Below are 72,089 nucleotides of genomic sequence, written 5' to 3' on the forward strand. Positions count from 1 at the left end.
AATAAATGGGTTTGTCAGATTTTTTTTCCTTCAATGGTGAAGGCGCGCCACATAAGCGACCCTTCTTCTTGTAATATTAACGCCCCCAAATAGACGATACATTAAGTGTAATTTGTGAAAAAGACGCGTTGAGCAATTGCACCTTTAATGTAAATTTTAAAATCAACTGAATATGCAATTAAATGACGCGCCTTTCTTATATTTTGTATTTACACAGAAGGCTCAATAGGGTGACGTGCCTTCAATTGAATTAAAAATTCTGACACCGATTTGACTTCTGACGCTACCGTTTTACGGAAGACTCATTGTCATATTGCGCCTTTGTGAAAAATGAAAGGTTTGCATATTAAATGTGCCTTTTGTTGAAAACAAATGCTAGAATACATGCATTTGGATTCTATATAAGTCGATGTTATTTCATGATGTGTATGGTGTGTTTGAATATACCGAAGTATGTTAAAAGGTTAGTATTATTTTCATAGTTTGTACTTTGTAATCTAATTGTCAAATATTGATATTATTTATTGATTATAATTGCTACTTTATGTAGGTTTTAAAATGTTAACTGATCAGCGTGTAAGGGTTGCGATGTACTAGGAATGTGACATAATTTATGAAACCGACACAGTTAGATATAGTTGTGGTGCCCGTGCCATTGTGAAACCTTCGTTGAATGTTAAGTATGAGTGGCTATTTAGGAACTTGCATATTAAGATGAAAATCAAGCCTAACGAGGTAACGCTTGTTATCTCTCGTAGGTGGTCACATGGTACTGCTTGATATATATAGAAATTCCTATTGTTGATAGTGAGTCATTATAAAAAATTTTGAGGGCACCTGATAGATTAAGACAAATGATAAATTTTGATGTGCTTGAGATGTTTATTAAAACTGAATTATTGGAGGTTGTTGAGCCTACAAATATTTTTCGCGAGTCATCTTCTTTCTAATGTCCGACTTTTAATCTTAATGAGCTTCCATCCAAAGCCTATGTGCCATGTACTGATTCCACTGGGTAGTTATTCAGAATTTAATAGTTTTATAAGGTTGTTATTACAAAGTACAGTACCAGAAATTAAACCAACATTTAGTAGCTATGGACATGGTTGTACTAGTTTTGGCACACCATTTTCCACTGAAACTTATCATTATCATAGTTTTAGAGACGGAGCAGGAACCAACAATGCAACCAACAAACTTGATAATAATGAAATCTCACAGGTTCTAATAATTTCAGATATACAGGCTCATGTTGAAGTTGATGCTCATGTCGATGAAGGGGGTGATGATTCCGACGGTGACGCCCCAAATGACGCATATGAGTTAGATGAGGTTGATGACTCTGGTTCTGTACAAAATGTTAACGATGATAGCCAACCACAAGTTGATGATGTACAACACACACAACCATTTCATAGGGAGAATATTCTATTTTTATATGATACTCAGGGGCGTCCATAGGTGTTTGCATCTACCCGTGAATTAGAAGGTGTTCGTTGCAAAATTTGGATGGATGATAATGCAACTGCTCTTGAGTCTGAAATGTTGTTATCCACCAAAGAGAGACTGAAAACTGCTGTGAAACTATGAAGTTTGTGGGCAAATAGGGAGTTTAAGGCATGTGAAGCCAAAAAGAATTATTGGACCGTTCATTGTAGGGGGTGGGAATCCGGATGCAAATGGATGCTCAGAGGCAAGAAAACTCAAATCAATTTATGGACAATTGGAAAATATTATGGCATGCACATCTGTCTGATGGGTGTAATCCCAGAGGATCATTATAACTTGGATACTAACCTTATTGCTTCTTTGTTATTATCTTATGTTAGGAACAATCCTCAGTTCAAGCTTAAAGAGGTGCAGACTACAGTTAAGGTTGCAGTTTCACACACTCCGTCGTACAAAAATGCTTGGCTCGGTCGGAGGCGTGCATTCAAGATAATATATGGTGACTTTGATGAGTCATTTGCCCAGCGTCCTATGTATATGAATGCACTCAAGCATTTTAATCCAGGAACGGTGGTGGAATGGGTACATGCAGATCGGTCAACGGCGGAGATAAATATCTTTAAGTATATTTTTGGGGCATTTAAACTTTGTATTAAAGGATTTAAGAGTTGCAAACCTGTTATATCCATTGATGGCACTCACATTTATGGAAAGTACGACTTAAAGATGTTAATTATTATGACTGCAAATGCAAATGGACAGATATTCTCATTAGCATTTGCAATTATCGATAAGGAGTCGAAAGATGCTTGGTCGTGGTTCTTGTCATGTCTTGCAGTGCATGTTGTAAAAGGTCGCAGGGAAGTTACATACATACAGATCGGGCTCTTGGAATTATTCGAAGTTTTGAGGAGCTCGTCCAGCTGCATGAGCCGAATGCATATCATCGATTATGTCAGGCATTTAAAGAGCAATTTCAACTCAAAGTTTTCGAACAAGGGGTTAGAGGGAATGATGTGGCATGCAGCTATCCAACACCAAGAACGCAAATTTAAAAGTGCTATGTGTAAACACGGAAAATCGGATAGAGTTAAATTTGTAAGTAATTCTAAGGATACGTAATATATCTTGACACAAATCGTATAGATAAATAGGAATATCTATATTCTTGACTATATGAGCGAAAGATAAAGCAGCGAGAAAGAAGAATGAATGAACTAGATAAGATAAAAACAAAATGAGCTCAAGGGGTTGATCTTTCAATATGAGAAGTAGACTTTTGTTACAATGTGTCCATACTTCATGCTTACAACAATCATCCTCTTTATAGTATAGGGATCCTACTTTGGATTTAATAAAAAATACATAATGGGGAACCCATGATGAAATTAGCTTTTTTCTAATTTTCGTCGGGATTCTCTCTCCTAGTGCGATTGCAACGGCTCTTGTCTGTGAGCTCGATACTGACTCGAGCTCGGCAGTGACTCGAGGGCCCTACGAACCAAAGTTGCTCGATTCATGTTGGCTGAAGACGGAACATTATACAGAAGGACGTTTGATGGACCATTGGCAGTATGCTTGGGACCAGGAGACACTGATTATGTTTTACGAGAGGTCCATGAAGGCACTTGTGGGAACCACTCCGGCGCCGAACCACTGATTCACAAAATCATCAGAGCAGGATATTAGTGGGATAGCCTGGAAAAGGACACTAAGGAGTTTGTTCGAAGATGTGATAAATGTCAAAGGTTTGCACCGATGATCCATCAACCCGGAGAACAACTTCATTCAGTTCTATCCCTGTGGTCATTCATGAAATGGGGGACGGATATCGTTGGCCCTCTACCATCGGTCCCAGGTAAAGCTAAGTTTATTTTAGTTATGACTAACTATTTCTCTAAATGGGTTGAAGCACAGGCGTTCGAGAAAGTAAGAGAAAAAAAGGTTATAGATTTCATCTGGGATCACATCATGTGTCGATTTGGGATACCCACAGAAATGGCATGCGACAATGGTAAGCAATTTATCGGCAGTAAAGTAACAAAATTTCTCGAAGACCATAAAATAAAAAGGATATTATCGACACTGTATCACCCCAGTGGGAACGGACAAGCCGAATCAACGAACAAGACTATCATCCAAAACCTGAAGAAAATGTTGAATGAAGCCAAAGGGAAATGAAGAGAAATTCTGCCCGAAGTCCTATGGGCATATCGAATAACATCGAAGTCCAGTACAGGAGCAACTCCGTTTTTCTTAGTGTACGGTTCCGAAGCCTTAATTCCAGTCGAAGTCAGAGAACCCAACGCAAGGTTTCAACATACATTGGTGGAATCAAACCATGAAACAATGAATACTAGCCTCGAATTACTAGATGAAAAACGAGAAGTGACACTTGTTCGAATGGCTGCACAAAAGCAACAAATCGAAAGGTACTACAATAGAAGAACCAACCTCCGCCACTTCAGGATCGGGAACTTAGTCCTAAGGAAGGTCACCATCAATACTCAAGATCCTAATGAAGGGAAGCTCGGCCCAAATTGGGAAGGACCCTATCAAGTCCTTGATATAGTCGGAAAGGGGTCTTATAAACTCGGAACGATGGATGGCAAACCATTATCGAACAATTGTAACATATCACTTCTCAAACGATATTATTGTTAAGGTATGATTCTCTCTCTTCTTTCGTCCATATAAACATATTCGACGCTAACTCATTGTAGGAGTTCGACCAAAGACATCGAGACCTCAGGTTTTAAAGTACACACTCTTTTTTCCTTAGATCGGTTTTTATCCCAAATGGGTTTTTTCCGGCGAGGTTTTTAACGAGGCAATAACCATGTGCTACCTGAGGACACTTCAATAGTATCCGAGTCTTCTTTACGATCAACCTCAAATACTGGATGGCTTTACCCGTCAAGTAAATCGAGTTCAGTACAAAATAGTTTTTTATATAAAATTATTGTCAAGCAGTGTCACGATAGGGAAGAAAAGTGTAAGGGCTAAATGTTCAAAACGAACCATGTCCCCATAGTTTCGCTCGAGCCCGAGCACATGTATGATGACTTATAAAGGGAAACTTTGTCTTTACCGATACCTCGTATTTTGAAAGGTTCATGCTACTTCATGACTCAAATAAGCCTACGGGCTATCTTACTTCGAGTTCGAGCAATCACTCACTCGACCATTAAGCCTACGGGCTACCTTACTTCGAGTTTGAGCAATCACTCAATCGACCATTAAGCCTACGGGCTATCTTACTTCGAGTTCGAGTAATCACTCACTCGACTTCGAGTTCAAGCAAATACTCACTCAGTTATAAAGGCTACAAATTCCGAGCTCAATCAAAATTTCATAAAAACTCAAATTTATGAACATTTTCATAAGGCACGAGAAAACAAAATCTTCACTAGGCAGAAGAATGAAAAAAGAGACAAGCTCAAAAAATAAAAAACCTTTATATACACGATGATATTTACAAAACGACCGATCAGGGCCTTACACAAAAATATATTTAAAAAAAACAAATTATCTACGGGAGCAGTCTTTTCTCCATCGGGCTCCTCCCCACTCTGAGACCCACTCTTGCTCATGTCATCATCGCCGTCATCATCATCGTCATCATCATCGAAGGCCAAAGCCCCATCATCAGCTTCAAGCTCTCTTGCCTTTGTTATCTCTTCGAAAAGATCGAAGCCCCGATCATGAATCTCCTCGAGGGTTTCCCTCCGAGATTGGCATTTGGAAAATTCGGCGATCCAATGTGCTCGAGTTCAAGCAGTATCGGCAACCTCTCTCGCATGTGACTGAGCGGCTTCAGCATCAGCCCGATACACAGCCACAAATGCGTCTGCATCCTCCGTTTCCTTTGCTTGAACCAAGCTTTTTTTCTTCAAGTTTTGAAGTTGACTTTCAGCCGATGACAATCGGCTCGAGCAACCACTTTCTCAGCAGTAAAGTGTCCATATTTCCTTTCCATTTCAAGGACTCCACCTTTATCACATCGACCTCCTCACGGAGTTTCCCAATCAACTCAAGCTTTTGCTGCAGGTGTGAGACCGAAAGATTAGCCATCGTTACAGTATCGAGCCCATAGGCATTTAATAGTATCATTACCTGCTCGGACAGATCGGTTTGATCTTGGTGAGCTTTAGTCAACTTAGCTCGGAGGTCCTTGATTTCCTCCCCCCTTTGCCCTAAGAGGAGTTTGAGGGCATTCCTCTCCTCCGTAACCCGTTGGAGGTCGACCTTGTATCGACGTAACTCAGCTCGGGATTGAGAACATGCTTCTCGATGAGCTTCCACGGCCTACGAGGGAAGAAGAAACGAAGTGAGAAAAGAAAAACAGACATAAGAGATAATACCAACAAAATAATTTAAGACTTACCTGATTCAAAGCCTGATGCACTCCATGATAAATATCGGATGCATCACTACTACCGGCAGCATCCTCGACACCGTTAAATAGACCACAAAAGGAATCATCTCCCTCATGAGGCCTTTCTAGTTCAAAGGCCCCCAAAGCTTGGGCTTCCCGAATCGCCCCTTCAGAAAAAGTAGGAAAGGTTGGCAAACCTTCGATTGCTACTGCCCCAAGTAAGTTACTTGGGGCGTTCTCTTCGGTTCGAAGAGATTCAGGGACAGCCCCTTCAAATACATTCCCCATCTGTTGTCTTCGATGGGAAACGTCCTCGACCTCCATCGACTCAGGGACTCTGCCCAAATCTTTCTCCGATATGTCCTCAGTTCGAGGCGGAGCCGTAAAAACCACCATCGATCCAGCTACTTGTGGAGCATCGACGGTTTTCTTCGCTCAGGCCACAGCTCACCTTCTTCTTCCTCATCTTAATCTCTTAGGTGCTGAACCGATTCTAAGGTCCAAGGGATGATATTCTTCTTCGACTTATGAGTCGTCTTTGTCTTTGGTTTTGGATTTTCAGAAGTAGAGGCCCTTTTTCTCTTATTCCCCTTCGCCGGTTTGGAAACCGGGACCGAGGTCTCTTCCTCGCCAGGCAGGGGGCCTCAAAATTGCGTCTCTGCCCAGGCCTACACACAAGAAAATCGGTTGAGTATAAGGAAAATATTTCGTTCGAACTCCAAAAGACATGAGAAATAGGCTTACCATGATTTTTTGCCTCTCATCGGCCTTTTTCCAGATCACGCCACGAGCGTTCGACGTATGTGGAGTTCAAAGCTAGAGCTTGTGCCCAGCTCTTAAGGTAGGGAACAACACCGGGCATCTAAGGAACCGCTGCATCACGAAAGAGATATCGACAAGAAAAGAAACAAAGAGACAAGGCGAAATGGAATAAAATAGTAAAATCACACTCACGATTCATATTCCACTCTTCGGGGAATGACATCTTTTCAGCTGGGATCAGGTCCGAAGTCTTCACTCGAACGAACCTGCTCATCCAACCTAGATCCCTGTCCTCGTCTATGCTCGAGAACAATACCTGATTCAAAGCCTGATGCACTCCATGAAACATATCTAATGCATCACTACTACCGGCAGCATCCTCGATATCGGTAAATAGACCACAAAAGGGATCATCTCCCTTATGAGGCCTTTCTAGTTCGAAGGCCCTCAAAGCTTGGGCTTCCCGAATCGCCCCTTTAGAAAAAGTAGGAAAGGTGGGCAAACCTTCGATTGCTACTGCCCCAAGTAAGTTACTTGGGGCATTCTCTTCGGTTCGAAGAGATTCAGGGACAGCCCCTTCAAATACATTCCCCATCTGTTGTCTTCGATGGGAAACATCCTCGACCTCTATCGACTCAGGGACTCTGCCCAAATCTTTCTCCGATATGTCCTCAGTTCGAGGCGGAGCCGTAAAAACCACCATCGATCCAGCTACTTGTGGAGCATCGACGGTTTTCTTCACTCAGGCCACAGCTCACCTTCTTCTTCCTCATCTTAATCTCTTAGGTGCTGAACCGATTCTAAGGTCCAAGGGATGATATTCTTCTTCAACTTATGAGTCGACCTTGCCTTCGGTTTTGGATTTTCAGAAGTAGAAGCCCTTTTTCTCTTATTCCCCTTCGCTAGTTTGGAAATCGGGACCGAGGTTTCTTCCTCACCGGGCAAGGGCCTCAAAATTGCGTCTCTGCCCAGGCCTACACACAAGAAAATCGGTTGAGTATAAGGAAAATATTTCGTTCGAACTCCCAAAGACATGAGAAATAGACTTACCATGATTTTTTGCCTCTCATTGCCTTTTTCCAGATCACGCCACGAGCGTTCGGCATATGTGGAGTTCAAAGCTAGAGCTTGTGCCCAGCTCTTAAGGTAGGGAACAACACCGGGCATCTAAGGAACTGCTGCATCACGAAAGAGATATCGACAAGAAAAGAAACAAAGAGACAAGGCGATATGGAATAAAATAGTAAAATCACACTCACGATTCATATTCCACTCTTCGGGGAACGACATCTTTTCAGCTGGGATCAGGTCCGAAGTCTTCACTCGAACGAACCTGCTCATCCAACCTAGATCCTTGTCCTCGTCTATGCTCGAGAACAATACCTTGGTAGCCCGGCATTGCGGTTTTATTAATCCGCCTCGAAAGAGGCGGGGACTATACAATATAATAAGATGATCAAGGGTGAAAGGCATCCCCTCGATCTTATTTGCAAATAAACGGATCAGAATAACGATCCGCCAAAAGGAAGGATGAATCTAGCCTAGAGTTATTCGGTATTGATGACAAAAGTCGATGATAACAAGGTCGAAAGGTCCTAACGTAAATGGGTAGGTATACACACTTAAGAACCCTTCCACGTGGGTGGTAATATCTTTGTCGGAAGCCGGAATCACCACTTCTTTATTGTCCCAGTTGCAATCTGTCTTCAACTATGCAAGTTGCTTTTTGGGTATCGAGCATAAATATCTCGATACCAGTTCACACCGATCGGGAACCAATGTTCCTTTGTCGAGCTTGAAATTAGAGGTGAGAAGACATGTTTTGGGAACATACTCCTCTGGTCGTGGCTCCACCGGTATTTTATCGGCGGCGGACTGTGAAGAAGAGGCCTCTTCTTTTCGAGGAACGGTTTTTGATGTTTTTACCATTTTCTTTGAATTTAGAAGAAAAAAATAAAGAAGATATGGTGTTTCAAAGAAAGATGTTGTAGTGAAAACCACAGAAGGAAAGTTTCACACTCAAACGAATTCAGAAAGTATGAGAGAATGCTTAAAAAAATTTGAGATCAAAGAATGTAAAAGTGATTAATGGTAGAAAAAAGGGATATTTATAGGCTAAGCGGTGGCGGTTCAATATCGGTAAATTTCGACCATCGTCTGACACACATTAAAATGCCTCAGTAAACGGAGCTGACGGGACAGCTATCACGTACATCACGATCGAACTCGACACAAACGTCAGTGTATATTTAATTGTACCGTTGGAAAATCATATCGTTTCCCGTTACATCCTTCCCGAGAAACGAGGGGACTATCTGTATACAGTCAAAACCGATTAGTCCGTCGTACGGACTAATCAAGATAATAATACATCGATCAAGGGGTATTTGCCTAATGTTAGGTCGAGGTCCGAAGCAAGGACGTCAAGCTTCAAGCTCTAAAGATTGATTAATGACAAGCTCGGTATTATTATCGAGCTCATATCCAAATCGAACTACGAGGCGAAGTGAAATTGTCGAAGATGCATAGACCGACCAACACCAACCCCGAATATCCAGACCCCGAGTTAGAATAGAGCTCGAGTCAAGGCCAGAGGCTCGAGTCACTACCGAGCTCGAGTCAGTATTGAGCTGACAGACAAGAGTCATTGCAACCGCACTAGGGGAGAGAATCCCGGCGGAAATTAGGGAAAAGCTAATTTCATCATGGGTTCCCCACTATGTATTTTGTATTATATCCAAAGGAGGATCCCTCTACTATAAAGAGGATAATTGTTGCAAGCATGAATCATGGACACATTGTAACAAAAGACTACTTCTCATATTGAAATATCAACCCCTTGAGCTCATTTTATTTTTATCTTATCTAGTTCATTCATTCTTATTTCTCGTTGCTTCATCTTTCGCTCATATAGTCAAGAATATATGTATTCCTATTTATCTATATGATTTGTGTTAAGATATATCATGTATCCTTAGAACTACTTACAAATTCAACTCTATCCGATTTTTTGGGTAAATAGTTTGGCGCCCACCGAGGGGCTAAGGATAACAGTGGTTGTTTGATTCAAATCTGCAACACACACCAGTTTACGCTCGTCTTTTGAGAATGTCTTTGACTTCAAATTAGCAATGAAAAACCCTCGATTAATGCTTTACCTACCGACATCGAAGTTGGCCAAGATGAAACCAACAACTTGATGCCCAGGGCCGGAAGGCCGCTTATCGATGTCATTGAAGCTCGAGTCAAAGTGCCTGAAGCTCGAGTCGAAGTACCGCTAGACGTCAATTCACATGTGGCCTTTGAGGCAAACCAGAGTTCTGAACCTAAAAATAGCATTCATGGCGGTACTTGATCTGCATCTCGAGACACCCATAACGTTGAGGAGAACGGAGTCAACTTACGTATGATCTTTGAAATGTTGCAAGCCCAGCAGGTAGCAATAGCTCAGTTGCAAAGCCAAACCCAGCTACCGAGCAGACCTGAGCCCAGTCCACCTCGAGAAATTGCCCGCCAAACGGAGCCAGCCGTAGTAAGGTCAAACAAGCAAGAATCAGGGACTACTCCCAAAATTGCTAAAATACTTAAGGAGATCACAAAGCGAATCGAAGTCAACGATAAAAAGGTAGAAATATATAATTCCAGGGTCAATCAAATCTCGGGGGCTTCACCGATGATAAAAGGGTTGGATTCCAAACAATTCCTACAAAAGCCTTTTCCCTCGAATGCAGCCCCAAAACCAATCCCCAAAAATTTCCGTATGCCCGAAATCCCAAAATATAACTGTACGACCGACCCAACGAACATGTCATCTCTTACACATGTGCCATCAAGGGTAACGATTTGGAAGACGATGAAATCGAATTCGTGTTGTTGAAAACATTCGGAGAGACCATCTCAAAGGGGGCAATGATTTGGTATCATAACCTGCCACCAAATTCCATCGATTCATTTGCCATGTTAGCGGAATCATTTGTAAAGGCACACGCCGGTGCCATAAAGGTTGCAACAAGGAAATCGGACCTTTTCAAAGTAAAACAAAGGGATAATGAAATGCTGAGGGAGTTTGTGTCCCGATTTCAAATAAAATGCATGGAATTGCCACCGGTCACACACGATTGGGCCGTCCAAGATTTGACCCAAGGGTTGAACAAGTAAAGTTTGATAGCATCATGTCGACTGAAACAAAATTTGATCGAGTATCCAGCAATAACTTGGGCAAATGTGCACAAGCGATATCAATCAAAAATCAGAGTCGAAGACGATCAATTACGACTCCTTACGGATCCGCACATCCAAACAGATTGGCTATTAAAAACCAGAGGGACATCGACAGAGAAATGAGGTCGAACAGAGACCGATATCAACCATACGTCGCAGATCGAATAAACAACGATTCAATACGCAATGCCGCCCAGAACAATCGAATGAGTGATCGAAGACAGAATTCTCGGGGACTTGTGAGCAAGAATGTCTTTGACAAATATGCCGATCATAGAGAGGCACCTCGGTTATCAGAGTATAACTTCAGCGTCGATGCATCGAGCATTCTATTGGCAATCGAAAGAATCAAAGATACTAGGTGGCCCGGACCCATGCAAACCAATCCTTCCCAAAGAGACCCAAATTCTATGTGCAAATATCATGGTACGCATGGCCACAAGACCTAGGATTGCAGACAATTAAGGGAGGAGGTAGCCCGTCTATTCAATGAGGGCTACCTTCGAGAGTTCCTCAGCGATCGAGCCAAGAATCACTTCAGAGAAAGGGACTCCGACGGAAAATATAAACAAGAGGAACCTCAACATATCATTCATATGATCATTGGTGGGGTCGACACTCCATAGAGACCCACACTCAAACGCATTAAGGTATCGGCCAAAGGAGAAAAACGAACCCGAGATTATGTGCCCGAAGGCACTTTATCGTTCGAAAACAAAGAAGCAGAAGGCATTTCTCAGCACCACAACGACGCTCTGGTAATTTCTATCCTTTTAAATAAAGTTCAAGTTAAGCGTGTTTTAGTGGATCTAGGTAGCTCTGCGAATATCATCCGATCACGGGTCGTGGAGCAACTCGGTCTACAGAATCAAGTAGTGCCCGCAGCTCGGGTCTTAAACGGCTTCAACATAGCCAGTGAAACGACTAAAGGAGAGATTATTCTACCAGTGAATGTGGCCGGAACCATCCAAAATACAAAGTTCCATGTAATCGAAAGCGACATGAGGTAAAATGCCCTACTCGAAAGGCCTTGGATCTACAACATGAGGGCAATGCCTTCGACTCTCCATCAAGTAATGAAATTCCCAACGTCGGACGACATGAAAACAGTGTACGGGGAGCAACATGCGGTGAAAGAAATGTTTGCAGTCGATGAGGTAACACCGATATCAAAATTATCAACCTCGGAAAGATCGAGCATTAAAAATAGGCGAGAGGCCAAATAGCAATCACAACCGCCAGTCTCGACCAAATTGGTGAAGCAGGAGACAGAAGATGACGAGGAAAGTTTCCTGACCCCTTGAACTTTTATCGTCCCCGAAGATTCTGACCCTACCAAATCAACGGTCGAAGAACTAGAACAGGTTATATTAATCGAACATCTGCCAGAAAGAAAGGTATACTTAGGAACGGGATTGACCCCCGAACTCAGGAAAAGACTTACTCAATTTCTTATTGATAACATAGAATTCTTTGCTTGGTCCCATTTAGACATGACAGGAATCCCATCGTCGATAACAATGCACCGGCTGAGCTTGGACCCTAGGTTCAGACCAGTGAAGCAAAAAAAAAGACCTCGGTCCGAGTTAAAGCACGCATTCGTGAAGGACGAGATAAGTAAACTTCTCAAAATAGGGTCGATTCGGGAAGTAAAATATCCTGAATGGTTAGCTAATGTAGTTGTAGTCCCTAAAAAAGGGAACAAACTTAGAATATGTGTAGACTATAAAGATCTAAACAAGGCATGCCCCAAATATTCTTTTCCACTGCCTAACATCGATTGCATGATCGATGCCACAGTCGGCCACGAGATCCTTACCTTTCTCGATGCCTATTCCGGGTACAATCAAATTCGAATGAACCCGGAGGACCAAGAAAAGACTTCGTTTATCACCAAGGATGGAACATATTGTTATAATGTAATGCCCTTCGGGGTAAAAAATGCAAGAGCTACTTACCAACGCCTAGTGAATAAAATGTTCGAAAAACAAATAGGTGAATCAATGGAAGTTTATATTGATGACATGCTAGTTAAGTCCCTATGCGCAAAGGACCATTTAACCCATTTGCATGAAACATTCGAGATTTTAAGGAAATACAACATGAAGCTCAACACCAAGAAATGTACTTTCGGGGTCGGTTCGGGCAAATTCCTTGGCTTCATGGTATCAAATCGGGGAATCGAGATCAACCCCGATAAAATCAAGGCCATCGAAGACATCACCATCATGGACAGTGTAAAAGCAGTGCAGAAGCTGACCGGACGGATATCTGGCTTAGGCCGATTCATTTCGAGGTTGTCGGATCGAAGCCACGGATTCTTATCTCTACTCAAAAATAGGAACAATTTCGCCTGGACCCCGGAATGCCAACAAGAATTAGAACAATTGAAACGATACCTGTCGAGTCCGCCACTACTTCACACTCTAAAGACAGATGAGAAACTTTACTTATACTTGGCCGTATCAGAAATTACGGTAAGTGGCATCCTAGTTCGAGAAGATCAAGGTACACAATTTCCCATTTATTATGTAAGTCGGACCTTAGGAGAAGCAGAGACTAGATATCCACACTTAGAGAAATTGGCACTTGCATTGATAAGCGCTTCTAGGAAATTAAGACCATACTTCCAATGTCACCCCATATGCGTGTTGACAACTTACCAACTTCGTAATATTTAATACAAGCCCGAACTATCGAGCCGAATGGCCAAATAGGCCATCTAACTCAGCGGGTACGATATCGAATATCAACCCCGTACGGCCATCAAGTCCCAAATTTTAGTGGACTTCGTGGCCGATTTCACGCGAACCCTCGTACCCGAAGTTGAAAAAGAACTCTTGTTAAAATCAAGTACATCATCGGGGATTTGGACCCTCTTCACAGATGGTGCTTCGAATGTGAAGGGGTCCGGGCTTGGCATCGTGTTGAAACCCCCCACGTGTGGCATTATTAGGCAATCTATCAAAACTTCTAGGTTAACTAACAATGAGGCCGAGTACGAGGCCATGATCGCAGGTCTCGAGCTAGCCAAAAGCCTGGGAGGAGAAGTCATTGAAGCCAAATATGACTGTTTACTGGTAGTGAACCAAGTAAACAAAACCTTCAAAGTTCGAGAAGATAGAATAAAAAGGTATTTAGACAAATTACAGGTAACTTTGCACCATTTTAAGGAATGGACTTTACAATATGTGCCTCGAGAACAAAACAGTGAGGCCGATGCACTCGCAAATTTGGGGTCATCGGTCGCGGAAGGTGAGATCGACTCAGGGACTGTCGTTCAACTCTCGGGGTCTGTAATGGAAGAGGGGCATGCCGAGATAAATTCCACAAGCTTAACGTGGGATTGGAGAAATAAGTATATTGAATATTTGGGAAACGGAAAATTCCCATCGAACCCAAAAAAATCAAGGGCCCTACGAACCAAAGTTGTTCGATTCACGTTGGCTGAAGACGGAACATTATACAGAAGGACATTCGATAGACCATTGGCAGTATGCTTGGGACTAGGAAACACTGATTATGTTTTACGAGAGGTCCATGAAGGCACTTGTGGGAACTACTCCGGCGCCGATCCACTGATTCACAAAATCATCAGAATAGGATATTACTAGGATAGCCTGGAAAAGGACACTAAGGAGTTTGTTCGAAGATGTGATAAATGTCAAAGGTTTGCACCGATGATCCATCAACTCGGAGAACAACTTCATTCAGTTATATCCCCGTGGCCATTCATGAAATGGGGGATGGATATCGTCGGCCCTCTACCATTGGCCCCAGGTAAAGCTAAGTTCATTTTATTTATGACTGACTATTTCTTTAAATAGGTTGAAGCACAGGCGTTCGAGAAAGTAAGAGAAATAAAGGTTATAGATTTCATCTAGGATCACGTCATGTGTCGATTTGGGATACCCGCAGAAATATCATACGACAAGGGTAAGCAATTTATTGGCAGTAAAGTAACAAAATTTCTCGAAGACCATAAAATAAAAAGGATATTATCAACACCATATCACCCCAGTGGGAACGGACAAGCCGAATCAACGAACAAGACTATCATCTAAAACCTGAAGAAAAGGTTGAATGAAGCCAAAGGGAAATAGAGAGAAATTCTGCCTGAAGTCCTATGGGCATATCGAATAACATCAAAGTCCAGTACAGGAGCAACTCAATTTTCCTTAGTGTACGGTTCCGAAGCCTTAATTCCAGTCGGAGAACCCAACGCAAGGTTTTGACATACATCAGTGGAATTGAACCATAAGACAACGAATACTAGCCTCGAATTACTAGATGAAAAACGAGAAACGGTACTTGTTTGAATAGCTACACAAAAGCAACAAATCAAATGGTAATACAATAGAATAACCAACCTCCGCCTCTTCAGGATCGGGAACTTAGTCCTAAGGAAGGTCACCGTAAATACTCAAGATCCTAATGAAGGGAAGCTCGGCCCAAATTGGGAAGGACCCTATCAAGTCCTCGATATAGTCGGAAAGGGGTCTTATAAACTCGGAACGATGGATGGCAAACCATTATCGAACAATTGGAACATATCACTTCTCAAATGATATTGTTAAGGTATGATTCTCTCTCTTCTTTCATCCATATATACATATTCGATGCTAACTCATTGCAGGAGTTCGACCAAAGACATCGAGACCTCAGGTTTTAAAGTACGCGCTCTTTTTTCCTTAGATCGGCTTTTATCCCAAATGGGTTTTTTTACGGCGAGGTTTTTAATGAGGCAACAACCATATGCTACCTGAGGACAGTTCAATAGTATCCGAGGCTTCTTTACGATCAACCTCAAATACTGTATGGCTTTACCCGTCAAGTAAATCAAGTTCAGTACAAAATAGTTTTTTATATAAAATTAATGTCAAGCAGTGTCACGATAGGGAAGAAAAGTGTAAGGGCCAAATGTTCAAAACGAACCATGTCCGCATAGTTTCGCTCGAGCCCGAGCACATGTATGATGAATTATAAAGGAAAACTTTATCTTTACCGATACCTCATATTTTGAAAGGTTCATGATACTTCATGACGCAAATAAGACTACGGGATATCTTACTTCGAGTTCGAGCAATCACTCACTCGACCATTAATCCTACGGTCTATCTTACTTCGAGTTTGAGTAATCACTCAATCGACCATTAAGTCTATGGGCTATATTACTTCAAGTTCGAGTAATCACTCACTCGACCATTAAGCCTACGGGCTACCTTAATTCAAGTTCGAGCAATCAATCACTCGACTATTAAGCCTACGGTCTATCTTACTTCGAGTTCGAGCAATCACTCACTCGACCATTAAGCCTACGGGCTATCTTACTTCGAGTTCGAGCAATCACTCACTCGACCATTAAGCCTACGAGCTACCTTACTTTGAGTTCGAGCAATCACTCACTCGACCATTAAGCCTACGGGCTACCTTACTTCGAGTTCGAGCAATCACTCACTCGACCAGTAAGCCTACGGGCTATCTTACTTCAAGTTCGAGAAATCACTCACTCGACCAGTAAGCCTAAGGGTTACTATACTTAAAATTCGAGCAAAAGTTCACTCAGCAATAATAGCCTAAGGGCCACTCGCACTTTGAGTTCAAGCAAATACTCACTCAGTTATAAAGGCTACAAAGACCGAGTTCAATCAAAATTTCATAAAAACTCAAACTTATGAACATTTTCATAAGGCACGAGTAAACAAAATCTTCACTAGGCAGAAGAATGAAAAAAGAGACAAGCTTAGAAAAGAAAAAACCTTTATATACAAGATGATATTTACAAAACGACCGATCAGGGCCTTACAATAAAATATGAATAAAAAACAAATTATCTACGGGAGCAGTCTTTTCTCCATCGGGCTCCTACCCACTCTAAGACCCACTCTTGCTCATGTCATCATCATCGAAGGCTAAAGCCCCATCATCAGCTTCAAGCTTTCTTGCCTTTGTTATCTCTTCGAAAAGATCGAAGCCCCGATCATGAATCTCCTCGAGGGTTTCCCTCCGAGATTGGCATTTGGAAAATTCGACGATCTAATGTGCTTGAGTTCAAGTAGTATCGGCAATCTCTCTCACATATGACTAAGCGGCTTCAGCATCAGCCCGATAAACAGCCACAAATGCGTCTGCATCGGCCTTTGTTTTTTCAGCCTTGGCAAGTTGAGAAGCCAACCGAGCCTCGAGATCCTCCGTTTTCTTTGCTTGAACCAAGCTTTTTTTCTTCAGGTTTTGAAGTTGACATTCGGCCGATGACAATCGGGCTTGAGCAACCACTTTCTCTGCAGCAAAGCGGTCTATATTTCCTTTCCATTTCAAGGACTTCGCCTTTATCACATCGACCTTCTCATGGAGTTTCCCGATCAACTCAAGCTTCTACTACAGCTGTGAGACCGAAAGATTAGCCATCATTCCAGTATCGAGCCCATAGGCGTTTAATAGTATCATTACCTGCTCGGACAGATCGGTCTGATCTTGGTGAGCTTTAGTCAACTCAGCTCGGAGGTCCTTGATTTCCTCCCCCCTTTGCCCTAATAGGAGTTTGAGGGTATTTCTCTCCTCCGTAACCCATTGGAGGTCGACCTCGTATCGACGCAAATCAGCTCGAGATCGAGAACATGCTTCTCGATGAGCTTTCACGGCCTACGAGGGAAGAAGAAACGAAGGGAGAAAAGAAAAACATACATAAGAGATAATACCAACAAAATAATTTAAGACTTACCTGATTCAAAGCCTGATGCACTCCATGAAAAATATCTGATGCATCACTACTACCAGCAGCATCCTCGACACCGGTAAATAGACCACAAAAGTGATCATCTCCCTCATGAGGCCTGTCTAGTTTGAAGGCCCCCAAAGCTTGGGTTTCCCGAATCGCCCCTTCAAAAAAAGTAGGAAAGGTGGGCAAACCTTCGATTGCTACTGCCCCAAGTAAGTCACTTGGGGCGTTCTCTTCGGTTCAAAGAGATTCAGGGACAGCCCATTCAAATTCATCCCCCATCTCTTAAGGTCGGGAATGGAACCGGGCATCCAAGGAACCGGACATCCAAGGAACCGCTGCATCACAAAACATATATCGGCAAGAAAAGAAATAAAGAGACAAGGCGATAGGGAATAAAACAGTAAAATCACACACATGATTCATATTCCACTATTCGGGGAACAGTACCTTTTCGCTGGGATCAGGTCTGAAATCTTCACTCGAACGAACCTGCTCATCCAACCTCGATCCTTGTCCTCGTCTATGCTCGAGAACAATACCTTGGTAGCCCGACATTGCAGTTTTATTAATCCGCCTCGAAAGAGGCGGGGACTATACAGTCTAATAAGATGATCGAGGATGAAAGGCATCCCCTAGATCTTGTTTGCAAAGAAACGGATCAAAATAATGATCCGCCAAAAGGAAGGATGAATCTAGCCTAGAGTTATTCGGTATTAACAACAAAAGTCAATGATAACAGGGTCGAAAGGTCCTAATGTAGACGGGTAGGTATACACACTTTGTATGAGAGTCCTAGAAGGAAAGTTTCACACTCGAACGAATTCAGAAAGTATGAGAGAATGGTTAGAAAATTTTGAGATCAGAGAATGTAAAAGTGATTAATGGTAGAAAAAGGGATATTTATTGGCTAAACGGTGGCGGTTCAATATCGGTAAATGCCGACCATCGTCTGACGCACAGTAAAATGCCTCGGTAAAGGGAGCTAATGGGACAGCTATCACGTACGTCACAATCGAACTCGACGCAAACGTTAGTGTATATTTAATCGTACCATTGGGAAATCATATCGTTTTCCATTACATCCTTCCCGAGAAATGAGGGGACTATCTGTATACGGTCAAAACCAATTAGTCTGTCGTACGGACTAATCGAGATAATCATACATCGTTCAAGGGGTATCTGCTTAGTGTTAGGTTGAGGTCCGAAGCAAGGACGTCAAGCTTCAAGCTCTAAAAATCGATCAATGACAAGCTCGGTATTATTATCGAGCTCATATCTAAATCAAACTACGAGGCGAAGTGAAATTGTCGAAGATGCATAGACCGACCAACACCAACCCCGAATATCCAGACCCTGATTTAAAATTGAGCTCGAGTCAAGGCCAGGGGCTCGAGTCACTACCGAGCTCAAGTTAGTATCGAGCTAACAGACAAGAGCCGTTGCAACCGTACTAGGGGAGAGAATCCTGGCGGAAATTAGGGAAAAGCTAATTTCATCATGGGTTCCCCACTATATAGTTTTTATTATATCCAAAGTAGGATCCCTCTACTATAAAGAGGATGATTGATGTAAGTATGAAGCATAGACATATTGTAACAAAAGACTACTTCTCATATTGAAAGATCAACCCCTTGAGCTCATTTTATTTTTATCTTATCTAGTTCATTAATTCTTCTTTCTCGCTGCTTTATCTTTCGCTCATATAGTTAAGAATATACGTATTCCTATTTATCTATACAATTTGTGTCAAGATATATCATGTATCCTTAGAACTACTTACAAATTCAACTCTATCCAATTTTTCGGGTAAACAAGTATAGCAAGTGTGGCTGCTTTCCAAGCGTATCTTCCAACATTGTCCAGATCTTGAAGAAACGGTAGATACATCAACTTAACCTTTCTACCTGATGTATCAACTGCAAGCATGCCTTTAATGATCTACATCATGTATAAACGTACACGCTGTTGGACTTCATACTTAGGGGTAACATCGGTAATCGGATCAAGTTAACGTAAATCTGAGAAGATATTATCTTTGAGATGATAAGAAGTTAATTCTATTTGTCTTAAATAATACAAGGGTGTATAAGAGTGGTTAACATGTATTAGAAGTTAAACGAATCAAGGATGTTGAAACCCGTATTTTCAGGTAAACTAGAGTTGCTTAATATTCTTAAAAGGTCGTGTTTTTAAGTTATTTGAATCATATAATATCCGTATCATAAGTCTTTAAGTCAAATGAGTTATGAAACAAAAGTCGAAAAATATTTGTCGCAACTTTCGTTCATAATTTTACCTAAACTTTAGGTCAAATGTTACTAAGATTTTCTCCCAATTTACTTGGAATTACAGGGTTATATACCCACCAAATTGAATATTTATGAGTCTAGTTTCCAACGCATTCATTATATATATGTACCTATTTTACACTACCGAGCTACACTATAGTCGGCCACGTACGACACCTATTGTGCAACCATTGAGCAGTTGGGTTGTATTGAGCTCCACGTGGCCGAGTACGATTCTACCGAGACTTATGATGGTCGGGTACATTTATACCGAGGCTATTAAGTTCGGGTACGATATGATGATGATGATGATGTCCACAGAGTCATATGTTTTTAACAGTATATGTACATATATATATATATATATATATATATATATATATATATATATATATATATATATATATATATCATGCATGTCATATCATGTCAGTCACCCTCAGAGGCACACAGATATTACAAGTTGTATATTCTATATCCCTGCTTACATTACTATTCTTATTTATGCTTTCCTGCCTTACATGCTCGGTACTTTATTCGTACTGACGTTGCTTTTATTTGTGGATGTTGCATGTCGTGCTACAGGTCCTAATAGACAGGTAGATGTAGCTCGCCTACCACAGTAGGCTGCCCAGTTCAGCGATTATTGGCGAGATCCCTTCTCTAGGCTTGTCGTGGTCTTGATATGCACTTTTGTTATAGATATTATGGGTATGTCGGGGCCTTGTTCCGACAATGTTGTAGAACTTATGTTCCTTTAGAGGCTCATAGACAAGTGTCGACTCATGTATAGTTTGGATTGCCTTGTCAGCTTATTTTTGTTATATAGTCTCTCATTGCAGCTTTCCAGCTCGTACCTTATATATAGCTTCATGACAGCCTTGTCGGACCATGTTATATATGTTCATGCCATTATTTGTCATTGTTGGTTGTTCATTATTCATGTCTACCATTTATGTTGATCTCGTCGGCCCTTATAGATAATAAGAAAGGTTAGATAAAATATATGTTGGTGCTCGGCGGGTATGGCCCTCCAGTTTGGGTAATGGATGTGTAGTGCACAACATTTATAATCAGGAGGCTATATGACATCTAGGGTTGTTACCTTCTTCGTGAATCTAGATTGTGCGTAGAGTTGAGTCGTAAGTGTTCATCTCTAATATTCACCTTGTTTTCTTTCAGCGATGCCTTCGACTAGGAAGCAAGCAATTAGTAGACGGCTTGATACAGCTGCGGGAGAGGGTACCAGTCAGGTGCCTTCAGCCACAGCAACCCGAAGAGGCTTAGAATAAGATGTCGTCTTATACCTCATCTACTCCGTCTCCTCCAGAGGATATTAGGAGGGACCCAACACCTATAGTTCCTCTGTCTAGCTCTACAGACCATGATATGCATATTGCGGTACAGTTGTTGAATAGATTGGTAGCTGCTTAGGCTCAGAGGCAGAATATCGGTGAGGCTGATAGAGTCTTGATAATGGATGTGTAGTGCACAACATTTATAATCAGGAGGCTATATGACATCTAGGGTTGTTACCTTCTTCGTGAATCTAGATTGTGCGTAGAGTTGAGTCGTAAGTGTTCATCTCTAATATTCACCTTGTTTTCTTTCAGCGATGCCTTCGACTAGGAAGCAAGCAATTAGTAGACAGCTTGATACAGCTGCGGGAGAGGGTACCAGTCAGGTGCCTTCAGCCAGAGCAACCCGAAGAGGCTTAGAATAAGATGTCGTCTTATACCTCATCTACTCCGTCTCCTCCAGAGGATATTAGGAGGGACCCAACATCTATAGTTCCTCTATCTAGCTCTATAGACCATGATATGCATATTGCGGTACAGTTGTTGAATAGATTAGTAGCTGCTTAGGCTCAGAGGCAGAATATCGGTGAGGCTGATAAATCAGTTAGCGAGAGAGTTTGTGATTTTATTAATCTAGACCCTCTAGTGTTTACCAGATCAGAACCCAAGGGGGAATCACATACTTTTATTGATGAGGTTCATCATACACTAGGGGATATGCATGCCGGTGATACTAAGGCACCAGAGTTGGCTTCTTATCGGTTACGGGATTTATTAGTTTTTTGGCATGATAGTTGGGAGAGATCCAGGGGTCCGAATGCTCCTCCATCTGTGTGGAAGGAATTTTCTAAGGCCTTTCTTCATCACTACTTGCCAGTTGATATACGATGAGCTAGAGCTGATAAGTTCTTGAACCTTCGACAAGGTAATATAAGTGTGTGAGAGTATAGTATGTAGTTTGATTCTTTAGCAAGGTATGCTCCCCATATGGTGGCCGAGATGAGCGATCGGGTGCACTTGTTCGTGAATGGGTTGGGACCACATATGTTAAATGAGTGCACGACAGTCTCCTTGGTGGAGGGCATGGATATTTCCCGTATTTAGGCTTATGCCCACACACTAGAGAATCGTAAGTGCCAGCAAAGGGAAGATAGGGAGAAGGATAGGGGTCAACATTAGAGGGCGAGATTCGTAGGGTATTCTGGTGATTTCAGATGTAGTATCAGGCCCCAGTCTTCGAGGAGTTCGGCGCCACCTGTAGCTAGTGCTCCTTCATAGTTTTAGAGGTCTCGGTATAATCGATCTATCTATTCTGGTCCAGGTCAGAGTTCGCGGGCATCAGGATCACAATATCATAGGGATACTAATCAAACGAGACCCCTAACACTCACATTGTGATCAGTGCGGCAAGGCCCACTTTGGACTGTGCCGTCGAGGTTCTGATGCATGCTATTCTTGCAGACAGCCTGGCCATATGATACGGGATTGTCCTAATGGAGTAGGTGGTGGTATGGCTCAGCCGACTGGATCTGTGTCTGGTTCTTCCTCATCAGTTCGACCTCCAGCATGGGGTTTTCAGCAGTTGAATGGGTAAAGGTAAAGGTAGAGGTGCAGTGCCGAGTTCGAGTGGTACTCAAAATCGAACCTATGCTCTAGTAGGTCAACAGGATCTCAAGTCATCTCTGGATGTTGTTACATGTATATTAGCTGTGTTTTCTTATGATGTATATGCGCTGATTGATCTGGGATCTAAATTATCATATGTTACACCCTTTGAGGCTAATAAGTTTGGTGTTGAACCATAATTGATAAATAAACCACTTGCGGTATCCACTCCGATAGGATATTCTGTGATTGCTATAAGGGTATATAGAGGTTGCACAGTGATGATTTGTAGTCGTCAAACCTCAGGGAATCTATTTGAGTTAGAAATAGTTGATTTCTATGTGATAATAGGAATGGACTGGTTATCTTCATGCTATGCAAACATTGATTTTCGTACGAAGATGGTTAGGTTTCAATTTCCCCGTGAACCCGTTATTGAATGGAAGGGGAAAATTGCTACGCCGAAAGGTAGGTTTATTTCCTATGTTAAGGCAAGGAAGATGATCTCAAAAGGTTACATTTATCATCTCGTTCGCGTTAGGTATGCGAAGGCAAATCTGCCTACTCTACAATCAATCCCCGTGGTCAATAAATTTCCAAACGTTTTCCCATATGAACTTCCAGGCCTTCCTCCTAAAAGGGAGATTGAGTTTAGCATTGATGTGTTGTCTGACACTAAACCGATCTCTATCCCTCCATAGAGGATGGCCCCAGCAGAGTTGTGAGAGTTGAAGGCGCAGTTGAAGGACTTGCTGGATAAGGGCTTCATTAGGCCTAGCACTTCACTTTGGGGTGCGCCATGCTTGTTCATGCTGAAGAAAGACGGGTCGTTAAGGATGTGTATCGATTATCGACAGTAAAGAACAAGTATCCATTTTTAAGGATTGACGATCTGTTTGACCAACTCTAGGGTGCCAAGTATTTCTCCAAGATTGACTTACGTTCAGACCCTATCTTTACGTGGACACTTGGAGTTCTTGGTGATGTCGTTCGAGCTAACAAATACCCTAGCAACTTTTATGAATCTCATGAATAGTGTATTTAGACCCTATCTTTACGTGTTCGTGATCGTATTCATTGATGACATTCTAGTGTATTATCGTTCAGAGGCGGGACATGCGAGCCACTTGCGAATAGTATTATAGACCCTTCAGGATTATAAGTTAATGCTAAGATCTCCAAACGTAAATTCTAACTTAACTCAGTAGCATTCCTTGGCCATGTGATATCTGACGAGGGTATTAGTGTCAACACTCAGAAGATTAATGCAGTGAAGAATTGGCTCAGACCTACAACACCGTCAGAAGACCGCAGCTTCCTGGGGCTAGCAGGATATTATAGGCGGTTTGTAGAAGGGTTTTTCTCTATATCAACACCATTGAATAAGTTAAAACAGAAAGCTACCAAGTTCCAGTGGTCTGACGTTTGTGAACGTAGTTTTCAGGAGCTAAGGAATTGATTGACATCTGCGCCAGTGCTCACTCTCCCAAAAGTAACAAAAGGTTATGCAGTATATTGTGATGTCTCGGGTATAGGTTTGGGGTGTGTATTGATGCAACGTGGGAAGGTGATTGCTTATGCATCAAGAACATGAAAAGAATTACCAACTCATGATTTGGAATTGGCTGCAGTAATATATGCTTTGAATATATGGCGATACTATTTATATGGCGTCCATGTTGACATATACACATATCACAAGAGTTTACAATACATATTCAAGCAGAAGGAGTTGAATTTGAGGCAGCGTAGGTGGCTTGAATTACCGAAAGACTACGATGTTGAGATATTGTACCATCCAGGTAAGGCCAATGTTGTGGTAGACTCTCTTAGTCGTAAGTCAATGGGAAGCTTAGTACACAATGAGGTAGGTAGACAAGGGTTGACTAAAGAGCTTCATCAGCTGGCCAATATGAGAATCAGATTGTTAGGCTCTGATAACGGAGGTGTTACTGTACATAATATAGCAGAATCATCTTTGGTAGCTTAGGTAAAAGCACGACAATATGAAGATCCTACTTTAGTACGATTGAGAAAGGGCATTCAGCAGTGTAACATTATGGCTTTCGAGGTCGGAGGAGATGGGGCACTGAGATACCAGGGTCGATTATGTATACGTAATGTGGCAGGGTTGCGAGAGAAGAATATGATTGAGATTCATCAGTCCTGATAATCCATCCATCCTGGCTCGACTAAGATGTATCATGACATTAAGGAGTTGTATTGGTGGGATAACATGAAGAAGTCTATTGCAGAATTTGTAGCCCAGTGTCCTAATTGTCAACAAATGAAGATCGAGCATCAGAAACCTGGTGGATTGATTCAGAATATATAGATTCCGACCTAGAATAGGAGGTAATCAATATGGACTTCATTATTGGATTAGCTCGCTCTTATCATAAATTTGACTCCATATGGGTGATAGTTGATTGGCTTACAAAATCTGCCCATATTCTGTCAGTTAAGACAAATTACACGGCTGAAGATTATGTGAGGTAGTATATCAAGGAGATTGTTAGGCTTCATGGTGTGCCGGTATCTATTATATCAGACCGAGAAGCTCAATTTACGGCTAACTTTTGGAGGACTTTTCAGAAGGGCTTAGGCACACAAGTGAATCTCAACACTACATTCCATCTACAGACTGACGGACATGCTGAACGTACCATTCAGACACTCGAAGATATGCTACGAGTATGTGTTCTATATTTCAAGGGGAATTGGGATGACCATCTACCACTCATAGAATTTGCCTACAATAATAGCTACCATTCCAGTATTAAAATGGCCCCGTACGAGGCACTCTACGGGAGGAGATGTAGATCACCAGTTGGATGGTTCAAAGTTGGTGAAACAGAATTATATGGGCCAGATTTGATTCACCGAGCCATTGAGAAGGTGAAAGTGATACAAGAACGACTGAGGATGACACAAAGCAGGCAAAAGTCTTATTCTGATGTCCGACGTCGTGATATGGAGTTTGAGGTTGGTGATTGGGTTTTCCTAAGGATCTAACCGATGAAGGGGGTTATGCGTTTTAGGAATAAGGGTAAGCTGAGTCCGTGGTTTATCGGATCGTACAAGATTCTTTGATGAATTGGACAGGTTGCTTATGAGTTAGAATTGCCATCTGAATTGGAATTTGTCCACCTGATATTCCATGTATCTATGTTGAGGAAATGTATTGGAGACCTTTCTCGGGTTGTCCCGATCAAAGATGTACAAGTTACGGAGGATCTATCATATGAAGAAGTGCTAGTGGCTATATTAGATCAACAAGTCTGCAAGCTGAGAACAAAGGATGTAGCTTCTGTCAAAGTATTATGGAGGAACAAAATACGGAGGAAATGACATGGGAAGCAGAATAGGAGATGAAGTCTAAATAGGCTTACCTATTCCAGATTGAAGATAACGAGGATGCAGGTGGAATGCATGATGCAATGGAAGGTGAAACAACTCTATGAGGTAAGCAATAGCTTGAGAATACTCTTCCTTAATACAAAATGGTGATATGCAGATAATGAACATATCCATAATGCTTTGTATAGCCTTGTGAGGCCATAGGTTTGGTTTAACTGCTTGCAAGTTTGGCTAGTGGCCATTTTATAGGGGAAACTCGATCGGAAATTTCCGTCAGAATCCACGATGAGTTAGACTCCACATAAACCCTTACATTCGAGGACGAATGTTCCTAATGGGGGAGGGTGTTACAACCCATATTCGCATATGTTAGATCACACCGTAAGTTAGTTGATGTAAATCCGAGAAGATATTATCTTTGAGATTATAAGAAGTTAATCCTATTGGTCTTAAATGATACAAGGGTGTATAAGAGTGGTTAACAAGTATTAGAAGTTAAACAAATCAAGGATGTTGTAACCCGTATTTTCAGGTAAAACTAGAGGTGCTTAATATTCTCAGGAGGTCGTGTTTTAAGGTATTTGAATCATATAATATATGTATCATAATTCTTGAAGTCAAATGAGTTATGAAACAAAAGTCGACAAAAGTTGTCGCACTAAAGTTCATAAATTTACCTAAACTTTAGGTCAAATGTTACTAAGCTTTTATCCTAATTTACTTGGAATTACGGGGTGATATATACACAAAATTGAAGATCTATGAGTCTAGTTTCCAACTCATTAAACCGTTCATCTATACGACGTCGGAGTAGAGAGATATTCGCGTTTTCGCGAGACTACGCAAGCAGCTCTCTATGGGACGCACATAGGCAGTTGAGATATATTGATATATATATATATATATATATATATATATATATATATATATATATATATATATATATATATATATGAGATGCCTTAAGCCTGTTTTAACTCATTATTTTTCACTCTCTTCATACCCTAGACATCTGAAAACTCTCTATCAAGGTTCTCTCATGATCCAAGACCCAAACAAAGGGCAAACAACACAAATCAAGTTTTGGGAATCCAGTGGCGCTAGTAAGTTTCTTGTTCTTCTTATTGTTGCTGATTTTTGTGTGGTTCCAGCTCATGTGGGAGGTTGTTTTAAGTGGTTTAAGTTCTTTAAAATACTCTCTCAAGTTTTTAATATCAACCGTTGGTAATTTTAAGTCTTCCAAAGTGATTCTAGTGCCGAAAAATCCGAATTGATTGCTAGTTTTGCTTCCCTGTTCTTATGGCAGCATTGGAAGGATATTTCGTGGTGAAGTATGGTAAAATTGTAGTTTTTCTATCTTTTTAAAGTTAAGTAACCTCTTACTCTACATGTATTTAATATTATCCAAGTTGCGGCTAAGACGTTGAAGTTAGAACTTGTGAGATATCTATCGAAAGCTTGTTAGTAATATTGTGGTTGGTGGACTGTTTTAGGAGGCTTAATATCATTATTATTGATAGGTTGTTTGGTAATGGTTTTAACTTGTGAAAAGTCATATAAATAGGGGAGGTGTTGTCCATTGCATCGTAAAATAGGTTGTGGCCGATATATAATAGTTACGACGCTTAAACGATAATTATAGTATCATTTCTCTTATTGTAGACTAAGGAGTCGTGACATTTGCATAGCTTGAGGTTGGGCAGTATATACAAGGTATGCGAGGCTATCCCTTTGCTTCTTTTGCACGACTCCAATTGTACGTAATGTAATGAACGAGCTTCCAAAGATACTCCACTCTTAGAAGCTAGCAGTACTTATATTGTTTCCCTTCTTGTGGAATGATTGATATTGATGTTACTTCTCTTATTCTTATGTTATCAATATTCTTGGTACTTCCTGATTCTTATAAGATCCATGACGAAAAGTTAGTCCTAATAACGTGTATGGAGGTTACTGACCTTACGTCACTCCGAAAGGTTCAAAATGTGATTCTAATGAGTCCAGCATGCATTATATATATATATATATATATATATATTAATCTATCGAGTCGTGCTATAGTCGGTCGGGTATGGTACCAATTGTGCAAACACTGATCAGTTGGATTTTACCAAGCTTCACATGGCCGGGTACGATTCTACCGAGCCTTATAATGGTCGGGTATGTTTTTACCGAGCCTATTACGATCGGGTACGATATGATGATGATGATAATGCCTATAGAGGCATATATTTTTTAAAGTATATGTATATATATATATATATATATATATATATATATATATATATATATATATATATACATACATATCAAAGGCACTCAAATGTTAGAAGTTGTATATTTTTTATCCCTGCTTACATTACTGTTCTTATTTATATTTTCCTGCCTTACATGCTCGATACCTTATTCGTATTGACGTCCCTTTTATTTGTGGATGTTGCATGTCGTGCTGCAGGTCTTGATAGACAGGTAGATGCAACTCCCCCACCACAATAGGCTGCTCAGTTCAGCGTTTATTGGCGAGATCCCTTCTCCTAACTTGCCGTGGTCTTGGTGTGCACTTTTGTTATAGACATTATGGGTAGGTTAGGGCACTGTTTCGACAATGTTGCAGCACTTATGTTCCTTTAGAGGCTCATAGACAGGTGTCGACTCATGTATAGTTTGGATTGCCTTATCGGCTGATTTTTGTTGTATAGTCTCTCATGGCATCTTGTCATCTCGTACCTTATATATGACAGCCTTGTTGGCCCATGTTATGTATGTTCATGCCATTATCTGTCATTGTTGGTTGTTCATGATTCATGTCTACCATTTATATTGATCTCGTCGGCCTTTATAGATAATAAGAAAGGTTAGATAAAATGTACGTTGGTGCTCGACATGTATGGCCCGGGTACCAGTCATGGCCCTCCAGTTTGGGTCGTGACAACCATTCTTCAGTGCCCCTAGTATCATCCAACCCCGTCACAGGATCTCCATCAATAGGTAACCCGTACAATACAACAATATCATGTAGCGTGATTGTAGCCTCACAGTACATCGCAGCCTTTACACGCTGATCAGTTGACATCTTAAAACCTACAGAAAGTAGCAATTATAATCAGTAAATAATACCAACATTTGGCAATTAGATTACAAAGTTTGAAAATAATACTAACCTTTTAACAAAATTCGGTATATTCAAAAACACCATACACGTCATGAAATAACATCGGTATATATAGAATCCAAATGCATGTATTCTAGCATTTGTTTTCAACAAAAGGCGCATTCAATACGCATCCTTCCATTTTTCACAGAAGGCGCAATCTGACAATAAGTCTTTCGTAAAGCTATAGCGCCAGAAGTCAAATCAGCACCAGAATTTTTAATTCAACTGAGGCGCGTCACCCTATTGAGCCTTCTGTGTAAATACAAAATATAAGGAAGGCGCGCCAGTTAATCACACCTTCAGTTGATTTTAAAATTTACAATGAAGGTGCAATTACTCAGCGCGCCTTCTTCACAAATTACACTTAACGATCCGTCTGTTTGGGGATGTTAATACTACAAGAAGACTCGCTTGTGTGGCTTACCTTCACTATTAATAGAAAACACAAATCTAACAAACTCATGGAGTGGTGCTCCATTGCTCACCATTTAAGTAAAACCTTCATTTATTTTATAGTTTAAGTAGGTCAATCATTCTTTTTAGGGAAAAAGGATAATAAACCCTTCTACTTTACGATATTGTCTATATTTAACCTCTGTTATACTATCCATCCAAATGTAAGCATACTGTTATACTATCTGGCCAAATTTACCCCTACAATCAGCAAACTTTTAAAAATTACCCCTTCGTCCGTCAGGTGACCCAGAATCTCCCAAATTATTTTAATTAAGTTACTGATTCTTCTTCTTGGTCCACTATTTTCAAAATAATTATCATTTACCTGCTCTCTAAATTAGAGAAAAAAATATTAAAAAATACAATTGTTAATAAACAAAATATAGTTATTTGAAAAATATAAATTAGGTAGCATGTCTAAATTCTAAAAGTATTTACAACATCCCAATTTTAATGAATTCGTTGTACCAAACGTATGGGGACTTTGCAAGTATTAGTGATTGAAGTTGAAGTTCCTCGTAGACTTTACATTGTTGAATTCAAATTTGCTTTAATCAAATGCCTACACATTGTCCACTCTTAAGTTAGTTGATCGAACTCCATATTAACCAGACAATGACAAAATATATTTGAATATAATACATGTACATACATGGTGATCAGCTGCATATAATTCACAATAAATAGACCCACTGAATTCTACAGTGTGTATATAGTTGAAAAATATTTTAAAAATAAAATAAACCAATTCCAAACTCATTATTACAAGAAGAGAAATGGGTGCATTGGTAAGTAAAAATATTAATGAATAATTTGTATAGTCTAGTACTCCCTCTGTTCCAGTTTATGTGAATCTATTTTCTTTTTTGGTCCATTCCAAAAAGAATGACCCCTTTCTAAATTTGGAAATAATTTTACTTAAACTTATAATTTTACCCTTAATGAGAAACTTATATAACCACACAAATACTTTGGGCCCCTTTTTGAATTATTTAGGAACACAAATTCCAAAAATCTTTATTTTTTCTTAAACTTTGTGCTCAGTCAAACAGATTCACATAAATTGAAACGGAGAGAGTAACTTTAGCATTCATATAAATAATAATTTCTGAAAATAGTGGAGTAAGAAGAACAACAAGTGATTTAAATAAAAATAATTTGGGAGATTTTGGATTACTTAATAAATCAAAGGGTAATTTTTAAATGTTTGTTGATGATAGGGATAAATTTGGCTAGATAGTATAAGAATAGAGATAAATTTGGCCGGATAGTATAACGGAGGTTAAATGTAGACAATATTCAAAAGTAGATGAGTATTTGGCCCTTTTCCCTTCTTTTTACAAAGAATTTTAGGCGGGAAATGCTTTACTTTCATATAGGATTCAAGCAATTTTCATGTAGATATTTACGGCTCCAAATGGTTTTCACGTTGAAACGTTTTCAAGTTAATTTGAAAAATTTGGAGGAAAGGGTTATTAGTGCAACGAAAAATCCAGTTTTGATGGTGTCTGTTCATATGCTCTATGCTACTCCATTAATGAGAATTTTTGGATAAATGATCTGGATACACTTCATTAGTTTGAGTTGATTAGTTTGAGGCCACATAAATAAAGTGTATTAAAAAGAGTTAGAAGGATAGATTAGTAAAAATATCCTTCTTATTTATAATTTTTTAATAGGCATATAAAAGAGGAAGTTGACAAGTAATATGGGACACGAGTATCACATTCGTCAAGTGATCTCTCAAAAATCCCTCAATCACTTCCCATATTGATTAAAAAAGGGAACCGCATATTTACGACAAGTTATTTTTACTGTTTGAACATATCACATTCTGATCACATAGCAGTAACTACTGACTCTCCTTCGTTTCCCATTTTGATTGAAAATCACAAGCAACAAAATCTCTATAAATAGCAATATTTGAACTCCACAATTTCATGCAATAACAGAAGAAAATGAACTCCTCTTTTCTTCCCATTCTTTACCTTTCTCTCTTCCTTTTCCTTTCTTTTCCCTCCCCTTCTCACTCATTGAAATGCAATCCAAACGATAAAAAAGTCCTTCTAAAAATCAAGAATGACTTAGGTAATCCCTACCATTTAGCCTCATGGGATCCCAACACAGATTGCTGTGATTGGTACGTCGTAGAATGTGACCGGAAAACAAACCGGATTAATGCTCTCACCGTCTTCCAAGCCAACATCTCCGGTCAAATTCCGGCCGCCGTCGGCGACCTCCCTTTTCTCGAAACCTTACAATTCCATCATATCACCAATCTTACAGGAACCATTCCCCACACTATTACAAAGCTCATAAATCTGAAAGAGTTAAGACTCAGTTTCACTAATCTCAGTGGCCCTATTCCTGAATTTATTAGCCAACTCAAGAATTTAACTTTGCTTGAATTAAACTACAACCAATTCACTGGAACAATCCCACCATCACTTTCTGAACTTCCTAATTTATCAGAAATCTACTTAGACCGCAATAAACTCACTGGACAAATTCCAGAATCATTCGGAAAATTCAGACAAATCCAAAATCTTTACCTTTCACATAACAGCCTCACTGGCCCAGTACCAAAATCTTTAGGCAATTTGAAATTTACAACACTTGATTTTTCAAGGAACAAGTTAGAAGGTGATATTTCTTTCTTATTTGGAAAGAACAAGAAAATTCGACTAATTGATTTTTCAAGGAATACGTTTGAGTTTGATATTTCGAAAGTGGAATTCCCGGAGAGTTTAACGTGGTTGGATTTGAACCATAATCGGATTTTTGGTAGCTTACCAGAAGGATTGAAAGATTTACAGTTACAGAATTTGAATGTGAGTTATAATAGGCTCTGTGGACAGATTCCACAAGGTGGGAAGTTGCAGAGCTTTGACGTTTACTCTTATTTGCCTAATAAATGCCTTTGTGGCTCTCCGTTGCCGGCATGTAAATAATTCCGGTGACCGGAAAGTGCTGCCTTGTCGGCTACTTGGCAAGTACTATATTAGGTTTATAGGGGAAATGTAATGTTTTAGACTAGTATTAGGCTATTAGCTCAATAACGTACGAGAGTGCATGACAGCTTTTGGTATGTACTTTCACGTCGTAATATCAAAATAGAGATTTCGTATGGCCCTAGAAACAACGCTTAAACATGCTTTGTCCACATTCTCTTCTGATAAATCAACATGCTTGGTTTGTGGTAACTGGTAAGTTATTAATACTACTTGAGACAAAATCACACTGTCCGTTGCCAATTTTGAGTCACGGTTGGAGATGAAAAAATTGGTGATAAAGATGATTTTTTGTGAGATCTAATAAAAATTTTGCAACAATGAAAGGTAAGAAAAAAAAAAAAGGGGGGGGGGGGGGGGGGGGGGGCGCTTATTAATGGTGGTAAAATGGAAGGGGAATGAACTATATGTTCAAGTTGTTTATCAATAGAGATTTAATGAAACATAAAGAATAAGGTGGAAGAATGAACATGGCATCCACTTAGAATGGCATCAGGTCGGCCTAATGGCCAAGCAAGTAAAGCACTTGCTTAGGCCCCTTATTTGGGGCCTAAAATTTTCTAACAGTTAATGTATTTTGTTCATTCTTTTTAATAATATTAAGTATTTAAAAAGAAAAAAAAAATACAAGTTTCAAGGAAAAAAAGACCGTTGGAAAACAATTGGAAAAGGAATATATTTTTGCGATGGAAAATTTTAGAAGATAATGTACCCAGCCTAACTCTTAAATCATTATCACAAATGCGTTGGGAAAGTCATATTGAATGTATTAAAGCAATACGATTTCAAACTTCACAAATAAGAAATGCTTTATTCACATTAGTAGAAGTTAGTGAGGATCCAAAAACTAAAAGCGAAGCTAGTTGTTTAGCAACTTTGAGCATGAAAATTTTAAGTTTTTATTGGGTATGACTATTTGGTATGATATACTATTTGCAGTTAATTCATTTAGCAAATATTTACAATCAAAAGATATGCATATTGATGTTGCCATAGATTAACTTAGGGGTTTGATTTCTTTTTTCAAAAAATATAGAGAAGAAGAATTTACAACTACCATGATTTCTTCTAAGGAAATTGCATATGAGTTGAATATAGAACCTGAATTTCGTAATAAACGTGTAATATATAGAAAGAAATAATTTGATGAGAATATTGATAATGAAATTGCAAAGTTTCTTGAAGAATCTTTTAGAATTGATTACTTCTTATACATAGTAGACCAAACTATTTTTTCACTTCAAAATAGATTTGAACAATTGAAGCGTATGAAAATATTTTTGGTTTCCTATTTAGTAGCAAAAAATTGAGATCTCTAGATGATGAGAACTTAAAAAAAATTGTCTTAACCTTGAATGTTCTTTGAAACATAATAGTTACTCTGATATTGATGGTTTAGACTTATTTTCTGAATTAAAAGTTTTTAGGGAAATAATACATGTAGAAGATGATACTCTAATCGATATACTTAATCATATAAAAAGACTTGATTCTTTTCCAAATGCTTATATTACTTATAGAATAATGTTAACAATTCCTATAATAGTTGCCTCAGCGGGAAGAAGATTTTTAAAATTAAAATTAATAAAATCTTACTTAAGATCAACAATGTCTCAAGAGAGATTAAATGGATTAGTATATTATAAATTAAAAAAGAATTATTAGAAGAAATCGATTATAAACAAATTATTAATAATTTCGCATCTCAAAAAACTAGAAAAATAAATTTCAAATAAAATTATGAGTTTTCTTCTACAACAAAAATTTTAAGGCTCATCAATGAAGTTTGGTTTTAGGCCACAAATATCATTGAGCCGTCCCTGCACGGCATTGCCATGGTAGAGGGCTTTAATGGCGGAGGGATAGTTTTGTATTAATTTTATAACTTGGGTAATGAATAGTATAACAGAATATATATTTAATTCTTTACTCATATTAGAAGAGTATTTTTGACCTTTTTCCTTTATGATTATGTTGAGAGCTATACAGCTCTATCATTTTGCATGATCTGATTTGACGACAACCCCACAGTGGATGAATTTTATGATTAGAGAATCAACTTGCCTTTTTAGTGCAAGTGGTTGAGTGCTAAGATTTAGCGACTCTTTCCCGAAACTCGACCGAGAATTTTGAACTTAACTCTATCACTTTCATATTGAGTCATAGCTGTTTTTCAAAGTACTACTTAGTAGTTTGACATAATTAATAAGCAATGGAAACAATAAACTAATTCTGATCAACCTTTTTCTTTTCCTTTACGTTTCTTCTATGTAATTTTAACAAATAATCTATCTAGATTTTCAATTCCAGAATAGTGAAAGCATATATCTAACTATTTCCGATCTCCCAAATTTACTAACACATGGAAACCCTCCAAAATGATTGTCGACTTTTACATTTTATAGAATATATGTATTTTGATTTCTTAAATAATTTCAAAACTAAATTTCTAATACTCAAAATGTTCATCAAAACACTATCAAATTTGCTAACACTAGTATCAATCTTTAATAAATATTTTTCTCACTCACTAAACATCGAACAAAAAGTTCAGAAAAAGTTGACTAATTTTCCAAGACATTTTGAGGAGAATAACTTCCGTCACATTGTATTTCTTATTTTGAAATATTATCTTTGTTACAGTACATGATTTAGATTAGGGATGACCAGACAGGCATCACGCGGCGAAGGTGTCTTCCTATCGATCAGATTTCATTCTAAGATCCATCTTTGAAGTTTGAACGTCAAAAGCCAGTATTAGATATATTGTGGGCACACACTACAATTAATAATGTAACTTGGTTTTCCTTGACCAAGTCCATATAGTTCCTATTCCTATTCCTACTGTTAATAAGAGGCAGTTGAGGAGCTTGGGGTCTTCCTGTAAGTCATGGATTAGCTCATTATTACTACAATTACCATCATACAAAATAAGTAAATAAAGGGTATGGTTAAGGTATTTTGCAAAGGCTAAATAATCAGCTTTACTTTGACGGCATGTACAGCTGCTTAGTCATTTATTCTTCGCTAAAATGGTACAATTTATAAGGATTTTCACCTTTTTGTATGAAAGGATGGGGATAAAATTTCTAAGGTTTTCAATTAGGTCCCATCATATATACTGTGAGCAAGGTAAATTATAGCCCATTTTCTATTGTATATACTGTTTAATACGTGCTCAATAATTTTAAACGTTTGTAGAAAAAAATTACAATATGCTTGAAATGTAATCTAGAGCATTTTAAGTCTTTTAAAACACACTACTAGGAATTCGGCAAAAACCGACCAAGGTCGACCGACCAACTTTGGTCGGTCAAAAAATCGACCAAAGTTGGTCGGTTTTTCAAAATATTTTTTTTAAATTATTTTTTTACGAAACCGACCAACTTTAGTCGGTTTTCTTTGGCGCAAAAATGTGGAAAACTATTTTTGAGTCCCGCGAAATTTATGTTTTAAGAAACCGACCAACTTTGGTCGGTTTTTCAATTAAAATAAATAAAAATTAATATTAAAAAAACCGACCAAAATTGGTCGGTTAATTCGGCCGGTCATTTAAAAAAACCGACCAACTTTGGTCGGTTATTTTAGTGCGAAAATACAATTAAAGAGTATAAATCAAATAAAAGACAGTCTTAAAATAAAATGTACCAATGGTCTAGTGGTAGAATAGTATCCCGCCACAGTACAGACCCCGGTTCGATTCCCAGATGGCGAATCTTTTTATTACATATTTAAAATACCGACCAACTTTGGTCGATTTTTTTTGCAATATTTTTTTTTTGAATTTAATTGACCGACCAAAGTTGGTCGGTAATTTCCGACCAACTTTGATCGGTATGCCTTTCCGACCACAAAAATACCGTTCACAAGTAAATGGTCATATTTTGATCGGTTTTTGGCCATTACCGACCAACGTTGGTCGATTTTTTTGATCGGTTTTTACCGGATTTCTAGTAATAACTCAGTTGAGAGCTTTGGAGTTTCTCCATTTTTTTAAAATATTCTAAAACTACCATTTATAGTGGTAAAATTTAATTGTGAACAACAAGTGGTAAAATTTGATTTTCAGGAAGACTTTAATGTTAAACTCATTGTTAATAATTAACATAAATTCAAAGCTAAAGAGCAAGAACATAAAAACATTATCAAAATAAAAGTGAATTTTACATGGTTATCTAGGCAGGGTACCCATGATTGGCTATGAATGGGAAAAGGACTAGAGTTTTCTCGGTAAATTCTTTTACCGAACTTTATCTATTTATAAAACTTATCCCTTAAAATATTACATAAAATAATTGTGTACGTCATATATTGCATAATTCACTTACTACTAAAGTATACAACAATATAAATAATCGAATCAGTTGTTAAAATAACATAGCAAAAACATAAAAGAAGACGTACCAGTAAAACTCTTATGACGACTATTTTGGTAGTTCAAATATTTAGGATTTAAATCTTACTTGATAGTATCTAAAATTACGTTAAAGCATGAAAAGATATTAGCTTTTTCTTAAGATATACATAATAAGAAAATTCAAGGACTTACTAGGATTATTCTAGATGTTAAGATGTATTACAGAAATCTACAACCATTATAATTTTTACAAACAAAAATTGATGTCACTGACGTATAGGTGACAAAAAGAAAATGATAAAAACTAATTATCAAAAATCACATAATTACAATAAGCATGATCGAGTTTTCACATTCAAGAAGTATGCACTTTCATTGTAAACTTAGTTTGATTACAACTTTTATCATAATACTTATTTTTAATGACACATAATATTTTGGGCATTCGGGGTGATTTCCAATGTACTGATGATAGTCTTGAAAAATTAAATATCGTATTTGTGATTTTTAGATTGGATAAGAAGAAAATTATGTGGTTGATAAAAAATTTACTATTAGATTAAATGGATGTTACAGGGACATAAGACAAAAATATATAGGTGTAATTGTCTTACTTCAAAAATATTGACATCAAGTATATACTTTTCCCAACCAAATATAAAATAAATCATGCATAAAAATAATATACTCAAATAAATCGATTATCACATTACTCAAATAAATAAATATGATTATTACACAATTTCTCAATCAAAAAAAAATAATATATCAAAAAATATCTTTGAAATAAGGGTGGGTCAGGTCCTAACGGATCGGGTCAGCATATTTTGGTTGGGTCCGGTTATTAATTATTTAAGAAAGATAAAATAGTGGTTCCGTTAAATTAAGGACATGAATGAGCAAGTATTGGACGGATTGGGCATATCTGTGCCAAACTATTAACGATGGGTATATTTATCCTAATTCGCATAGTTCACTGACATATATGACCTTTCCCGTATATAATATACGTCTGAAGTTGTGAACTATAGACGAAAACGTTAGTTTAGAATTATTTTTGTTAAACAACAACAAATTTAATATAAGTTTCACTCACCATTCAAACCTTCATGTTAGAGAAGCTTTCTTATGGTTAATTATTCTCCAACAGTTTAAATAATTAAGAACAAGAAAGGAGGAGAAGAGGAGGAGAGGCTGAGGAGGAGGCAATGTATTTTATTGAAGTTTACTAAAATTGGGAATATGTTAAATAATTTTTTAAAAGTGAATATAAGTTAAATAATAGTGTACAAAAGGGTTTGGTATGAAATTCTTACTCATCGATCCTCCAACATAGTATGTTCTTGTTTTGAGGGATAAAAAAAGATAAAGATAACTAGAGTCCCCTCCTCAAAGATAACATAGTACTATGTTTCCGTGGTTATTAATTAGGACAGCACCAATTATTTGCTAGGTGCTTCGGAGTCAAAAGAGACGTTTGGACATGAGAAAGATTTTCTTTTTATTCAAAAAAATTTTACTTTTTCGAAATCAGCATTTCTTTATAAATTTTTTAATTTTCACTCGAAAAATCTTTTTGAAATTTTTCAAAATTTTGAAAAACTCTAAAAAAGCTATTTTTTAAAATTTTTACTCAGATTACTTACAAAACTTAAAATACAACCCAAAATTTATTTATGTCCAAACACAACTATAATTTTCTAATACAATTTTCGCTTTGAAAATTATATTCACTTTTTTGGGAATATTACATTTCGTATGTACAAACGCCCACAAAATAATGCGCCAAACTGCCAGCCTAAAAAGCACCTACCGTTCGTTTTGTTTTTAGCTCCTTTTTTTATGTTGGGGGATTGGGGGGTGGGGATAATAATTGGAATAGAGGGAATAATAAAAACAAACATAAAGGTGCTTCAAATATGTACTACTAATAGTATGAGTTTTACACTTATTTTGAAAAGTAATTTTTCTAAAGTATTTTTTCTTAAAAATAATTTTGGTAAGAAACAGTTAGTGTTTGATTAATTAAATTGAAAAATATTTTTGAACAACAACTAATTTTTGATTAAGTTTTTCAAAAATGCTTTTAAGTGTATTTTTTTTAGAAGTGTTTTTCAAACATAAAGGTGCTTCAAACATGTACTACTAACATAAATCTATCAAAGATTACGTTACAGTGAGTAAAACTCGGTGATAGTGTGTAAAATTGATTGGAAATGTAATTTTTGTTTTTCTGTACTCTCTCATCTATACCTAGATGCAAGCCCTCTTAAACAAAATCGTATAATATACTTAGATGAAGATTGGGATTTTGTTATTACAGTAAGAAAGATAAGAATAAAAAAAAGGTACGTACTAAATAATATCTCCTTTGTCCTACTGTATGTGAAGTGTTCCAATATCGAAAGTGAAACGAGTTAAATTTTTACATGCTTTTTAAATACTTTGAATCATTAATTATTGTAACTAATACTTTCTACATAGTTTTAATATAGATTATATTTCAGAAAAATTAAAAATTTTATGTTCAAATATCTGGTCAAAATTAAAAAATTTGAATTCGAAAAAATAAAAAGCATCACATAGATGTAATAATAAAAACAAACATAAAGATGCTTCGAACATGTAGTATTAGCAGTTGTGTGTTCTCAATTTTCAAGATCTGTCATCAGTCAAAAATGGAATATCAATATCAAGTTATCTCTCAAAAACCCCTCATCACTTCCCATTTTGATTGAGACGGAAATCACAAGCAACCGAGCTCTCCTTTGGTCATAGGTTTTGGTAATTCTTTTTCAATTTTTTTTTGAAAATATTGATTATTTATGAAATATGATTAGTTTTTAAAAAAGTTTTGATATTTTTTTGTCAAGTTCTCAAAAGCTGGTTTAAGAGTAAAAGTATTTCTTCTATTCATAAATTTCAAGTTTTTTTTTTTCAATTAAAATACATATTCAAATTTAACTTTAAAAACTTTTTTTTCAAGTTTCAACCAATTTATATGCAAACGCCAACCAAATATCTATAAATAGAGATATTTGGACTTCAGTAACTCCACAATTTCATGCAATAACAGAATGCAAATGAAATCCTCTTTTCTTCCCATTCTTTTCTTTTCTCTCCTCCTTGTCTTTTCTTTTCCTTCCCCTTCTCATTCAGTGAGATGCAATCCAAAAGATAAAAAAGTCCTTCTAAAAATCAAGAATGACTTAGGCAATCCCTACCACTTAGCTTCATGGGATCCCAACACAGATTGCTGTTATTGGTACGTCGTAAAATGTGACCGGAAAACCAACCGGATTAATGCTCTCACCGTCTTCCAAGCCAACATCTCCGGTCAAATTCCGGCCGCCGTCGGCGACCTCCCTTTTCTCGAAACCTTACAATTCCATCATATCACAAATCTCACAGGAACCATTCCCCCAACTATTGCTAAACTCACAAACCTCAAAATGTTAAGACTCAGTTTCACTAACCTCAGTGGCCCTATTCCTGAATTTCTTAGCCAACTCAAGAACTTGACTTTGCTAGAGTTAAATTACAACCAGTTCACTGGAACAATCCCACCATCACTTTCTGAACTCCCTAATTTATTAACAATCTACTTAGATCGCAATAAACTCACTGGACAAATTCCAGAATCATTCGGAAAATTCAGAGGACAAATCCCAAGTCTTTACCTTTCACATAACAGCCTCACTGGCCCAGTACCAAAATCTTTAGGCAATTTGAATTTTACAACACTTGATTTCTCAAGGAACAAGTTAGAAGGTGATGTTTCTTTCTTATTTGGAAAGAACAAGGCAATTCAGATAATTGATTTGTCGAGGAATACATTACAGTTTGATCTTTCGAAAGTGGAGTTCCCGGAGAGTTTAACGTGGTTGGATTTGAACCATAATCGGATTTTTGGTAGATTACCACAAGGATTGAAAGATTTACAGTTACAGAATTTGAATGTGAGTTATAATAGACTTTGTGGACAGATTCCACAAGGTGGGAAGTTGCAGAGCTTTGATGTTTACTCTTATTTTCATAATAAATGCCTTTGTGGCTCTCCGTTGCCGGAATGTAAATGATTCCGGTGACCGGAAAGTGTTGCCGTGTCGGCTACTTGGTAAGTATTACTAGGTTGATAGTGGAAATGTAATGTTTGACTGTATTAGGCTATTAGCTCAATAACGAGTGCATGACAGCTTTTGAAAGGTACTCAGTACTTTCACGTCGTAATATCAAGATGAAGATTTTGTATTTTTGTATTCATTGTTTTTAGTTTTGGGCGTGGATACGTCACGAAAATATTATTAAAGGTTTCATAAAATTTAACAATGTGTTTTTCTTTTTAGAACCGATTATAATATATTTGTTGAAATTTCTTAAATAATTTCAAAACACTGAAATCTTTACTAAACAAAATTTTCATTAAAATGTTATTGGATTTGCATTAAAAAGTTATTTTTCATTCAACAGCCAAATATCGTCAAAAGAATCAGAAAATAACTAATTTTGCATAAGACATTCGAGGAGAATGGTCACATTTTATTTCTCAATTTTAAATCATTATCCCGTTGATTTGGCTTGACGGATAGCCAGACAGGATTTACGCGGCGAAGGTGTCTTCCTTCTTCCTAACTCGATCAGATTTCATTCAAGGGTCCCTCTTTGAAGTTTTAATGTCAAAAGCCAGCGCATTTAGATATATTGTGGGCGCAGACTATGCGACTAATAATGTAACATGATTTTCCTTGACCAACTCCATAGTGCTAATAATATAAAGTTTTTACTCAATTAGCGCAATTATAAAAGATGACTCGTTTTATTTTTAAAATTATTAGCTCAATTTATTATTAATAATTATCTTCAATATTCTTTTTGTTCCCATTTATATGGTACGCACTTTTCTCTTTAATACGTCATAAGAAGAATGCTAGAGTACTTTTTTATATCTAGAAATAAACTAACTCTAAAATGTAAAACCTCGTAATTTCAACACTTAATTTGGATTAACTGTTGGCTCAATGAATTGGGGAATAAGATGTAGTTGTATTTGGAGGTGAGACTATAGGAATGTGTTAATGGACGTTTAGGAGGTTATAGAACTCAGTAAGGATGTTAAAACAACTTGAAAGTGAGTAAAACTAAGATAATTAACGTTTTCGAACTCAAGTAATTAGGGCTGTGCGCTCATAACCATAGCGTCATAAAAACCGAAAAATTTCGGAGTCCCTGTATATGCCATGGTTATGCCTCGCAGAACATCTGGGGAAAATTCGAGATGTTGCCTAGTGCTTCAGTTGTGCCATGCAAATCGAATTTTCAGGTCCAGTGAAATGCAGATATAAAAAGAAAAAGATGGGGAAAGAGAAATTAGTTCCAAAGTTCAATGCGTCCTTACGATCTAAGTTATTCCCTCAACATCTAAGGTGAGTTTTAACACTATTCTATTTAGATTGTTACTTCCAAACTAAGGATGGCAAGTGGGCCGGTTCCGGGTCTAAACGGGCCAAGTGGGCAGGTTCAAACGGTCCCGGTCTCGAGCCGGTCCCAAATTAAACATGCCAAATAGTCACGGGCTAAACGGTCTCCGGGCTAAATGGACTAAGTGGGCCCAACTTTAAAAAAAAAATTAAATAGATATTAGAGACATTAGAAATTAAATAGTTATGCTACTGGTGTAGCTAGGCGATAAAGAGGATAATATATCTAAGAGTGAGAAATTAGTTGAAACTATAATCTGAGTTGAGCTAAAACTTGATCTTCCATCATCCCATATTTATACCAGCTAAAAAGTACCATACTTTGGTCCTTTCATGTTACTACTAAAAAGTGTATATATATATATACTAAGTGTATATATATATATATATACGCTTTTTAGTAGTAACATGAAAGGACCAAAGTATGGTACTTTTTAACTCGTATAAATATGGGATGATGGAAGATCAAGTTTTAGCTCAACTATATAGTATAGTATATATATATAAGCTATATTCGATAAGCTATATATACATCTTATATAAGTTATATAAGATGTATATATAGTATAGTATAGTATATATACTAAATGTATATATATCTTATATATATATATCGAATATAGCTTATATATTATAAACTTAGTAACAATAAAGTAAGCAATAGTAGCAATTATAGAAGAAAATTAGAGAGAGATTGTGATAGATTGATGATTTTGTAAGAAAAATAAAAAAAATGAGGGGATATTTATGTTGAAAATAGGGAAAAAGTGTAATTATAAAAAGTTTGGGGTTAAAACAAAGTTGGGGGGTTAAATGACTATTTTATAAATAGCCAACGGCTATTTTTGACAGCCCAACGACTATATTTTAATTTTAATTTTTTTTAAAAAAAATTTGACCGTTGGGACCGTTTGGCCCGCTAAGGGACCGGTCCGGTCCCTGGCGGGCCAAATGTCCCAGTCCTGGCGGGCCCAAAGCATAGGACCGGCCCGCGAGACCGGCCCAGGCCCACTAAAATCGGTCCTAACGGTCCTAGCCCGCTCGACCTGTTTAGCCCGCTTGGCTCGCTGGACCGGCCCGCTTGCCAACCTTATTCCCAACATAGTTTCTAACAAAGTTTCATCTTGAAATTATTAGACTATCAACAAGAACTCAAGAACAAGGCTTTAGTCCAACCTAAGGTTTTGATTTTGGTTGGATAATCGTTCCTAGAAAATACGCAAAACAAATTTAGATTAACTATAAACTCTCGAAAAATGAGAAAAATCAAACCTAGGATTTCTAAAATTAGAAGTTTTGGAACTTTTTAGAATTAATTCTTGAATTAACTATGTAGATATTGGTTTGGTGAGTTGAATCCTTTTGATTGGAGCCAAAGAAAGGTATTCGAAAGCCAGGAATCGATGTACGCTGAAATAATGCTTTTACTAAAGCTGTCTTCTTGTGTAGTTCATGTTTTACAAAGTTTATAAATTGTTTAGAATATATATGTCGGTTCTAATTGAAGCGAGTGGGCTAACATTATCCACTATGATGGTAGAAAGATATTTAGAATGTACCTTAACTTAATTTTTCAAGAATCATTAAGTGTTCTTTAATTGTGTCTCGTGTATCTTACATGATTTATATATCTTTTCTAAGTATTATGAAATGTTTGAATGTCCTTCTTTATGAACATATAGAACTGTTTTTGATGATAAATAAGAAGTACAAAGGCTAATTTGAATGATCTAATTAAAAAAATTTCAGAACTATTTTGGAAGTTCCTAGATCTCTAAGAGAGGTTAGTAGCCTTAATGTTCTACGACGCCTCGAAACTACTCGTGCCAGAGTAGGTTTAACAATGCAGCGTTGGTTCAGGCAGTATAAAGTATAGTCATGGTAAGGCATAAGAACGCGAGCATGCTAGAATCTTGAACTGTGCAGCACTACAGTGATGTAAGCGATTAGGCTGAGATCGTCCTTGACTTATACAAGAATAAAAAATATGTCAGAATCCTTGATATTCTTTGAGTCTTTATCAAAGAAATATGAGTTGTTTGTCTCAACTGTTCATTTGAAGCTTTAAATTTTTACTATCATAAATGCATAATTCTTTTAGAGTCTCGTTCTAGTTTTAGTATGAGGATTATTTTGATTACTTAGTACTGATGTGGTATACCGACGTTCCATTATTTTCTATGAAACCCACACTGGCTTATGTCAATGTAGGCGTAGATTATTTAGACGAGCAGGCCATGAGTTAGGACCTCCTCCCATCAGAGCAAACTTTTGGTGAGCTCTATTTTCAGGCCATGGAGTTCATTGCTTGACTTTAATTTTTATTTTATTTTTGTTATTTTTAGTTGAGAATTAGCCGGAGTCATGTCCCGAGCATTCTACCCAAATTCTATAGAGGCTTCATAGATATTATCGAGTCAGAAAGTAAAGTTTATATTTTATTTTGTTTCTATTAGATATTGAATGCTAAATATTGTATTTTTGCATAATACTTTTAGATCAAGCTTTTAGACTCAAAGAGAAGTGTTTTCTTCTAAATGTTGACCTGTTTCATCAAATAGAAAGAACATATTAGAAGATTCGCTTGGTCAAGTTAAGGCACCAAGTGCCAATCGCGACTTAGTTTGAAATAGGACCGTGACAAACTTGGTATCAAGGCAGCATGTTTAGAGAGACCTATGGGTCTATGAAGCCATGTCGGTAGAGTCTTATTTATCATCGTGACAGACCCATATCTATAAATGAGGGACTGCAGATAATTAATTTAAAAAAGTCCTCATTCTTCTCACTCTAGATCATGCGATAGTGCGTAACTTGTATATGTTTCTAATACATTCATTTTTGGATTCGCAGAAATGACTCGTACTCACAATTTTGTCGATAACACTCCAGCCGCACCTGCAACTCCAGCTCATGTCCCAGCTGCTGCGAACACTAGTGCAACAAAGAAGAAAAGGGGTCGCCAGCTAAAGCAACTCAGACCTTCCAAACTGAATAAGCTGAGAAGGATGGCGAGTACCTCCAACTAGAGAAGAGGATCAAATTGATCAAGTTGGAATGCGCGTTCAAAACCAAGTACCGCCACCATCCAGCAACAACCTTAGCTCTAGTGATCCTACCTCTAGAGATGGGAAAGGCTTTTGGTGTAGTTAAACGTGCAATGGAGATGTTTACCACCTTCATGTCCAGTCAGGAACGAAGAGGAGGGATGCTCCATCATGGGCAGGCAGACAGAGGACTCCCTCTTCATCTCTATACAGCGAGTTTGTCAAGTTGAACCCTTTATATTTTTGTGGAACTAAGACTGAGCAGGACAATATTATATCAGTTCAATTTAATAAAAATTTGGACATTATTTAGTTCGGATAGACTTAGACTCACGCCATGCTTTAGTTATAATATTTGAGTTATTCTTGCATATTTAATTGCTTTAATATACATTTTGCCCGAGACTAGACTTGCGTAAAGTATCAGACTTATGATTCGTGATGTATGGAGAGCTAATTGATTAGCATTAGATATTTCACTTATTATTATTATTATTATTATATATTTCTCCCGTGTTGTATGTATTTGTTCGAAAGTTTTCTTGAATTTCACAACTCACACATATATTCGTGAGTGGGGCCAGTGACCCGTCAAATATTCACTATTCCAATAGGATCAGGCTTATCTCCTCAACAATATTTTTATGGGATTGGGCCATTCACCTCGGCAGTATTATGAGATGCATCTATGGTTCGTGCCGGTCGAACATCGGCAGTGTACACGATTATGGGATCTGGCTGAATGCTTCAACAATACTATTATGGGATTGGGCCATACACCTTGACATGAATTTGTGCCTTTACTCTTATGGGATTGGGCCGCTCGCCTCGACAGAATCGTGTGAAATACTTGATAAAGAGTCTGCGTACTCATGATTTTTCCTGACTTGAGATGTGACCGTTGATCTGATGATGACCATTATGTATACCATTTGAGGAGATATCTGATATTTGAGAACGTTGTTGTCACGGCCCAATTTCTCTTTTAGGCCGTGATGACACCCAATGTCGCCGCTAGCCAACGGTGAATTAGTCGTGTATTTATTATTTTTAATAATTTCAAAGTAATTGATTTTTTATTTATTAAATAAGTGAGAAGTGAAAAACTTAATAAAGTAAAGCGAAAACTAATGAAAGAGCAAATGGAGTAAAACAAATGCTCAAAAGCCATAAAGTCTACTAGCATGTTTCCAAGACATGGTGTCACAAGTGTATGAGCAACTAGTAGAATATACAAAACACTAAGCTATTGTCTGAAATAGAGTAGACAGAAAGTAAATATAAAAGAGAGACTGTGGGTGTTGCAGAACGGCCTCAGAGAGTAGCTCAACACTAAGCCTCAGTGTAATGGGGGTGCGCGCCAGGATGAATGCCAGATGCACCTGCCTCAGATCCTGCACGATGAATGCAAAAATGTACCGTGAGTACATAAACAATATGTACCCAGTAAGTATCCAGTCTAACCTCAAAGGAGTAGTGATGGGGGGTCGACATCGACACTTACTATGGGCTAGTAATAAAATACAAAAATTCTAAATAGGCATAGAATACGTGAATATTAAAAATTGCCCATGTTCCAACCTTTTATCCTTGAAACCTAAGTGGCATGAACCACCATCATCAACACAATATTGCCTTGAAAGTTCTACAACAGCTCTGGCAGCTAGGCTTGCATGTTCTGTAAACTCAGCCGCTACTTGAGCAGCAACGGTAGTATCCTTTAATTTCATGTTCCAATTCTGCTTACCAACATAAATATTACCATTACAATCTCCAGGAAATAATTGCCTATGTTCCAACCATTTATTCTTGAAACCTAAGTGGCATGAACCACCATCATCAACACAATATTGCCTTGAAGGTTCTCCAACCGCTCTGGCAGCTAGGCTTCCATGTTCTGCAAACTCCGCCGCTGCTTGAGCAGAAGAGGTAGCATCCTTAAATTTCATGTTCCAATTCTACCTGCCAACAGACAAATTACCATTACCATCTCCAGGAAATGATTGCCCATGTTCCAACCTTTCATCCTTGAAAACTAAGTGGCATGAACCACCATCATCAACACAATATTGCCTTGAAAGTTCTACAACAACTCTGGCAACTAGGGTTTTATGTTCTACAAAGTCACCCGCTGCTTGAGAGGCAGAGGTAGTATATTTCAAGTTCATGTTCAATTCTGCCAGCCAATAGAAAATTTACCATCTCCAGGAAATGATTACCCATGTTCCAACCTTTTATACTTGAAACCTAAGTGTCATGAACCACCATCATCAACATAATATTGCCTTGAAAGTTCTACAATAACTCTGGCAGCTAGGCTTGCATGTTCTGCAAACTCAGTCGCTGCTTGAGTAGCAGAGGTAGCATCCTTAAATTTCATGTTCCAATTCTACCTGCTAACAGAAAAATTACCATTACCATCTCCAGGAAATGATTGCCCATGTTCCAACCTTTCATCCTTGAAACCTAAGTGGCATGAACCACCATAATCAACACAATATTGTCTTGAAAGTTCTACAACAGCTCTTGCAGCTAGGCTTGCATGTTCTGCAAACTCAGCCACTGCTTGAGCAGCATCGGTAGCATCCTTCAATTTCATGTTCTAATTCTGCCTGCCAATAGAAAAATTACCATTACCATCTCCAGGAAATGATTGCCCATGTTCTAACCATTCATTCTTGAAACCTAAGTGGCATGAACCACCATTATCAACACAATATTTCCTTGAAAGTTCTACAACAGCTCTTACATCTAGGCCTGCATGTACTGCAAAGTCTACCGTTGCTTGAGCAGCAGAGGTAGCTTCCTTAAATTTCAAGTTTCAATTGTGCCTGCCAATAGATAATTTACCATCTCCAGGAAATGATTGCCCATGTTCCAACCTTTTATCCTTGAAACCTAAGTGGCATGAACCACCATCATCAACACAATATTGCTTTGAAAGTTCTACAACAGCTCTGGCAGCTAGGCTTGCATGTTCTGTAAACTCAGCCACTACTTGAGCAGCAACGGTAGCATCCTTCAATATCATGATCTAATTCCACCTGCCAATAGAAAAATTACCATTACCATCTCCAGGAAATGATTGCCGATGTTCCAACCATTCATTCTTGAAACCTAAGTGGCATGAACCACCATCATCAACACAATATTGCCTTGAAAGTTCTCCAACAGCTCTAGCAGCTAGGCTTGGCAAGCAACGAATAAATGATCCTTTAACTGATAGTAAATTCCAAAATCTCCATCTAACACATACGAGTTCCAAAACAATTTCGGTCATTAAATAAATTATAACCTCTCAAGCCATAACTTAATATCGAGTGTAATCGGGCTTCGAGTATTATCATGCATGATTTATGTCGAGGTCATATGACCCGATCAAAAATACTATGTGCACTGCCGAGGGTTAAACGACATAAATCATAGATGCATCTATTATACTACCAAGGGGAACAACCCGCTCCCATGAGAGTAGAGAAGTTTACCTCGCTCACGGAAGTACTTGCGACACGAGTCGACATGAATTTCTCAGAGTTATTATGTATTTCTCAGTTCTTCCCAAAAATAAGAAATCTAAATTGGAAATTTTCAACTTTAAAATCCTTACTCTCAGCTCTATTTAAGACAATTAATATGCATAACAAACATAACAGAACAATTAAAGCATGATGTGGATCTAATACTACCCAGACATTTCATGAAATATAGCTACGCATGAACTCTCGTCACCTAGTGCATACGTAGCTCCCCACACAAGTAGTACACAACAAGATAGACTTAAGGGGATGAGTTCCCTCTTAAAAGGTTAGGCAAGAGACTTACCTCGTTCTCAAGCTCACTTATGGTCACTAAATCCGCTCTAAAGGATCAACTTGGTGCCAAACAACCCGAAACTAGCGAAATATTATATACATTAATTAATATACACTCATAAGCTCATAATATTAGAGAAATTACCCAACTAAAATTGAAATATTCCTAAAATTCACCCTCGGGCCCATGTGCCCAAATTCTGGAAATATTTGAAGATAAATTTTACCCATATCCTCACGAACTAAAATATATAATTTTTACCTCATTCCATAATCATTTTCGTGGTTAAATCCCATTTTTACCAAAATTCTAGGTTTTCCTCAAAATCCCATTAATTTCACCATTTTCCCATGTTAAATATACCCATTATTCGCGTATTTAGCTAAAGAATTATAGGGATCACATACCTCTTGATATTGATGGAGTCCCTCCACAAAATGCTCTCAAAATCGCCTAAGACAAAGTAGGAAATGAGGGAAATAAAGCTAAGTCCCGTAATAAAAAGCTTCTACACCAGTCACAGATGTCGCATTTGCGACATCTTGTTCGCAAATGTGACAAAACCATCACAAATGCGAAGGCTGGCCTCTGATAGGGTCGCAAATGCGACCAAGAATTTCACAAATATGAAGCGGTGCTGATATGGACCTCGATAACACTAAAGTATACTTCAACCCAAATTTAAAGAACTTGAAAATCTTCAATGCCCCAACTTTCAATATTAAGCGCTGAAATGATCCCGGGTCGTCCGAAATCCAATCCGAACATTAGCCCAAGTCAAAAATGATCATACGAACCTATTGGGACCGTCAAATTTCGGTTCTAAGGTTGTTTACTCAAAATGTCGACTCAAGTCAAACTTAACCATTTTAAGCCAATATTAAGGACCAAGTATTCCGATTTCAACCCGAACCCTTCCAAACCCGAACTAACCATCCCCGCAAGCCATAAAATAGTAAAAGCATATATGAAGAGTCTTAATTAGGGGACCAAAGATCTAGAAAGTAAAATGACTGGCTGGGTCGTTATATTCTCCACCTCTTAAACAAACGTTCGTCCTCGAACGAGTCTAAAATCTTACCCGGAGTGCCGAATAAGTATGGATATCTGCTCCGCATGTCCTCCTCGGTCTCCCAAGTCGCCTTCTCGACTGGTTGACCCTTCCATTGAACCTTTACCGCATAAATATTCTTGGACATCAACTGGCGAACTTGCCTGTCAACATTGGCAACTGGCTCCTCCTCATAACCCAGGCTCTCATCTAGCTGAACCGTGCTATAATCTAACACATGTGACCTGTCAGCATGATACATCCGGAGCATAGACACATGGAAAAATGGATGAACTCCCGATATACTTGGAGGCAAAGCAAGCTCATAAGAAACCTCGCCAACTCGCCTCAACACCTCAAATAGACTTATAAATCTTGGGCTCAACTTGCCCTTATTCCCGAACCTCATGATTCCCTTCATTGGAGAGAATTTCAAGATAACCTTCTCGCCCACCATATATGATAAATCATGCGCTTTCTGATCCGCGTAACTCTTTTGTCTGGACTGTGCTGTGCAAAGTTTCTCCTGAATCAAGTTCAGCTTCTCCAAGGCATCATTCACTAAATCAGTACCATATAACCCAGCCTCGCTGGGCTCAAACCATCCGATGGGCGAACGACATCGCTAACCATACAAAGCCTCAAATGGAGCCATCTCAATGCTGGATTGATAACTATTTTTATAAGAAAATTTAGCCAAAAGTAAGAATCGATCCCACTGCCCTCCGAAGTCAATCACACATGCTCTGAGAATATCCTCTAAGATCTAAACCGTTCACTCTAACTGTCCATTGGTCTGCGAATGAAAGACTATGATGAGCTCTACCTGAGTCCCCAACTCACTTTATACTGCCCTCCAAAAATGCAAAGTAAACTAAGGGCCTCTATCCGATATGATGGTAACAGGCATACCATACAACTGAACAATCTCCTAAATGTAAATCTGGGCCTATCTCTCTAAAGAATACGTGGTCACAACTGGAATAAAGTGAGCCGACTTGGTCAACCTATCGACAATGACCCAAACTGCCTCAAACTTCCTCAAGGTCCGTGGAAACCAACTACAAAGTCTATAGTGAGCGCTCCCATTTCCACTCAAGTATAACCATCCGCTGGAGTAGGCCACCTGGCCTTTGATGCTTATACTTAACCTGCTGGCAATTTAGGCACCTTGCTACATATTCAACTATGTCCTTCATTTGTCGCCACCATAATGCTTCCTCAAGTCACAATACATCTTCGTAGCACCTGGATAAATAGAATACCGATAACTGTGTGCCTCCTCTGGAATCTTTCCCCTCAATCCATCAATATTAGGAACATATAGATGATCCTGGTATCGCAGAACACCATCCTCACTGATAGTAACCTCCTTGGCACCACCTTATAGTACTATCTCTTTGAGAACCAACAAGTGCAGGTCGTCGTACTGACGAGCCTTGATCTGCTTGAATAGTGAAGACTAGGTGACGACGCATGCAAGAACTTGGCTGGGCTCGGAAATATCCAACCTCACAAGTCTGTTAGCCAAGGACTGAATGTCCAAAGCCAATGGCCTCTCTTCTGCTGAAATGAATGCCAAACTACCCATACTCTCCGCCTTTCTTCTCTCAAGGCATCCACAACCACATTCGCCTTGCCTGGATAATAAAGGATGGTAATATTATAATCTTTTAGTAACTCAAGCCACCGGCTCTGCCTCAAATTGAGATCCTTCTGCTTGAACAAATATTGCAAGTTGCGATGATCAGTGTAAATCTCACATGACACCCCATAAACATAATGCCTTCAGATCTTAAGAGCATGAACTATCGTGGCCAACTCCAAATCATGTATGGAGTAATTCTTCTCGTGGGACTTTAGCCGACGTGAAGCATATGCAATAACTCGCCCCTCCTACATCAATACACAACCTAAACCAATACGTGAAGTATCGCAATACATAGTATACATGCCTAAACCGGAAGGCAACATTAACACCGGCGCTGAAGTCAATGCGGTCTTGAGCTTCTGAAAGCTCATCTCGTAATCATCAGACCATCGGAACGGAGCACCCTTCTGGGTCAATCTAGTCAAAGGTGCTGCAGTAGATGAGAAGCCCTCCACAAACGGGCGATAATAACCTACTAACCCCAAGAAGCTCCTGATCTTTGTCATTGTGGTAGGACGAGGCCAACTCTGAACTGCCTCGATCTTCCTGGGATCTACCTTAATACCCCCGCCTAACACAATATGCCCCAATAATGCCATAGAATCTAAGCAGAACACACACTTGGAGAATTTAGCATATAGATTCTATTCCCATAAGGTCTAAAACACCACTCTCAAATGCTTCTTCGGGGAGTTGTGGTCCTTATGTATCTCATCTTGGGAAGCCAGCCTACAATGCACCACCATCTCCTATCAGTGTGCCTCTGATCCAGAGTTATCACCGTGGTTATCCGTCCTGTTCGGGTCAGCTTCAACTTCAGCAGCTACAACAGTAGGATGGGTGTTTTGAGTGTGGAGATACTAGTCACATCAGGAGGTTCTGTCCAAGGTTGTTGAGGGGTATGACACAACAAAGTTCTTGTGCCATGGTCTCGGCACTGATTTCTCCACTACCCGCTCAGCCAGCTAGAGGCAGGGGCCAGACAACCAGAGGTGGAGGTCAGACCATTAGAGGTGAAGGTCAGACTGTTAGAGGTGGAGGTCAGGCTGTTAGAGGTGGAGGCCAACCAACTAGAGGCCGTCCTAGAGACATATGTCAGAGTGGTGGGGATCAACCCCAATTTTATGCTTTCCCAGCTAGACCTGAGGCCGAGTCATCTAACGTTGTCATTATAGGTATTATTCCAGTTTCCCATAGATATGCTTCAGTTCAAGTTGATTCGAGCTCTACTTATTCCTTCGCGTCATCCTATTTTGCTTCATATTTGGTTATGCCTCGTGATTCTTTGAGTGCCCTTGTGTATGTGTCCATGCCTGTGGGAGATTCTATCATTGTAGACCGTGTTTATCGCTCGTGTATGATTACTATTGGGAGTCTTGAGACTAGTGTAGATCTTCTACTTCTTGATATGGTAGATTTTGATGTTATCTTGGGTATGGGTTGGTTGTCACTTTATCATGCTATATTGGATTATCACACCAAGACGGTGACCTTAGCCATGCCGGGTTTACCTCGATTAGAGTGGAGAGGGACTCCTGGACATTCTACCAGCAGGGTTATTTCTTATGTGAAGGCTCGACGTATGGTCAAGAAGGGATGTCTAGCATATTTGGCATAAGTTCGTGATTCGAGTGCGGAGGTTCCTTCTATGGATTCAGTACCTATTAATTTGGCTTCGGGCACTCAGCCCATTTCTATTCCACCATATTGTATATCTCCGCCGGAGTTGAAGGAATTGAAGGAGCAGTTGCAAGATTTGCTTGATAAGGGTTCATTAGACCTAGTTCCCCGCCCTAGGGTGCGCCTGTGTGGTTTGTGAAGAAGAAAAATGGTTCGATGAGGATGTGTATAAGCTATCGACAGTTGAATAAAGTCACTATCAAGAACAAGTATTTCTTGCCAAGGATTGATGACTTATTTTATCAACTTAAGGGTGCCAAGGTGTTTTCGAAGATTGATTTGAGGTATGGCTACCATCGGTTGAAGATTAGGTCATCTGATGTCCCTAAGACAGCTTTTTGGACTCGGTATGGGCATTATGAGTTCCTAGTGATGTCATTTGGGTTGACAAATAACCTGGAAACATTTATGGATTTGATGAACTAGGTATTCAAGCCCTATTTGGGGTTCTTTTGTGATCGTATTCATTGATGATATATTGATCTACTCCCGCAGTCGAGAGGAGCATGAGCAATATTTTTGGATTATACTTTAGACTCTGAGGGATAGCCGATTATATTCTAAATTTTCAAAGTGTGAGTTCTGGTTACACTCAGTTGCCTTTTTGGGGCATGTTGTATCTGTAGAGGGCATTATAGTGGATCATAAGTAGATTAAGGTTGTTCAGAACTGGCCTAGACCTACTTCAGCTATAGAGATTCGGAGTTTGCTGGGTTTGGCGGGTTATTATCGCCGGTTCATGGAAGGGTTTTCATCCATAGCAGCCCCATTGACTAGATTGACCCAGAAGGGTGCTCCGTTCAGGTGGTCAGAAGAGTGTGGGTTGAGCTTTCAAAAGCTCAAGACTGCTTTGACTACGATGCTAGTATTGATGTTTCCCACATGTTCAGGATCTTACACGGTGTATTCTCGTATTAAGCTCGATGCAGTATTGATCCAGGATGGCAGGGTGATTGCATATGTGTCATGGCAGTTGAAGGTCCATGAGAAGAATGACCTTGTTCATGATCTGGAGTTGGTAGCAATTGTTCATGCGCTGAAGATTTGGAGGCAATATCTTTACGGCGTATCATGTGAGGTGTTCACGGATCATCAGAGTCTACATTATTTATTCAAGCAAAAGGATCTTAACTTGAGGCAAATGAGGTGGTTGGAGTTGTTGAAAGACTATGATATTACCATTTTGTATCATCTCGGGAAGGCCAATGTGGTGGCCGATGCCTTGAGTAGAAAGGCGGTGAGTATGGGTAGCCTTGCGTACATTCCAGTTGGGGAGAGACTGCTAGTATCATATGTTCAGGCTTTGGCCAATCAGTTCGTGAGGTTAGATGTTTCACTGCCCAATCATGTTCTAGCTTGCAAGGTCTCTCGGTTTTCCTTGTATGAGCGCATCAGAGAGCATGAGTATGATGACCCCCATTTGCTTGTCCTTAAGGACACAGTACGGTACGGTGGTGCTAAGAATGTTACTGTTAAAGATGATGGGGTATTGTGGATGCAGGGTCGTATATATGTGCCCAATGTGGATGAGCTTCGTGAGTTCATTCTTGAAGAGGCCCACAATTCCTGGTATTCCATTCATTCAGGTGCCACCAAGATGTTCCAGGATTTACGGCACAATTATTGGTGTAGTTACCTATTCATTAGAGCGGTTAGCTGAGATCTATATCCGCCAAAGCCCATGTACATCATTTTTTATCGACGTACGTAGTTCACCTTGCACTTCTAAAGGGCCGTACAACATGAGTTAGGCACACAGGTTGAGTTGAGTACAACATTTCAGCCCTAAACGGATGGGCCGTCCGAGCGCACTATTTAGATATTGGAGGATATGATTCACGCTTGCATTATGGATTTCGAGGGTTGGTGGGATCAGTTCTTGCCGCTTGCAGAGTTTGCCTACAACAACAGGGACCAGTTGAGCATTTAGATGTCTCCCTATGAGGCATTGTATGGGAGGAAGTGCCGTTCTCCAGTTAGATGGTTTGAGCCGGTAGAGGCGCTCGGTTGCTGGGTACCGATTTGGTTTAGGATGCCTTGGACAAGGTCAAGATTATTCAGGATCGCCTTCACATAACTTAGTCTAGATAGAAGAGTTATGCCTATCATAGAGTTCGCGATATTGCATTAATGGTTGGAGAGAGGATAGTGCTCTGGGTTTCACACATGAAGGGCGTGATGAAGTTTGAAAAGAAGGGCAAGTTGAGCCCTAGGTATATCAAACTCTTTGAGATTCTTCACAGACTGGGTGAGGTGGCCTATAGACTGGCATTGCCACCTAGTTTATCAGCAATCCATCCGGTGTTTCATGTGTCCATGCTCCAAAAGTATCACGGTGATCCGTCCCATGTGTTAGATTTCATCTTAGTCCAATTGGACAAGGATTTGACTTATGAGGAGGAGCCGGTGGACATTCTATCCTGGCAAGTACGGAAGTTGAGGTCTAAGATTTATCATTCAGTTCGAGTGTAGTGGAGAGGTCAACCGATCGAGGCAACCACGTGGGAGTCCGAGTCGGACATGCTGAGTAGATATCCACACCTTTTCGCCAGTCCAAGTACCTTTCTATGTCTGTTCGAGGATGAACGTTTGTTTTAGAGGTAGAGAATGTGATGACTCGATAGGCCATTTTAAGTTTTAGCCTTCATTTTGGTGTTCCGAGACCTCGAATAGCTTCATTTAGCCATCCTGGAATTACGTGCGCAGTCTGTGTCTTTTTTTTCGAAACGTTTTATGTGGAATGTGAAATTTTGCCTTAAAATTCATTTGAGTTGACTACGGTCAACATTATGTGTAAATGGACCCGGATCTATGTTTTGACTGTCTCGGTGAATCCATATCGTGATTTGGGACTTGGGCATATGCCCGAAATCAAATTCGGAAGTCCCTAACTTAATTTAACGTGTTTTGTTAAAAACTAGTAGTTTGAAGGTTTAAAGAATTCTTAAGTTTGACCGTAGGTTGACTTTGTTGCTACAAGGTTCGAATTTTGGTTCCAAAACTTGGTATAGGTTCATTTTGCTATTTATGACTTATTTGCAATATTTGGTGCAAAACGAAGTTGATTTGACGTGATTCGGACGTCCGATTGTTAAATTAAAGGTTCTTAAGTTTCTTTGAAACTTTCATTCGTTTTGGTGTCCGATTGGTAGTTCTAGATGTTATTTTGGTATTTTGATCGCGCGAATAGGATCGTATGATATTATTACACTTGTGTTCATATTTGGTTTGGAGTCCGAGGGCTCTGGTGAGTTTCGAACAAGCTATAGAGTGATTTTTGGACTTAGGCTATTGTTGGTTTTGAGTCTACTGATATCTGGTGTATCCTTCTTCGTGATCGCGAAGATACTACCGCGATCGCGAAGGTTAGTTGGGGGACATGGGAGGATTTCTTTTACGCGAACGCAAGGTGCTGGTTGCGAACGCGATGCGGAGGGGGGCTTACCCTTCGTGAACGCGACTGTGCCTCCACGAATGCGAAGCCTTGTGGGGATTTTGGGGGAGCTGTGCAATGTTCTACGTGAACGCGATCATAGGGTCATGAACGCGATGGCCAGAGGGGAAGAGCCATCGCGAACGCAAAGAGCATCTCGCGAATGCGAAGGCCATTTGTGCCATAGTGCTTCACGATCGCGTCAGGTCCTTCGCGAACGCGATGAAGACTTGCCACCAGTGATTTAAAATATCCCAAAGAAGGGATTTTCCTCATTTTTCACCATCTTCACATTAGAGCTCGGCCTAGAGGTGATTTTGAAAAGAAATTTCATCCCCATTTCATAGGTTAGTATACTTTAACTCATTTTCTTCCATTTCCATCAATACCATTGGTTTCTAACCTTAATCTATGCTCTTTCTTGGTAGAAAATTAGGAATTTTGGGTAGAATTAGGGGTTTTTGTAAAATTGAGATTTAGACCTCAAATTGAGGTCGAATTTCGAAACTAATCACATAATCGGGCTCAAGGGTGAATGAGTAATTGAGTTTTGGTCCGAATCTCGGGTTTTGACCAAGCGAGCCGGGGGTTGACTTTTGTTGACTTTTTGGAAAAAATGAAAAGATCTTAACTTTATGTATTGTAATTAATTTCCCTAGCATGATTTGTTGATATTAAGTCAATTTTGATTAGATTCGATTGGTTTGGAGGAAGATTTTAGAGGAAAGACCCCGATTGAGCTTTGATTTGTATGTGGAGTGAGGTAAGCATTGGGTCTAACTTTGACTTGAGGGAATTAGGAATCTATAAACTATATGTTATGTGAATTATGTGTGTAACGGCGTATACGCGAGGTGACGAGTGTATTTATGCCATCAAAATAATTGTTTCCATGCCTTTCCGTATTTCATTAATTATCTTATTTCATGTCTTAATTGTTATATGCTTTAATTTCTCTCTACGCCATAACTTGTTACTTGTCATTTATTTACTCTTGCATTGAAATATTTGTTTCTTTCATGATTTCATGATTAACTGTCTTAATTGTTGTCTTAATTTTCTTACTTGTACACTTTAATTGTCATATATTTGGCTTGTCTTGTTGCTTGTATTAATTGTAGCATTCATTGATTTGGTATGGGGATCCTTTATTGCCTTGCTTTCATATTCTTTAATCGTAGAGATTCTTGGGAATTGAGTTGTTGGATTGATACATTTATTGAATTTGGTTGTGGATCGGGTTGCACGCCGCAACAGTTGTGATATGGTGAAATAAGAGAGGATTTGATATTAATATGGTGGGATCGGATTGCACGCCGCAACGAATTTTATATGTGATTTTGATATTGATATGGTGAATAAGGGAGAATTATGATATTGATTATGATAATATGGTGGGATCGGGTTGCGCACGCGCAATAGATTTTATATGTTATTCTTGATATTGATAAGGGAGGAATGTGTTTGTACGGTGGGATCGGATTGCGCGCCGCAACAGATTGTGTGAGTGTTGTACTCATTGTTGTATTGTGTTAGCTTTTCAGTATTTTCATATGATATTCTAAGGACTGATATTTCTGGATTCACTGATTTCCAGGATCGAGTTTGTTTTTATTAGTTTATTGCTTTGCCGTTATTTCCTATTTTTTCTTCATATTATTATTTTTATACTACGCACAGGTTATTGTAAGTGACCCGCCTTATCCTCGTCACTACTTTATCGAGGTTAGGCTCGGGATTTACAGAGCGCATAAGGTCGGTTGTACTCATACTATACTCTACACTACTTGCGCAGATTTTGGACTCGGTCCTAGCAGCGGTCAGTAGATTGCTCGGATTCGGTGCTTCACAAAGACTTGAGGTACAACTGCATGTCGTTTGCATCCCTGAAGTTCCCTTATACATTACTCTAGCTGTTTATTTCATTTCAGACAGTTATGCTTTTATTCAGACTTTTATTCGTAGTACTCTAGTCGCTCGTGTACTTGTGACACCAATTATCGGATTGTATCTAGATATTACTCTTTTTAGTTTACTCAGTCTATTTTAGTTTATTCAGTTTTTTTTGTTTTTTTTTCATTTAAATTGAATTGTTAAAAATGGCTAATAACTATATCTAACGTTGGCTTGCCTAGCAAGTGAAATGTTAGGCACCATCACTGTTCCTAGGGTGGGCATTCTAGGTCGTGACACCATTTTCGCCATATATCATAAGGTAAGTTATTCCTACTTGTTGTAAGTTATATACAAGGATTATATAGGGATTAAGCATGGAAATTTGTGAAAATTATGGAATTTTGGGAGAAAATCTAGAAAAAGATATCTTGGATTTTTACTACGAAATTGGACATGAAATTAGGAATAAATTATATATTTGAGTTCGTGGTGCCATGGTAATGTTTGTCTTCAAAACTTTTGGAATAGAGGCACGTGAGTCCGGGGGTTGACTTTGTTGACTTTTTGAGCGGAATTGAAAATTGTTGTAAATTGATTAATTAAGAGTCTTTGAGTATATTTTGATTGGTTTGCACGTTGTTTGACAAGTTTCGGATCAATGGGCATCGGTTTGAGGCGTTAAAGAGGTGTTGCAGACAGTTATAGGACTTCGGAGCGAGGTAAGTCTCCCGTCTAACCTTGTGAGGGGGAATTTACCTGGTAGGTGTTATATTTGCTATGTGTTATATGTTGTGGGGTTACGCACATATGAGGTGACGAGTGTCCGTGCGTATGCTAGTTTATTATTGGGATTGAAATAACGTGATACATGTGAACGCTAACAATACAAAGTTTGGTGGATGATAAATTAGACAAGAAAACAAATATGCTAAAGAAGCATAGTATATTAATATGGTTTGGTCAAGTAACCTACATAAATCTAATAATATTAAAAGAAGAAAAAAATTATTAAAAGAATAAATTCTCCCCTAAACATGATTTTTTTAATGACTACATTGTGGAGGTTGTTGTGTTATTGTGAGAAGCAGAGATTCTCAATTTATAGATATGCAAAAATTGTCTTCCAAAAAAAGAATGTCTTCTTCCCTTATTTCAAGAAAGAAAATCCTAATAGATTAAAAATTTTGGACAAAATCCTAACATTTATAACATCAACCTAAAAGGAGTTCAACGTGCTCAAAAGTTTCCTGATGAGATAGGGAAAAGGGCCAAATATACCCCTGTACTTTCGAATATTGTTTACATTTAACCTCCGTTATACTATCCGGTCAAATTTGTCCCTACAATTATACTATCTGGCCAAATTTATCCCTATCATCAGCAAGCATTTAAAAATTACCCTTTGATGTGTTCAGTAATCAAAAATCTCCCAAATTCCTTTTATTTAAATCACTTGTTGTTCTTCTTGCTCCACTATTTTCAGAAATTACTATTGATGTGAATGCTAAAGTTAACTATACAAATTATTCATGAATATTATTAATTACTAATGCACCTACTTTTCTTCTTGTAATAATGGGCTTGAAATTGGTTTAATTTTTATTTTTTATTTTTCAACCATATACACACTTTAAAATTCAGTGGGTCTATTTATTGTGAATTATATGCAGCTGATCATCATGTATGTACATGTATTATATTCAAATATATTTTGTCATTATCTGGTTAGTATATGGCTCGATTGACTAACTTAAGGGGTAAATTTGACCTGATAGTATAACGAAGGTTAAATATAGACAATATCTGAAAGTGGCGAGGTATATTTGGCCCATTTCCCAATGAGATATTTCCTGTGTTATAACCGAAAAAGGACTCCTACAGGGCTAAACCATGGAATTATAAGTGCTTGAAGTTTCCACCTAAAATATTTATTAGACATTAGTCGATCAAAATTTTACTAGAAACAAACCAATCCTAAATCTAAAAGGAGTTCAAAGGGATGTAAACGACTTTATGGGAAACGAATTTACAAAATAGTGTGATTTTGCTGTTGTTATTTTTCTTTTAGAAATTTGTTATATTACATATTTCAAATAAATAAAGATTTAGTATATAATATTTAGTTTATTTTTTAGTTTTAAATATTAAAAAAATAATTAAATAAGTATTCTTATATATAAAAATAGAATTAAATGGTTATTTTGTCAACTAACAATTTCCAATAGGAATTCTAAAAATAATCCAACAAAAGAAAAATAAAAGAGACGAATATCTTAATTTTAATGGACTATATTCATTGGGAATATAAACATACACATTTTTAATGTGTAATCTGAATGAGTTATAGCTAGTTACTTTAGGCAATATAAATAAGGAAAGTTCTTAAAATCCTAGATATTAGGAATTATTTTAAATTTCAAATAAGAAAAAACTAAATTGTAAAAAATTATATTTAATTTCAAAGTTCTAAAAATTTGGAAAAATAAATTAAATTATATTTTTGTCCATTGTATAATCTAATTTTAAAGGTTAAAAAAAGGTAAAATATTTTTTGCCAGGAGTTTTCATTCCTTTAATATAACTAGTTTTATAGTATGCGCTTGCGCGTTTATCTATATTAGTGAGCATATAATGTTTTTCAAAGAGTCATTAAATAATATATTCGTATTATAAAATAAAATTTAAAAGTATAAGTTCATGATAATGATGAATGTTTATCATATTTAGCTGGTTCAATAAATAAATAAATATAACTTATCCGATTGTCTTATTTCTTTCTTTTTCTCTCCCTCCTCCCTCTTTTTTTCTCTTTTATATTATTAATTATTTTTTTGTTATTTGTTTTGATTGTTGATTGTCGTTTTAAAATATTATACAAAAAAGTCATTGAAGAGAAAAATATTATTTGAGTAGAAAATTAAAAGAAATCAAACTAAACATAATATCGAATGAATTATAGTTATGTTACGACCAAAAAAAAAAAAAGAATTATGGTCATGTTATAATATTCAAATAAGAAAGTAATTTATATAAGGTGATTCTTGATTGTTTTTAAGATCCTAAATATTAGTACTTTAATTATATCTCAAATAAGGAAGACTTCAAAAGGTAAAATATTGATGAATATCAATTCTGAATCTTTGTATTTGACTTTTAGTAATCACTTGTGTTTCCATTTGTCAAATAGGGATTAGGTAAAATTGGGACCGGTCCTCAAGGCGAGACACTCATAAGACTCTCCTTGACTTATGTGTGGGCTCTTGTAACGAGCATTTGGTATGCGCCCAATGCCATACGCATGGGCTCGTCTTATAATTCTTGTGCAATCATGCGTAAGTAGCTTTGTAGATCATAAAAACTTCATTATCAATCATGACTCGTCAAATGCTCTCTTCATTAATTGCGTTTTAGAAACTGAGAACACTAATATCATGCTGTAAAAGTGATTTTGATAGAACCTTTTATGTGAAAATTCTTCATATTTTAACTTTTGTTAGGTCTTTATTATCCAAGTCTTTATATTTTTTCTCTTCAATTTTTTTTTAATGTTATTTCGTTTGATAGCAATATTTTTGCATTTGTGGGTTGAAACTTATTATTCTATCCTTTTTAATTTATGTAAACCTATTACTATTTCGGGAGTCAAATAAAATTTTCTTTGGCCATATATTTTTGTAAATATTTAAAATTATTAACTATTATGACTTCTAGTACTTTTATATAGTTTTTAAATATCTAAATTTTATTTCAAAAATTTTAAAATTTCTATGCCTGAATTTATACTAAATATTAGTCAGTTTTATCCTTGTATACCGAAAAAATTCACGCCATGCTTTAATTATAATACTTGAGTTATTCTCGAATGTTTAATTGCTTTAATATACATTTTGCTCGAGACTAGACTTGCGTAAAGTATCGGACTTACGATTCATGATGTATGGAGAGCTAATTGATTAGCAGTAGAGATTTCACTTCCTATTACGGATTTCTCCAGTGTTGTATGTATTTTTCCGGAGGTGTTCTTGAATTTCACAACTCACAAGATTAACCAATTAATTCTTTAAAATATTTTAGGTAAAGATTTCATTAATTCTTTATAAATATTTTAGGTAAAAACTTTAAGCACTTTTAGCTCCTATTCTCTAGCCTTTGATTGGAGTGATTAAAAAGTAGAACAACGTCTTTTGCCTTGATAGTTATAGGTTTAATTTTCTTAAAATTATTTGGGGTATTGATATCATTAAAAGCTTATTTTTAGATACTAAATTAGTTTGGAAGAAAAAACGTTGATGTCGTGGCTCGCTTGAGGAGATAAATTCTCAAGTCCCTCTCACTCCTAACCAAGCTCAACTTCAAGTAAAAGTGCGGTGATACTTATAATGGGAGCTACAAGTCATTACAATTTCTTCGCTATATGTTAAAACGTACTTAGAAATTCATGATTATTTTGTTTCACTTGGCCTTTTAGAATTTCAACTGATTCAATTATTGTCCTCTGAAAACATGTGAAAAGGTTTTAGAAGAATGTATGTCACTTATGATAGCTTCGAGGTGAATAGGTTTCACGTATTGATTTTGATGATAACAAACAGCATAATTATTATTCAAAAAATATTTACTTGTGATAATTTTATTCTTGCAGGTTTATTCAAGAAAGAAGATGCTGGTAAAGATTCAAACAAATATGTGAAAGAGAATATCATATGATGAATTTATCAAGAAAGATTATTCTTAGAGATTTAATTTGCAAGCGTCATGGAAGGAATAATATTTGAAAGTCATATTTTAAATTTTTGCTACAATATTATAAGAGGACTCTACGGAAATTATGGAAGGAAAGTTCTTAAATATCTTGAAAGGAAGGTTGCTAGAATTCAGGAGAAGATCTATTATTTTGTGGAAGGAAGACACTACATGGAAAATATACTACAAGGCCAAGGAAGAATACATTCTCTATGGAAAGAAAATATATTATGGATATAATACAATTTATATTATGGAAAGAGATTATTTTTCAAGATCAAGAAAGGAATATTTCCAATATAATATGAAGAATATATTTTCTATGAAAAGAAAATATATTATGGATGTAGTATAATCTATATTATGGAAAAAGATTATTTTCCAAGATCAAGAAAGGAATATTTCCTAATTGAAGATCTACTACCTTATGAGAGGAAGATTGATACTACACTTGGTAAATAGTATATTGGCAATTACACGATGTATCTAGTTAAGGAAGAAAAATCAAAGAAGACAGTGATACTACATTGTGAATGGAAAGATACTTTTTTCTATAGTCAAAGAAGGAAACAAGAGTTATGAGTATATGGGATATTGAAGAATATATCTTTGTGAAAAGAAATAAAGGAGGCTCAAGGAAGAATATGACTGTGATATACAACTGGATGGCATAAATCAAGGATTTGTACAAGAAAAAGATATTGTAGACAATCAACCATGGAGGCCAAGAAGCTTCTAACCATGAATACACCAGATTTAAGAAGGATAAGATCAAGGCAAAATCCTATGATAAACAAATAGTACAAATCAGTACATGATTTCCAAAATTAGCTAAACTCTCTCTACGAATAGCAATAATTGTGAAGGCAATCTAAATCCCTAGGGTCATGCACAAGAATGAGCAATAAATACAAAACTAGAGAATAACCATGCACGTCAATTATGCAAGAAATCAGGGAACCAAATCAAGGAAGATTGACAGCAAATATGGATCAACAGTCAGAACCATCGGAAGCAAGATGAACAACAACAACAACAACCCAGTATAATCTCACTAGTGGGGTCTGGTAGTTTGTACGCAGATCTTACCCCTACCCTAGGGTAGAGAGACTGTTTCTGATAGACCCTCGGCTCTCTCCCTCCAAGAACTCCCCACCTTGCTCTTGGGGTGACTCGAACTCACAACCTCTTAGTTGGAAGCAAGATGAACAACTATTTAAAGAAGAGTTTAAGACATTCCTGAGTACGCAGCCTTCTATACAATTGTCTACCCAACTACAAGTTCTTTATTCTACTCTTAACAAGCATTGTAATTCACTTTTAGTAGATTTACTATGTACACAAAAGAGTGAAGAAAGACAGAAAAATATTGGAGAGGCAGTGTATCCTTAGACGTTGTGTCATTAGTCGTTTATTTGGTGAGCGAGTGAAAACCAAAGAGTCGTTGTTAGTGAGCGAGTTAAAACAAACCTTTTGCGTTGCTGGTGAGCGTGTTAAAACCAACCCTTGTTCGTTGTTGGTGAGCGAGTGAAAACCAACCTTGTAAATATTAGTGGTGAACGTTGAAGATCACAAAAGCTGTACTCAACTCATATTACAAAGAGCTAAAGAGATAACTTACAACCTAAGGGGACTGGAGTAGGATACCACATTGGTTCCGAACCAGTATAAAATTCCTGGTGTCATTTACCTTACTTCTTCCATATTTTATTATAAGTAATTATTGTTTATTGAGATAAGTATTTGATTGAATCGAAGTACTAACAGTATTGTGGAGGCTGTCTCTGTATTAGCCGACCAGGTTTGAGGAGTTCGACTAGAAATTTAAAAAGGCTACAATTCACCCCCCTATTGTACTTTCAACTTCTCCTATTGCTCAACTCCGATGCACGCTGAAAACCTACAACCATTTATTAGAAAGTATGGGCAACATATTTGAAAAATATGATATATCTAAACTTGATTATGGGCTGGATATCATATCTAAATGCAGAGAAATAATCAAGGAAAAGTCTATAATAGCATATCCTAAAGATTTTGTGGCACAATCAAAGTTAAATCTCAAACAAGAGTAAGCTTTCAAGACTATATTGCAAAGACTCGACTCTGACCGAGCATAATTGTTATTTGTAGAAGGACAATTTGCGGAATCGAAAATATATTCGTATATTATGCATTACTTGTAAATGTCAAATCAATAGGCATGATAGCTTTAGCAAAGACAACATATAGTGTATCAGCCTCAGTTTACTAGGGGATTATACGACTCACTTTAGATTCGCCATACATCTTCAGACAACTGATAGAATCATCACAAATATGTCAATGCATAGTGGTGGTATTAATTTGATAAGAAAGGCAAAGCTAGTAATTTGGAATAAAGCACTTACCCTTCGTGCTTTTACTCTTAATTTATCCATGAAATGATAAATAAGGTAAATACGGCACGACATCACCCTTCGTGCTTTAACTCTCTTCCTCACTATGTATTAATCAATAAATGAAACAATAATCGGTGCGACATCACCTTTCGTACTTTAACACTCTCCCTTACCATGTAGCAATGAATATATAACATTTGAGAGGTAGAATAAGCAAGAATAAACTTTACGTCAACAACGGTTCCTAAATACTAAACCTCAACTTTTAAAAGTACTCAATTATCACAAATAGTTCATAAATGCAGAAAGAACGATCAATTAAGAAATAAATTAGTCTAAGCATGGATATCATAATCAAAGAAGGAAATAAATTACAAAGAAACAAGTCCCACCCGCATATTTTAACCCAACAACAACGCATAAGTACTCGTCACCTCACATATACGTTGTACCCAAATATTTAAACACGTAGCAAATAGGCAAACAAGTCTTAATACCTAGAGTTAAGGTTAATCACGACACTTACCTCACTCCAAAATCGATTCAAAGTCCAACCACAACCTTGCCTTTCAAACCAACATCTGAACCAACCAAATCTAGCAATTTATTAACCAAACGATTCAAAATAAGCTTAGGAACTACCCACGAATGAAAGAGGTTCAATTTAGGTCATTATTGAAAAAGTCAATAAAAGGCAAGCCCGTTCCCGCTTGGTCCAAACCTAAAATTCAGACCAAAACCCGATTACCCCCGAGCCCGATTATGTAATTTATTTTAAAATTCGACCTCAATTTAAGGTATAAATTCTAATTTTATAAAAATTCCTAATTATACCCAAATCCCCAATTTCTACCATGAAAATCCTAGATTTAAGGTTGAAATCTTATAAAGTGTAGTGGAAAATTGAAAGAAAGCAGATTAAGGTCACTTACCAAAGAAATTAGGAAGAAGAGCTCTTGAAAAAATCGCCTCTAAGATTCTTAGGGTTGAAAATTTGAAAGAATGAACTAAAATTCCGTTTTTCTCTTCTTATGTCTAGGTGTAGATATGGCAAATGCAAAAAATCCTTCGCAAATGCGAAATCTTCACACTTTTGCTGCCATCGCAATTGCGATGGTTTGTATGCAAATGCGAACTTGGACTCCTCGCAATTGCGATCATTTTGATCGCAAATGCGAACTCTATTGACCAAGCCCCACTTCACAATTGCAAACCTGACAGAGACACTGATATATCGCAATTGCAAAACCAGACCTCACAAATGCGAGGTCTGAGGCATGCACCAGAGACAGTGTTTCACCAGCTATGATTCTAAGTCCAAATTCACTCTCTAGCCTATCCGAAACTCATCCGAGCTCTCGAGGCTCCAAAACAAACATTCCCACAAGTCCAAAAATATCATACGAACTCGCTCACATGATCAAAATATCAAAATAATATTTAGAACTACGAATCATACACCAAAACGAATGAAATTCTCAATGTAACTTAAAAAGTTTCATTTCAACATCCGGACGTCCGAATCTCATCAAATCAACTATGTTTTGCACCAATATTTGCAAACAAGTCATAAATATAGTAATGAACCTATACCAAGCTCCCACTACTAAATATGTCTATTTTCCGACTGAAATTGTATGACCGAAAAATGTTGGTCGGAAATTCCGACTGATTCGGTCGCAACTTGTGGAAAAAAATTCTATTTTTTTAAAACAATTTTATGGCAGACACTCCGACCGTATTTGTCAAAAACGTTGGTGCAAAATACACAAAATAAAATAAAAATTATTTTTTTTGCGACCGAATCGGCCGCACTTTTAAAATTTTAAAATTTTAAAATAAAGTTCCGACTGTTTCAGTCACAAAATAAAAAATAAATTTTTTTTTTTGCGACCGATTCGGTCGCAAAGTGTGTCATTTTCGAGGTCTGATTAGTTTGACCCAGTTTGCGACCGATTCGGTCGCACTTTCAAAATCTTAAAAAATTGAAATAAAGTTCCGACCGTTTCGGTCGGAATTCTTTTTTATAACCCCGCCCAACATCCCTTTTTTCTTTCTCTTCTCTCTTTCTTTTCTTCTCTTTTCCCCTCCTCTTCGCAATCGCTGCCTTCTCCACCTTACCAGCATCGCTTCTCTCTTTCTCACCGGCTCCAGCGTCAGCCCCTCCGGGCAGTACACTTCTTTATCTCTCTCTCTCTCTCTATCTATCTATCTATCTATCTATCTATCTATTTCTCTCTCTATTTCCCCCCTTTCCCTCTTAAATTCCTAACTTATGTTTTTTTAATTTTTTTTATAGTTTAGGGGAGGCTGTAGAATCCTTGAGATTGTTGGTTGTACATGACAAAAATGGCTCGGCGTGTTTTATATCCATTTTCATATTTTCTTTCACTTCTAACATGAATGATATTTGTTCATAGTTGAAATATTTTTCTTGTAGTTAAACCTGAGGTAGCAACTAGATTTGAATTATTCATAATGTAGATCCACCTGTGGCCTCTAGGTAACACTTTGTTCTCTATATTGTTGATTTTTAAAGAAACACTAGAGCAACGTATGCTAATATTTCACATCTTGCACTGCAGTTGTACTCCAAGAGTTTCCCATTTGGGTCAATTGCACTTTTTTCTTCAAATTATCCACCCAACTGACGAGGCCTCTTATCAGACCCCTGCCCTCTTTCCTAGGCAAGAACCATCTCGATCCTCTTAGCAACATTAGCAGCTACTTGAAAGGAAATCTCACTTCCGGTCTCCTTGGTCATATGAAGCCTGATAGGGTGAGTAAGTCCCTCAATAAACCTCCTCACTCTCTCTCCCTCAGTAGGAAGTAAAAGGAGAGAATGATGGGCTAGATCCACAAAATGAGTCTCGTATTGAGTAACAGTCATACTGCCCTGCTGGAGACGCTCAAAGTACCTGCGAAAATCCTCTCTCAATATGATAGGGAGGAACTTCCCTAGAAATAGCCTTGAGAACTGCTCCCAAGTCAGCGTAGGCGACTCAGCTGGTCTGGTCAACATAAAATTTCTCCACTATCTCTTGGCAGAACCCGTCATCTAAAATACAGCAAAATCGATCCCATTGGTCTCAACTATACCCATATTTCGCAGTACCTCATGGCAATGGTCAAGATAATCCTGTGGGTCCTCAGAAGGTGTACCACTGAAGTTAACTAGAAAGAGCTTAGTAAATTTATCCAATCTCAATAAGGCCTCAGAAGATATGGCGGGCCTATCACCGGCCTGTGCCGCAACAACTGGCTGAACTACCCCAACTGGCGGGGCTGCTGGAGCCTGATACTGGGGAGCCATATACTCCGGAGCGGGAGTAGTGGGGGTTTGTGCTCCTCCCCCAGCCTGTGAGATGGTTGGTGCCACTGGAAACGTACCATTATGGATCACGCCTTCCACAAGACTCACCAAACGGACTAGGGCGTCCTGAAGCACTGGAGTAGCTATGAATCCTTCAGGGACCTGAACTGGTCCAACTGGTACAGTCTGAACTGGAGCCTCCTCTTGAAGATCCACCTGAGGTTCTACAACAGGTGCTGCTGCGCAGTCGAAAATCCTTTGAAAAAGCTCGATTTCCGACAGTTTTGACGGTCGGAATTTAGGCATTTTCTAGTAGTCCGGAACAAAAATCAGGACCCGGTAGCAATAAAGTCAAACTTCAGTCAAATTAATTAATTTTTTATACCTTTAGACTTCAAATTTTTAACAAATTACGATAACTCGAGCTAGGGACCTCCGAATTCGATTTCGGGCATACACCCAAGTCCCAAATCATGACACGGATCCACTAGGACTATCAAAATACGGATCTGGGTCCGTTTACTCAAAATGTTGACCAAAGCAACTCAAATAGATTTTTAAGGCACGAATTCACATTTTAATCAGTTTTTCACATAAAAGCCTTCTAGGAAAACACTCAGACTGTGCACGTAAATCGAGAAAGGCTAAAATGAGGTTTTTGAGTTCTTGGAACACAAAATTAAGGGTTGAAACTCTAAAATAAATGTTCGTCCTCAAACGGACATAGAAAAGTACCTAGACTGGTGAAAAGGTGTGGATATCTACTCTGCATGTCCGACTCAGAATCCCAAGTGGCTGCCTCGAACGGCTGACCTCTCCACTGCACTCGAACTGAAGGATAACTCTTAGACCTCAACTGTCGAACTTGCCGGGCTAGAACAGCCACCGGCTCCTCCTCATAAGTCAAATCCTTGTCCCGTTGCACTGAGCTAAAATCTAACACATGGGATAGATCACCGTGATACTTTCGGAGCATAGACATATGGAACACCGAATGGACCGCTGAGAAACTAGGTGGCAATGCGAGCCTGTAAGCCACCTCACCCACACTCTCAAGAATCTCAAAGGGTCCAATATACCTAGGGCTCAACTTGCCCTTCTTTCCAAACCTCATCATACCCTTCATGGGTGAAACCCGGAGCAATACCCTCTTTCCGACTATGAATGCAACATCACGAACTCGACGATCGGCATAACTCTTCTGCCTAGACTGAGCTGTGCGAAGTCGATCTTGAATAATCTTGACCTTATCCAAGGCATCTTGTACCAAATCTGTACCCATCAACTGAGCCTCCCTGGCTTAAACCATTCAACTGACGATCGGCACCGCCTCCCGTATAATGCCTCATAGGGAGCCATCTGAATGCTTGACTGGCAGCTATTATTGTAGGCGAACTCTGTGAGGGGCAAGAACTGATCCCACGACCCTCCGAAATCTATAACACAAGCACGGAGCATATCCTCCAAGATCTGAATAGTACGCTCGGACTGCCCTCCGTCTGAAGATGGAATGCTGTGCTCAACTCAACCCGTGTACCCAACTCACGCCGTACTTCCCTCCAGAAGTGCGGGGTAAACTGCGTACCTCGATCAGAAATGATAGACACGGGCACACCGTGAAGACGGACGATCTCGCGGATGTAGATCTCAACCAACCGCTCTGAAGAATAGGTAATTGCCATAGGAATTAAATGCGCTGACTTGGTCAGCCTGTCCATAATGACCTATACCGCGTCGAACTTCCTCTGAGTTTGTGGAAGTCCAACAACAAAATCCATAGTGATACGCTCCCACTTCCACTCGGGAATCTCTAATTTCTGCTCGTACTTAACTTGCTGACAATTTAGACATCAAGCTACATGTGCAACTATATCCTTCTTCATCCTTCTCCACTAATAATGCTACCGTAAGTCCTGATACATCTTGGCGACACTCGGATGAATAGAATACCGGGAATTGTGGGCTTCCTCAAGAATCAACTCACGAAGCCCATCCACATTGGGCACACAAATTTGACCCTACATTCTCAAAACCCCATCATATCCAACAGTAACCTACTTGGAACCACTATGCCACACTGTGTCCCTGAGGACAAGCAAATGAGGGTCATCATACTGCCGCTCTCTGATGTACTCATACAAGGAAGACCGAGCAAATGTACAAGCTAGAACACGATAGGGCTCTGAAACGTCCAACCTCACTAACTGATTGGCCAAAGCCTGAACATCTGCAGGAAGCAGCCTCTCACCAACTGAGATATACGCAAGGCTATCCATACTTGCTGTCTTTCTACTCAAGGCATCGGCCACCACATTGGCCTTCCCGGGATTATACAAAATGGTGATATCATAATCTTTCAACAGCTCCAACCACCTCCTCTGCCTCAAATTAAGATCCTTTTGTTTGAAAAAATACTGTAGACTCTGATGATCCGTGAATACTTCGCATGACACGCCGTAAAGATAGTGCCTCCAAATCTTCAGCGCATGAACAATGCCTGCCAACTCTAAGTCATGAACATGGTAATTCTTCTCATGAACCTTC

General features: G+C 38.2%; 4 protein-coding genes across 4 annotated transcripts; all 4 read left to right on the forward strand.

Moving 5' to 3' along the window:
- The first annotated feature begins 1,755 nt into the window (after window positions 1-1,755).
- LOC104101443 (uncharacterized) lies at window positions 1,756-2,571 on the forward strand. Its single transcript, XM_009608885.1, has one exon. It carries the CDS (start codon window positions 1,756-1,758, stop codon window positions 2,569-2,571), a length of 816 nt encoding a protein of 271 aa, XP_009607180.1.
- A 22,935-nt stretch (window positions 2,572-25,506) lies between these two features.
- LOC138907415 (uncharacterized) lies at window positions 25,507-26,186 on the forward strand. Its single transcript, XM_070198013.1, has 3 exons — window positions 25,507-25,707; window positions 25,828-26,040; window positions 26,124-26,186. The coding sequence occupies exons 1-3, from the start codon at window positions 25,507-25,509 to the stop codon at window positions 26,184-26,186; spliced, it is 477 nt and encodes a 158-aa protein (XP_070054114.1).
- Window positions 26,187-31,603: 5,417 nt separating this feature from the next.
- Window positions 31,604-32,895, forward strand: LOC104101441 (polygalacturonase inhibitor-like). The gene has a single exon (XM_009608883.4). It carries the CDS (start codon window positions 31,651-31,653, stop codon window positions 32,641-32,643), a length of 993 nt encoding a protein of 330 aa, XP_009607178.1. The 5' UTR covers window positions 31,604-31,650; the 3' UTR covers window positions 32,644-32,895.
- A 6,969-nt stretch (window positions 32,896-39,864) lies between these two features.
- LOC104101442 (polygalacturonase inhibitor) lies at window positions 39,865-41,381 on the forward strand. The gene has a single exon (XM_009608884.3). The coding sequence runs from the start codon at window positions 40,138-40,140 to the stop codon at window positions 41,137-41,139; it is 1,002 nt and encodes a 333-aa protein (XP_009607179.1). The 5' UTR covers window positions 39,865-40,137; the 3' UTR covers window positions 41,140-41,381.
- The last annotated feature ends 30,708 nt before the right edge of the window (window positions 41,382-72,089 follow it).

The sequence above is a fragment of the Nicotiana tomentosiformis genome, chromosome 3 (assembly GCF_000390325.3).
Source record: "Nicotiana tomentosiformis chromosome 3, ASM39032v3, whole genome shotgun sequence".
Taxonomy (NCBI): Eukaryota; Viridiplantae; Streptophyta; class Magnoliopsida; order Solanales; family Solanaceae; genus Nicotiana; species Nicotiana tomentosiformis.

Excerpts from the sequence above, each read along its gene's own strand:
- LOC104101441 (XM_009608883.4), top strand. The coding sequence starts at position 31,651 with ATGAACTCCTCTTTTCTTCCCATTCTTTACCTTTCTCTCTTCCTTTTC.
- LOC104101443 (XM_009608885.1), top strand. The coding sequence starts at position 1,756 with ATGGGTGTAATCCCAGAGGATCATTATAACTTGGATACTAACCTTATT.
- LOC138907415 (XM_070198013.1), top strand. The coding sequence starts at position 25,507 with ATGGCCCCGTACGAGGCACTCTACGGGAGGAGATGTAGATCACCAGTT. Across the intron at positions 25,708-25,827 it reads GTCGTGATATGGAGTTTGAG|GTTGCTTATGAGTTAGAATT; the intron begins GTTGGTGATTGG and ends TGAATTGGACAG. Across the intron at positions 26,041-26,123 it reads AGGATGTAGCTTCTGTCAAA|ATTGAAGATAACGAGGATGC; the intron begins GTATTATGGAGG and ends TACCTATTCCAG.
- LOC104101442 (XM_009608884.3), top strand. The coding sequence starts at position 40,138 with ATGCAAATGAAATCCTCTTTTCTTCCCATTCTTTTCTTTTCTCTCCTC.